General features: G+C 44.0%; 3 protein-coding genes and 1 pseudogene across 3 annotated transcripts; 2 read left to right on the top strand and 2 right to left on the bottom strand.

Annotated features, from left to right (window-relative positions):
- Nucleotides 1-2,776: 2,776 nt before the first annotated feature.
- LOC119246547 (Parkinson disease protein 7-like) lies at nt 2,777-3,382 on the top strand (annotated as a pseudogene).
- Nucleotides 3,383-17,144: 13,762 nt separating this feature from the next.
- Nucleotides 17,145-18,909, bottom strand: LOC119246546 (upstream-binding protein 1-like). Its single transcript, XM_037512906.1, has one exon. It carries the CDS (start codon nt 18,907-18,909, stop codon nt 17,398-17,400), a length of 1,512 nt encoding a protein of 503 aa, XP_037368803.1. The 3' UTR covers nt 17,145-17,397.
- A 23,915-nt stretch (nt 18,910-42,824) lies between these two features.
- On the bottom strand, nt 42,825-53,582 carry LOC119246545 (uncharacterized). The gene is made up of 3 exons (XM_037512905.2): nt 52,343-53,582; nt 47,927-47,972; nt 42,825-43,079 (listed from the first exon to the last, which is right to left on the bottom strand). Exons 1-3 carry the CDS (start codon nt 53,437-53,439, stop codon nt 42,960-42,962), a joined length of 1,263 nt encoding a protein of 420 aa, XP_037368802.1. The 5' UTR covers nt 53,440-53,582; the 3' UTR covers nt 42,825-42,959.
- Nucleotides 53,583-58,117: 4,535 nt separating this feature from the next.
- Nucleotides 58,118-62,262, top strand: LOC119245530 (homeobox protein ESX1-like). Its single transcript, XM_037511598.1, has 3 exons — nt 58,118-58,437; nt 60,934-60,979; nt 61,777-62,262. The coding sequence occupies exons 1-3, from the start codon at nt 58,118-58,120 to the stop codon at nt 62,260-62,262; spliced, it is 852 nt and encodes a 283-aa protein (XP_037367495.1).
- Nucleotides 62,263-71,347: the final 9,085 nt, after the last annotated feature.

Here is a 71,347-nt window from a genome sequence, read left to right as displayed (position 1 = left end):
TGTCTTAATTTTTATTGGAATCATGAGTCTGTAGTATAGATAAATAATGGCAATGGGCGGGGGCAGGTCTAGTTACTTAGAAAAAGAGAATAATTAGAATTGGGAGCTGAAATGGAAGTTGTTCTGTGCACTATATTCATTTTTTAAAAATCTGTTGGGTTAATGAGTTATTGCTGTAGATAGATAAAAATACTTAGGTAATTAACTAAAGAATACTAGAATATTACAAATAGCAAATCACGGTATTACACAGAACAGCCACCGCCGCCATCAAGGCGCCTGGCCTGCCAGCAGCCTTGTGGGGGTGCTCTCTGCCCACCCGCACCCGCACCCGCACTCCTGAGACCCCGCCCCAAGGCACCCGGGCCAGCCCCACCCCCTGGCGCAGATAGTGTACTGGCGGCCCCTGCAGTTGGGGCTCTGCGCTTAGATTCAACAGTTCCTGGATTGCTCGACCACCCAGTGTGATCTGTTCCTGTGCGACGGCTTCAGAGAAGCCCTGAAGTAGTGGGGATACAGCCGCTGTCTGGGCTCCCTGCTCTGAAGAGGCTGAAGCCGACGGGTGCAGACTCCCCGCCGACCCTGCAAATACCTGCCCACCCCTCACCCTCGCAGCTGTACCACAACTCCGTGTAGCTGGAATTGAGAATGAGATACAGGACCCAAGACACAAATGTGCAATCAACAGAGTTTTAGACTAGAAAAGTGTTATGTTGTGAACCTGAAATGAATATAATGTCATATATCAATTATACTTCCAAAAAGTAAAGTAAAAAACTGGAAGAAGTAGCCGAAGCCAGAAACTGGAAATGATATCCTTCTCAACTACGTGTGGAAGTAACTAATAAATTCTAAAGATGACTAGTGGTGCCTTTAGGTAACTAATTTATAGCAGCTATCTAGAGATAACCAGAAAAACTAGTTGAAAGGGAAAGAAGACATTAATCTCAAATCTAACTGATTTCTTGTTGAAATACATAGAGCGGGATCTAGATAATTAGTTGACAATAGATAACTAGAATAGCCAGGTGAAGCGAAGAACTGAACATTCTTATAAACTTGTGGGAGTAACGAGTTAGTGGTACGGCCATGAGGGCGATTTGGGGCCCCTTGTTAACTAGAGAAAACCCAAAAAGTGAGTTGAAGTCACCAAGCTAAAAAGTACTTTTCTCTAACCAAGGCAGGAGGTTAACAACAATTTCCAAATTTTATTGGCATCATGAGTTGATAGTATAGATAAATAATGGCAACTGTTGGGGGGGGGCTCTAGTTACTTAGAGAATAAGTAATTGAAGTTATGTTGAATTTTTTCTAAAACAAAATGTTAGTATTCTAGATAGCTAGTAATATCTACATCAGTACTTGACTATAGTAACATACAGATGGCTAAAAATGCTGGTGAAGTTAGTGCACTGTAAAAGCATTCCTCTCAATACCAATGTGTTATATCTAGTTGAATAATGAGTTAAAATTATAGATTACTACTGGTTCCTAGTAAGTAGTTAACTAGGGGCAGAAAGCAATAATGACTTACAGCTAAGAAAAAGAAAACAAAATATTCTCACAACTAAATGTCATACTTTGTCAAATTAATGTACTAACATGTATGTAATCAGTTATACCTAGGTAACTATTTTAGCAAGGTGACTAGGTATAATGAGACACACTGGTGGAATTTAGGATGTTAAAAAACTGCCTATTATTCTCAAATCTGATATTTATATCTCTTTGTAATGTGGAAGTAGCACTGTAAATAAGTAGTCACCCAGGCAAGACTTCTATAGATATAATGATGGGTAAACTAGAATGTGTAGGTGAAGGCAGGAAGCTGGAAAACACATCTCTGTTGAACCTAACTTTATATTTTTCATAGAAATGCATTAGTAATATAATTTGTGGCACCTAGGTAGCTACCTATTTAGAGATAATTTGATATAACTAGAAAACTACCTGAAGCCAAGATGTTGAAAAACATTTAAAAATCATTATTTTAATTATTCTTTCTACAATATTTAAATGTAGATGATTAGTGGTATCTATGTAAATACTTAACTGGGAAGATGTATAAATAACTAGATTGCTTAAAATACCAAAGCTGGAAAACTTTCATCTCTAAAGAGATAGAGAAAATTATATTATTTTCATGGAAGAATGTGCCATTATGTAAGCAAATAGTAGTAACTCAGTATATAGTTATTCCAGGGAGAACTAAATATGAGTAGAATAGTTAAAGATGGGACCTGGAAAACACCACCTTCCCAATTATAAACTCATATTCTTGCTGGATAATGACTTATTACTATAGATATTCAATTGTATTTTTGCAATTAGTGCACTAGAAATAACTAGAGATAACACATTTCCTGTCAACTCAAAATTCTCTTTATTTGAATAACAAATTAGTGTATAGATATTTGGTGGAACCAAATTATTAATAACATGTAAATGGTGATGTCTAGAATAATGGGTTTCAACAGGATGCTGAAGAAAAATGTTCAAGGGAGTTGAAGAACCATTGTTCTTAATACTACATTCTTAGCGACTGTTTCGATGAGTTACCCTATGGACAATTACTGGTACCTACATAATCAGTTTAGTAGGCATTGCTAGAGATAACCAGGTATTTTTTTGAATCTAGAAAAACTAATGCCCATGGCCTGCATGTGTCTCCACCAGCACCCCCATTTAGTCTGGTTCTGGTTCTGTGGTACCAGTACACCAATGCCACTGAGCTGGCCAAGGAGCCAGGTCCGTGGGAAGAGGAGTGAGACTCAGTCTCTTGAAAATATAACATAGAAATGGCTTCAGAAAAAGCTCTTGTCCTCCCTGCTGAAGGAGCAGAAGAGAGGGAGACAGTCATCTTTGTACATGTCAAGAGACGAGCTAGAATTAAGGTCACTGTTGTGGATCTGGCTCGAAAAGACCCAGAACAGTGTAGCTGAGATATTGTCATTTGCCTGATACCAGTCTGGAAGATGCAAACAAACAAAGACATTATGACGTGGTAGTTCTGCCAGGAGCTGCTTTGGGTGCACAGAACTGAAGCAAGTTTGCTGCTGTGAAAGATCCTGAAGGAACCAAAACCAGGAAGGGCCTTTTCCCTGGGTCTGTGCAGGTCCTGTTGCCTCATGAAAGAAGTTTTGGAATCACTGCTAACAACACACCCGCTTGCTAAAGACAAAATGATGAATGGAGGTCATGATGGCTACTCTGAGATGGTGTGGAAAAGGATGGCTTGATCCTCTCCAGCAGAGGGCCCAGGACTTTCAGTTTCTTCTCTGATTGCCGAAGCTCTGAGCCACAAGGAGGTGGTTGATTGACTGAAGGCTCTGCTTGTTCTTAAAGATTAAAGTGGAATTATTTGAACATTCAAACATGGGTTAAAAATAGACCATTTAGGATCCATCCTCACAGTGTCCAATTTAAACAAGAATGGGCAGTTAATATAGGGAGGTCTTCCTTACTGCCTTCATGATGTATAGTTGTGAAGCGACAACTACAGAGAAATGTCTCCACATTTCTGAAGGTCCAAGGAAGAATAAACAGGGTGAAACCAGATTTATTATCAGCTTAATTTGCAGCTCTTAACTTGATATAGCTACTGAAATGAAAGAACAGTGAACACATTTTGCACATCAAGGACAAAAAGCATAAAAGTAAACATTTAAGAAGCTTGGTGATTTCTCTCACTTTCATTAAGTATGTATCTTTAATGTGCTATTAAACAATACTAATGAAATAAAAAAGTGGATAAACCATTCCTGACCACCCTAATTGAGTAAGCACCATAGATAACTATTGGTATCTAAATAACTAGGTTTTTTTTCTAAGGACGGAGAAAATTAGGAAATAAGCTTGTATATGGAAACTGAAAAACCAGTTCTCAAAATCCTAATTCCTATCTCCCGTGGGGCTAAGATTTAGATCTGTGGTTAACTACTACTAACTAGGTAGATAGTTACACATAACTATAGATAAGTAGTTGAGGCTGAAATGTGAAAATAACAATCTTCTTAACCCAATGTTCCTTTTTGAAGTTTGGCAGTGTTGACCAGGTAACCAGTTTACTAGAAATCTGTAATAACAGTTTGAATCTCGGCAGCTGGAAGACACATTAATTTCATTTCCTATTTCTAATTTTTAAAATATGGAGTTAGTAATCTAGCTAACTAGATTTACTTAGGCAATGTTTAAAAAGAAATAGCCAGATGAAAACGGAATAGTTGAAGCCAGAGGATTATAAAGCATATTCTTATCAAATGTTAGTCAGTTCTTTCTGGGATAATGAGTTGTTACTATAGACAATTGGTGGCTCCTAAGTGTCTACTTAGACTTATCTAGAGGTATCCTCTAAGTACTTGAAGCAAAGGGCTGACATATAGTTTGTTTTGGACTCTAAATTATTTTATCTGGTGAATTGATGAGTTAGTGTTTTACATGAATAATGGTAATTAGGTAACTAATTAATTAAACAATACTATCCTAAATAGTTAAGTCATGAGTTGGAAAACATATCCTTCTCAATAATCATTAGTTATCTGAAAGATGGCTCATGGTACATAGGATAATAATTTACAGGATGTGCTTAGAGATAACTGGAAATACTGAAGCGAAGAAGCTGAAAGACAAATTCTTCTCAAATAGAAATTCTTTTCTTTTGGAATAATGAGCTATGTAGATGATTAGTTAACTACAGATAATTCGTGATAGCTAGAGTAACCAGTCCAAAGACCACCATCACTTCATGTCTAAATTCTTATTTCTTGCTCTAATAATGAGCTAACTGTACAGCTGCTCTGGGATGTAGATAGTTTGTTAATTAGCGATATTAAAGTAAAACAGAAAAATGAGGGCAAGGGATTTCTCCACTGACCAAGGAAAAAATGTGACCACTAGGTGGCAGCAGAACACACAGTTAATTTGCGCTAGGATGCCATAGCGTTGCACATGGGGAAGTCCCTGGCAACATGAATATTTGAAGCCTGAAGGCTAAAAAGTACAACCTTAATATCTTCTTATTCCTTACTGGAATTTGCCTTAGTACTATAAAAAAGTGGTGATACCTAAAAAACTAGATTTCTTGAGATGGCTACAGATGATAACTAGAATTATCAACCACGGAAGCAAAGAAAATTCTCTACAACTCTGAAGTCATGTTTCTTGTCATAATAAATAGGATAGATAACTACTGGCACTAAAGGAACATGCAAACTACATTTTAGTTAAGGTAACTTGATTAGCTGAATACAGGAAGTTGAAAAGCATATTCTTAATTCTACCTTCCTTTTTCTTGTTGGGATAATAAGTTAGTGCTACAGATAAGTAGGATTCCCTAGGGAACCAGTTACCTTTAAGTAGGTAGAGATAAGTAAAAAAAGTCAAAGAAGCCAGAACATAGAAAACATTTTCTCAAATCTAATTCTCATTACTTGTTGGATTGAATTGGTAGTATGCAAATCTATCTAGCGGTATCTAGGTAAAAATAAAGGGAACATGAAATAACCAGAATAAGTATTTGAGACTATAAAGTTAATGAAGACAACATTCTCAAATCTAATGTTGTGTGTAATAATAATAAGGAGGTAGCATTGTTAGGAAGTGCTACCTATTTATTTTCTAAATTACAGGTAACTAGATATACCCAGAAGTATAACTTGAAGCCAACAAGCTGAAAAATCATTAGTGCTATAGATATTTAGTAGTACCTAGGTAACTAGTTATCCTTACCAAATAAAAGTTGGGCTAGATGAAGGACTACCTGGAGGTGGGAGATAAAATAAGAGTCAACTTGGGAGTTAATGCATCACCCAGAAAAGTGATGAGGGCCCCTATGACATTCTCTTGAGCCTGTACATTTACCTAAATGTTAAATTCACCCCCAAATCAGTAGACTCCATTATTGAGACATATCAGGCAACCCACAAAACATACATTGTATTAAAATTAGTAATAAAACTAACCTCGAGAAAACAAAGTACACACGAAGCAGAAGCTCAAATTATCCTGGTCCTTCTGATTAGCCAGAACAAAACTCTCCGGGAGAATGAGGCAGAAATTCAAAATAGAAGGAATGTGATTCATATGGAGCAATGGAATCTAGTCTTGAGGAAAAAGGATAAAACATCACAGTACGATTTAATAAGCCTTCTACCTTCCATTCCAGTTGTAAAGAGTACAGAGAAGTTTGGATTTGATATCTTAAAATGTGGTTTTCCTCAAAGATAAAGGGGCTTTACGTTTAACCTTAGACACCTCTCCTTAAGTAAGATCCAGGGGGAAAAGGAAATACCAGCTTTTGACTTTCACAGTCAGGCGTATGTTACAATATTTCATAAATTCTCAAGTGTTCAATTTCTAAACCTGTGGCTTATAATTGGGTCGAGTTTTAATTATACAAGAATACGGATGAAAAATGCCCTAAGGGCCTGCCTGGTGGGCAAGGGGTTAAGACACAACCTATGAGGCTGTCCGCAGCCACTGCGGCACGAGTTCGATCCTCAGCCGGCCAGGGAGCTACCCACATGGCCTCTCCTGGCTCGCCCGCTGCTCCCTCAGCAGTGTATTTCAGTCAGTCTGCCTGTTCTGCTCCTCACTCTGTCTCTGGTGGATCCTCTCACCCCCCCCCACACCTTTGGCCTGTACCCCAGTTCTTGTACGCATAAATAAATCTTTAAAAAAAAAGTCCTAAAAAAGTCCTAAGCGGCAGGACTGAGTCAACATAGAAACTATGTTCCTTCATACCATCTTACTAGGAAACATGGGGAAACAGTGATTTACAGCCCCAGCAAGTTTACACTTTGCATACCTGGTAAAAGATGAGGGAAACCATTTTGTTTTCATATCTTGAACAGTGTTAACTCTAATATAATCTTCCCAAATGCTACCAGGAACGTAGGTCCCTCAGAACAACCAGGAAGATCACACGAGATACATATTTTTTAAACTGGATGAAATAAAATATTTTGACTTCTTTTTCAAAAGGCCTCTATCCTTCTCTCCTTCCCTGATGACTCTTGTGCATGGCGTTGTTTCTTGTCCACACATCCCACTAAGTATTTGTAAAGTTTGCTTTACCAGGGCCTCCCCCCGCTGGTGGTGCAGTGGTTGAGCGCTGGGCTGGGAAGCTGCCTGCAGCCTCTGCAGCTCCGCCGGGTCTCACATGGCGCGCAGACCTCTCCTGCCACGCCCACTGCTCCCCTCAGCAGTGTATTTCGTCAGTCTGCCTGTTCTGTTCCCCACTCTGGCTCTGGTGAGTCCTCTCACCCTCCCGCGCTTCTGACTGTACCCAGTGCTTGTATAAATAAATAAATCTTTAAAAAAAAGTTTGCTTTACTGTAAGCAAGCTAGCCTGAAAGTTATTCAGAACAGTCCACTGGCTATTATTAAAAACTTAAGAAATAATAAATGTTGGCAAGAATGTGGAGAAAAAGGAACCTTGTCTACTGTTGGTGGGAACGTAAACTGGTCCAGCCGCTATGGAAAAGAGTATGGAGGTTTCTCAAAATTGTAAAAATAGGGCCTCCCCGGTGGCGCAGTGGTTGAGCACTGGGTTGCGAAGGTGCCCGCAGCCTCCATAGCGCCGGTTCAATCCCCAGCTGCTCCCTGGCCGCCAGAGGAGGGTCCCGCATGGCGCGCAGGCCTCTTCTGCCGCCCGCTGCTCCCCTCAGCAGTGTACTTCAGTCCTTCTGCCTGCTCTACTTCCCACTCTGGCTCTGGTGAATTCTCTCACCCTCTCGTGCTTCTAACTGTACCCAGTGCTTGTATAAATAAATAAATAAATCTTAAAAAAAAAATTGTAAAAATAGATCTACCATATGATTCAGCAATTCCACTTTGTATCCCAAAGGATACAAAAACACTAATTCGTAGGGATATATGTACTTGTATGTTCACTGCAGCACTATTGACAACAGCCGAGTTATGGCAGCATCTTATGTGCCCAAAGATGTGGTCTATATACACAATGGAATATCAGCCAGCCATAAAAAAGATGAATTATTACCATCTGTGACAACATGGAGGGGATGACACTAAGTGAAAGAAGTCAAGAGAAGAAAAATACCTTATGATTTCACTCATTTGTGGAATATAAAGTAAAAAACCCAAAACAAACCTTAGATTCTGACAACAGAATGGTGGCTACCAGAGGAGCAGGAGGGGCATGGGAGTGGGTAGTGGTTGGTGATGAATGGTGAATGGACAGTGGGTTACTGACGTGGTGAGAAAATAAGATCTGGGAACCTATACAGCACTGTGAACTGTTACCTCAAAAAAAAAAAAAAGTCAAGAATATCTCTTCTTAGATTCAGGCAACTTTTCTGGCTCAAGGAGGAAAGATGACAATGAGGGCAGTGTCACATAAATGATACCTGGTGTACACAACTTGTGAAGTGACAGCTTGGGGATGTTTGTGAATTTAAGGAGAAGATAAATTCTCTCAATCCATCATAACCCTATTAAATGCTTGTCACTCCTCTCAGTTCTTGTACACTCCTTTTGTAGAATATCACTTTGAAGTTGCCAACACACTTATTTCTTCTTGTATAACCTAAAATAGATGCTATTCCTCATATTAGGCATCCAGTACTTCATGAGCAGGATTTGGTTTTTCAGACCCGCTTTTACTGCTCTGTCCTCCCAGAGATAATTATTCCAGAAGCTCTATACATGCCTGTTAACTCATCTCGTGTCACCACAGCATGGCAGGTAAGAGCATGAACTTGATGGCAAACAGGCATGAGGTTAAGATTCACCTCTGACACTTACACACAGGAGGACCTTGGACCAGTCACTTACATTCTCTAGTTCTCAGCTTTCTCATTTGTAGGGTGGGAATAATAACAGTGGTATAGACCAGACACGAGGAATGAGGGATAACATCCTGGCAGAGCAACATCCACCTACTGCCAAGATACACGAGTACAACACTTACCTATCCTAGGAAAGACATACAATGGGTCAAATCATATTCCTGCCAAAGTAAACTATGTACAGAAAGCTTATAAAGTTATAAGCTGTTTTCTCCCGATAGCAGCTTAAAATTGGAGCTGACTGTAAAAAACAAAAACAAACCCAAACAGGATTCATGATATCCAGTACATTTAAGATCTGTTACATGACATATAGATTAGGTATTTCAATTTCTCTAAACCACAGATTTAGGTCCTGTGACCAACAAAGCTAAAAGCCAGAGTAAATGAAAAATTATTATGTTTGGACTGCAGGGCTGTAGTGGGTGCTATATATTTTGGTTTCAAAGTATATGTCATTGAATGGCACATATTAAAAAAACTAGCAACAACAAATGTTGGCGAGGATGTGGAGAAAAAGGAACTCTCCTGCACTGTTGGTGGGAGTGCAAACTGGTCCAACCACTATGGAGAGCTGTGTGGAGATTTCTGGACCTACTAAACATAGAGCTTCCATATGATCCAGCAATTCCACTCCTAGGTATTTACCCAAAGGACACAGAAACATCAATTCCAAAGAGCACCTGCACACCTATGTTTATAGCAGCACTGTTTACAATAGCTAAGCTTTGGAAACAGCCCAAATGCCCAAAAATAGATGACTGGATCAAGAAGATGTGGTCCATATACACCATGGAATATTACTCAGCATTCCAAAAAGATAAACACATGCAATTTGCAGCAACATGGATGGCGCTGGAAGGGATCATGCTCAGCGAAATAAGCCAGAAAGAAAAAGAAAAATACCGGATGGTCTCACTCATAGCAGGAATCTAGAAAACTTAAATAAGGGACCAGGAAAATGAATAACTATAAGAAAGTGAAAATCAAAATCAACAAACAACTATGAACCAGAGACAGTTTTTGGGGAGTGGGGGGCGGGAGGGGAGGGATTGGGGTCAGAATGGGGGGTTGCAAATGTATGGGGAATATAAAAATAAAATTTATTATTTAAAAAAAAAAACAAAGTATATGTCATTAAAGTTTTTTTTCAACTTTTTAAAAAAAGATTTATTTATTTATTTATACAAGCACTGGGTACAGTCAGAAGCGTGGGAGGGTGAGAGAATTCACCAGAGCCAGAGTGGGGAACAGAGCAGGCAGACAGACGAAGTACACTGCTGAGGGGAGCAGCAGGCGGCAGGAGAGGTCTGTGTACCATGTGGGACCCTCGCCCGGTGGCCAGGAATCGAACTGGCGCTGCAGAGGCTGCGGGCAGCTTCACAACCCAGCGCTCAACTGCTGCGCCACCGGGGAGGCCCTGTCATTAAAGTTTTATCATTATATGGGGCCTCCCTGGTGGCCCAAGGGGTTAAGCACCGCACTATGAGGCAGACCACAGCCTCTGCAACATGAGTTCGATCCCTGGCAGGCCGGGGGGCAACCCACATGGTGCAGCAGACCTCTCCTGCCTCGCCCGCTGCTCCCCTCAGCAGTGTAATTCAGTCAGTCTGCCTGTTCTGTTCCCCACTCTGTCTCTGGTGAATTCTCTCACCCCCTGCATCTCTGGCCTGTGCCCCAGATCGTGTATGCTAAATAAATCTTTAAAAATAAAATAATATAAATAGTTTTATCATTATGGTTTGTTTTAAAGATTTATTTATGTATTTCTACAAGCACTGGGTACAGTCAGAAGCACGGGAGGATGAGAGAATTCACCAGAGCCAGAGCGGGAAACAGTACAGGCAGACTGACGATACACGGCTGAGGGGAGCAGCAGGCGGCAGGAGAGATCTGCGCACCATGTGGGACCCCCACCCGGGGTGCCCAGGGATTGAACCGGTGTTGCAGAGGCTGTGGGCAGCTTCGCAGCCCAGCGCTCAACTGCTGTGCCACTGGGGAGGCCCTATCATTATATGTTTTAAAGTAAATTATTTTTGCCACGATCTTGGTGGTTTCAAGATACTGTTTCCTACTAAAGTAATCAAAGTTCCTTGGTGAGGTAGCTGCTCTCAGCTCTAGGGTAGGAAAAGTACAAAAACTGCTCAGGAGCGCTCTCTGTTCCAGAAAACAAGTACATGCTCAAAGACCAATGGGGTGACGCCAGAAGGAACCAGAAGCCATTTAAAGGGGTTTCTATTAGCAAAATGTGGGACAACCTTACCATTAATGAGAATAATAATAATAATAATAAAGACTATAAAAGCAATGGAAATGTAATAAGCTGACTTAAGGAGACACACGAGTCCATAATGAGGGAGAGAGGGAAGGGGAAGAAGGAGTAGGGCGGAGAAAAAGAATATGGTAGAAGGGGCAGAGGTAGAAAGAAAGATTTACCAGCTTCCGAACACACAAAAGGAAACAACATTAACATTTATGAAATATTCTTGTCAAAATGTTTAACCTGAATTGGTTCAATTATGGAAATGTTGGTGGAATGTCACTGCTGTGATTATGTTACCTTATATAAGACTCTGCATTAGCAGATTATGGAAAGCGACTCCTCTGGTTGGTTTTGAAGAATTAAGTCACTATGATGTTAGGCTGTCCATGGCGAGGCCCCTGTGGCAGCCACGATGAGCTGAGTGGCCCTTGGCAAATAGGATGCTAGCAAACAGGGATCTCAGTCCCACAACCACAGGGAAATGGATTCTGCCAACAGCCCAAAAAAGACTGGGAGTGGCTGTCTCCCCAGTCAAGCCTGCAGATGAGAACATGGCCAGACTGACAGCTTGATTAAAGCCTGTGAGACTCTGAAAAGAGACTCATGTTGAGACTCCTGGCACAAGGAAACTATGATATGCTGCATTTGCGTTGGTTTAAACAATAAAGTTTGTGGTCATTATGCAGCAATACAAAACTAACACACGGCTTGCAATGGGCTGAGCCACGGTCTGATATATGGATGTTAAAGGCTGAAGTTTTTTTTTAAGATTTATTTTATTTATACAAGAACCGGGGTACAGGCCAGATGCGCGGGAGGGTGATTCACCAGAGACAGAGCGGGGAGCAGAACAGGCAGACTGTCGAAATACACTGCTGAGGGGAGCAGCGAGTGTGACAGAAGAGGTCTGCCTCACCATGTGGGCATCTCCGTGGCCTGCGGGGATGGAACCAGCACTGCAGAGGCTGTGGACAGCTTCACAGAGCTGAGTTCAACCACCTGCACCACCAGGGAGGCCCAAAGGCTGAAGTTTTTATGTCATTATCTAGATCAGGGTGCAAACAAGTCTCATTTCTTCTTCATATTCCAGTAAGTCATGGCTTTCTGATTGTCATGTGGTAGATGGTGTAGCTCATCAGAGGTGTCCATACCCTAATCCCTGTATTCTAAGAATGTGTTACGTTACCTGCCAAAAGGGACTATGCAGATATAATGAAAGCGTTGAACTTTACAATGGAGAAGATTATCTTGGATAAGGTGGGTGGGGCCAATCTAATTACATGGATTTTTTTTTTAAAGATTTATTTATTCATTTACACAAGAACCGGGGTACAGGCCAGATGCACGGGAGGGTGAAAGGATTCACCAGAGACAGAGCGGGGAACAGAACAGGCAGACGGATGAAATACACTGCTGAGGGGAGCAGCGGGAGCGACAGGAGAGGTCTGCCGTGCCATGTGGGACCCTCGCCGGCGGGCGGGCAGGGATTGAACCAGTGCTGCAGAGGCTGCGGACAGCTTCACAGCGCAGCGCTCAACCATCTGTGCCACCAGGGGAGGCCCTAATTACATGGATTCTTAAAGCCAAGAACTTTTTCTGTTTGGAGGAAGAAAGATACGGCAGAAGAAAGAGGAATCTGCAGCTATTGCCTAAGGAAGGCCACATGAGAAGTGTGAGCAGGAATGAAGGCTGTTTCTAGGAGCAAAAGCTGACTTCCAGGTGGCAGACAACAAGGAACGGGATCCTCAGTGTCACAACCACAAGGAACTGAATTTGCCTAACAATTTGACTGAAATTGGAAGCAAATTCACCCCCAAGCTTCCAGAAAGGAACACAGTTCTGCTAAAACTCTGAATAGAGGATCCAGCTAAGCTACCTTTTACTTAGATTTCCAATTTATAGGACTAGGAGGAATAAATATGTGTTATTTTAAGTGATGAAGTTTGTGGTGATTTGTTATGGCAGCAAGGGCAAATTAATACATGCCATGTTCAAGAAGATTCTGAGGCTGTATCCAGGTACAGTGGCAAAGGACTCAATGAAAAATCAAAGGTCTGTCCCATGGAATAAGACAGAGGTGGCTTCTATGGGTCTCCATTTGCCAGCCATGACCTACATGCTGTGCTTGGGCTAGAAATAAACTAGCTGCTCTTTCTGCCTGGACGACCTTCCCCTAGTGGTTTACTGTCTCACCTTAAGGCCTTGACTCAAAACAACTCACCACGGTGCCTTTTCTGCCCAACCTGGCTAAAATGTCATTACCTGGAAACATTTTACACCATGTCCCTGTTCCATTATTTCTCTCTAGCTGTCATCACCTTATAACATTCTGATTTACTGTGCTTATCACCTGTCTGGGTCCCCAGCAATGGAATGTAAGCTCCAAGCAGAGGTGTCTGTGTCTTGTTCACTACCATATCCACACACCTAGAATAGTGCTTGGCACATAAATATCTGTTGATATAAAATTACCATTAAAATGAAGAGACTTCCTTCTGGATTGTCAAATTCACACATCTCAACATATTCGTCGTCATCTTAAATGGGGAGACTCAGAAAGGCCCGTAGGCAAAGAACAGAAGGCACTTGTGCCCACAATGGAGTTGGGCTCTTCTTTCACAGCTGGCAGCACAGTCAGGAGCAAGTCACCATGTCAGGTCGAGGAGGACTGGAGAAGTATGGGGTCATAACAGGCAAACAATTCCCCGTGCGCTGGAGGTTTTCCACCTGGGAGGAGGCAGAACACTAATAGGTCAGGTGACTGCCCAGTTGCTTCTGACCCTGATTGCACAACACAAGGAAACCCTCAGGATGCAAGGCCAATTCAAGTAGCATAGAGTATTGAAACCTTCACACTTCAAATTCCAACCCAGTACGGCTGGCCTTTGCTAAAATGCTGTAAATAACCAGGTTAACACATCCAGGGGATGCGGGTCACAGATACCAAGGCCCCAAAATGAAGTGAGGTTGTCTCTAACATTACAAAATAACACTTGTCCCTACCTAGGACTGATTCCAGGGCCAGCAGAGGAGGGCTCACGTCTGCTTATTCCTAACATGAGACAGAGGCAGCATTCTTGGTGGAGAGAGGGAACCAATTGCCACCTGACCCCAGTTCTGGGAATGTCCCAGGAGCCCCTGAAAGGAAGCTCTTGACACACAGTTGCCATGGGGTGTGGGAACTGAGAGGTGAGCTCCCACGCAAGCAGTTCCCTGACTAGAGGTGAGTATCAAAGAGCACTTTGGTGCTGGGCAGTTGAGACAGTGAACCTGAGCAAAATATCCTTCCAGAAAGCCTCTGCAGTATACTTGCTTGCCTTTTAAGAAGTACATGCACTCACTGCAAAGCTTCATGCAGAAACAGATATTAAATGGCTACACTTGGGCTATACTTTGCTATTTGCACTTTTTTTTTTCTGATCTTGATTAAACACCAAGGGTACCTGGATCAGACTCAACAACATTCTGCTCCCTAGGTGGCTCTATTATTGCATTTTCTTGCTGGTCTTGTCCAGAGCTAGTTGCTTCTCTACAACATAGTTCTCTTTGGGGGAGGGGCTGGGGTATGTATCAGGCATGCTTTCCTGAAAACTCATTTTGAGCTCAAATGGACAGGCAATGTCCATGTATGCAAGAATCTTTATGATATTCTCTCTACAGATTTTCTAAGGACTTGCAAGTTTAGCTGCAAGAAATAACTTGTATATTTGGAAAACTGGTAAATTTGGAAAAGAAAGAATACATTGCTCTGAATTCGCTACTTATCTTAGAACTTTTGCCACTTATTAATTCTTGAAACCTCCAACATCTCATTTTTCACTTCTGTGACATACTATGCACAGAAAGACCCAATCATTTTATACCTAATCTGCTTTGAAATGTGCCCCTGAATAGAACATTAAGTCAAATAATACAAAGAAAGACACGCCATAAAAAACCAAGAGCTATGATTCAAAGACTCTACAAGACCAAATTAGCATATTTTAGATAAGAACTACAGCAGTGAGGGATTTTTCTTCATTTCTTAGGGAGGAGAAAGGGAACGAGGTTTGAAATGCAGCATTTCCGATTCACTGCTAGCCCGTCACATCCAGGAACACTGGAATAATCATCAGAAACAGAACAGTTTAAAAACACTGCGATGATGAGGGGACCCCTAACAAGTGCCCAGCAGAATCTGGCTAGCATGGGAAGAGCTGGCATTTCTCAAGTTAAGCAATTAAAGTTTAAAGCATTTGGGCCTCTTGAAAAGTGCTCTGATTGTTTGGAAGGACAATATCGGAACATTTTCCATTGGAGATTTAAAATATGTTTCAGTGTGTGTGATGATTAGTCTCTCTAACAAGATGAAATGTCAAGTTTTAGCAGGCAGAACAATTATGACTAGCAATTATTCTTTTAGGTAAACATACATAAAATATATATTTTCTGGAGAATTTTGTAACTCTGATGATTTGTTTTTTATCTTTATAGTTTTGCAAAAACACAGAAACATTTATTATACTGAAATGTGTACATTCTACTATTCAAAAAACAAAGGAGCAGATTTGCTGGTTTGCCGATTTGCACCTGTGTCAATGCCACTTGATGAATTTTAATTAAATTATTTTTACCTCACTTGTAAAACCTGATGAGGACTACAAAATAGCACATGGAATTAAGTGGCATTTATTATTTTTTTTTATAAATTTTGAAACTCAAAAAAAAAAAAAAAGAATGTTAAGTGGACAAACTAAAGCCTCAAACAATTAAAAGGTAAGTTCACTTCTTTCCCAAGTGATTGGTTGAGGAACCATAGTCTTTTGTGCTTCTCCTTCAGGGTCTCTATGGGAGATACAGATATTTCCAAGTAACCCTCTTGATGAATAAAACATAAAATGGCAACGTTTTCACCCACAGAAGTGATTTTCTCTTCTGGGAGAGATTTCAAACTCAAAATTACTCATTTCTAATTTGGCCCGAAGATAAGGATCCAATAGTGCATGCAAAACCCAACACAGACAGAGATGCTATAATTAAGAAGACTGGGGGTTTTAAAAGAAAAATAGGTTCTGCTACACCACAGGCCCCAAAATGCTTGATGATAAATACTGAGCAGGGAGGAGATATAATAGGAAAAAAATGCAACTACAGTGGATGCCTTTTGAAAAGTATACTGCCAGACAAGCATTTGGTTTGTGAAAGAGGCACTCTTTTTACTGAAAAAGAAGCGAGTATATGTATAAAAAGACCCCAGGTTACCAGCAAATGTTTAACCATGTTCCTACTCAATATTTGAGAAGTGTAAACAAATTTTTATGGTACAATTTAGCGTGTGATTGGTACTGTCTAGTGATCCACGAATAATTTCAACTTGTTGCTAACAGAGAGCCCTTAACACCAAGTTAGAAACTATCACGTTCCTCCTCCCAGGCTTCTCCGGCCAGGACTGCCATCCTTATTTCCAATGTCTGGGGTAGAGCTTTAAAATTATTTAAGACAAACATGGGGTGGGAAGGGTGGTTAGAGACAGAGAAAAGAAGGAAAAAGAGAAGGAAAACCACGAGTTTAAAAGGCAATGGGGCTTCAAAACTGGAAACCAGAGACAAAATACTAAAGCGGAGGCAGAAGCAAAAAGTTTTTCAACAAATCTGTGACAAAGCACAAACATGTCTCTGTGCCCACTAGGAGTTACACCGAGGCTGTCACCAAGGCACTCTTGAGAACGCAGTTTGTTTCAAGCCTGCCTTCCTGGCCTGGATCCCGCCCCACCTGTCAGGATCACACCCTTAGACAAGATTCCTTCTAACAAGGGGCCCAGCCTCTTACCTGGCCACGGAGGGGTGGGGGGGGGGGTTGCGCACCTAATCAGCACACAGCATCTCTCCACAGATTCCAGGCTGGTTCCACAAAGGCACTGTCCCCTGCCCCAGTCAGCATAAGGTTCAGGCAAAAAAAAAGTCAAACTGGCACAAAAAGGCAAATTGCCCAAGCACATTTTTACATTCATTTGCAAAGTTCACACAGTGTAAAGCGGAAGCAAAGGCAGCTTCTGGAAACTGTATCTACTGGCCTCTGCCAGAGAAGCAGGCAGGCCCACCTGCACGGCGGCCCTAAGAAGTAGGCAGTGCTGTCTGAACAAGCTCGGGCTCACTAGTGGATACTTGGCAAGTGACAGAGAAGATTCACCTCCCAGACAGCTCACTAGAAAGGTCAACTTGTGTTTTCAACATGGAACATTTACACAATAAAAAAATGTGATCCTGAGACGTCTTGGATTCAGTCTTTACTCACTTTTAAATGTGACTTTATTTGGTGCTGAATAAAGTTCAAACCAGGAAGACATCACTTCAAAATTATGTGGATACCATTACCATTTTCAGCTTGTACTGCAGAGAGTAAAAAGCAACTCTCATCTTCAAAGTGCTGAACCATCTGATCGCTAACAAGAACGAAAATACCAGTGGGACCCTGTCTGTAAATCTGGCCGATTTGGTGGAAAGGAATATTAAACAGCAATGCAAGTTTCTGAGCGACTTCGGAGGCGACCATTTCTTCCAAGTAGATTGCATGATAAATGTAGGGTGCCCCACTGAAGGGGAAGCTTCCAAAGCCTGAAGCCAGCTGCTGCCCTGGCAATGGGATGGTGCTGGGCTGCTCCTGGCACACATAGATGGTTAAACGGGGCTTCACGGACTTTGACTTCAGTGAATTATAGAGTCGAATGCCGTCGGCTGCACCACAAATTTGTGCCAAATCCTCCTTTGTCAATTTCAGTAAGTCTGCACCTGAAAAACTGGAAAAAAGTGTTCTGTAGGGAGAGAATCTGTTTCTGAGCAGCCACTCTTGTGTTTCCTGGATGGTGGCTGAAGGCTGAAGGGCATCACCCGGGGCCTGCGAGGCCCCAGCAACCTGCTGGCCCGGGATGGGATCGCTACCGGCCAAGCCGCAGGTGCCCTGCGGGGGGAGGGTGGGGGTGGGCGCCGCGGGCAGACTGTTACTCACGGGGCTTGTGGGGACATCGGGCCACGGGGAACACTCGGTGAGGATGGTGGTGTCGTAGGACTGCTGATACTTTTCTTTTTCATTCGCCGTTCTCTTCTCCATCTTCTCTCGGTCAGTTTTATGTCTTCGGTCTGCCCCTTTAGGCTTAAAAACTTTGATTTGGCAGCTGGCGGAGTGGACGTGGTCGGTGTAGTCTCCATTTTCATTCTGCTTGAAAGTGTCGACCTGGATCCTGAAGGGCACCCCCCGCTCGCCCCCGTGCTTCCGCGGGGTGAATTCCGTGCTGATGCAGTGCACCTGGATGAAGGCGGATGTGCGCTTCGCAGGGTTCCACAGGAATTCAACCGCATTTAGCTGGTTTGGAATCGTCTTTGTGTCCGTTATTCCCACGGACAGCGGGATATCTAAACCGAGAAGTCTGTCTCCTGGACGATTCCACCGCCAGCCTTCAAGTTGCTGATGCTCCGTAAACTGTAGCCGTCGGTCATGGAAGACGACTCTCACGATGCTCTTCAGCAATTTCCCAGTGATCTCAGGCATCTGTCCCATTTGCCGATTATCCAGCATCCGGATTTCGTAAGACTGACCTTGGTTCAGGTAAGTGAGCGTTTCGTCATGCAGCTTAACCGCGGCCGACGTGGGCGCACCCATCACGTACTGAAACGGTGGGCGTTTGGCTTCCCCCGCCTGCGGAAGGCTGGGGTCGTCCGGCCTGAAGATGGGCAACGCCAGGACATCGCTCATGCTGTAGGCGTCGGCGCTCACCTCCTGCCCGATGTCCAAGAGGCTGGCGTCGAAGTCGTGCACCAGCCGGGACTTGATCATCTCGTCCATGTCGAGCAACCAAGCCATCTTGCAGCCTCGCCGCCGCGGCGCGGGCTGCGGCCTCAGCACGCCGGGCGAAGGGCCCGAGCTCCGCGGGAGGGTCTTTTGCGAGAGCGCGGGCGAGGGCTCCGGCGGCGGCGAGGCGAGCGGTGGCCGGCGGAGGGGCGCGTGGCGCGCGACCCAGAGCGGGGGAGCAGCCGCCCCGCGCGAGCCGCCTGAAGGCAGTAGCAGCACCACGCGCCGCTGGCGCCGCCCAGAGCCTCCAGCCGCCGCGGCCCCGCCCCGCCCCAGGGCCCGGCTTGGGGGTTGGGGTTGGGGTGTGGGGAGGGGCGTGGAGGGAGCTTTTCCCGCTCCGCAGACCTGGCTGGGCCAAAGCAGGCGCCACCGGCTGGGAGATGTGCATTCCCGAACCCTCCGGCCAGCACCCAGGCGCTTGAGCACTTGGGGCTGAGCCTATAACCCACCCCACTCCCTCTGCTCGGCCTGCCCAAAGGTAGGCTTCCATACCTGGTGATTCCAAAAGAACGTTCAAGTCTTTAATCCATTTTGAATACATTTTAGTATATGCTATATGATAGTGGTTTAGTTTCATTTTTTGGCATGTGGTTGTCCAGTTTTCCAACACCATTTACTGAAGAGACTTTCCTTTCTCCATTCTATACTGTTGGCGCCTTTGTCATAAACTAGTTGTCCATATATGTCTGTTTTATTTCTGGGCTCTCCATTTTTTTAGCAATTTATTTATTTATGTATACAAGAACTGGGGTACAAGCCAGAGATGCGGGGGGTGAGAGGATCCACCAGAGACAGAGTGGGGAACAGAACAGGCAGACTGACTGAAATACACTGCTGAGGGGAGCAGCGGGCGAGACAGAAGAGGTCTGCTGTGCCATGTGGGTAGTTCCCTGGCCGACTGGGACCGAGCTTGAGCTGCTGAGGCTGCAGATAGCTTCACAGTGCTGTGCTTAACCCCTTGCGCCACCATGCTTTTCCATTGCTCAGTGTGCCTGTTTTTATTCTAATATCAGACTGTTTCAATTACTGTACCTCTGTAGTATAATTTGAAGTCAGGAAGCATGTTGCGTTAAATAAATTGAAGCAAGCAAAAATTGAGTTTATTAAAGAATCAGCACTGAGGATTCAAACCCCAGAATACTTCCAGATTATTCTGGAAAAGCTGCCTGAATATTGAAATTCTCAATCAGGATTTTAAAAAGTTTGCAAGATGAAACATTTCAAGGATTTTTTACTAAGTAAATGTGGGTAAGGGCCCAGTTAATGTAGCTATCTGATGTAAACAAAGAGGGTTGTTAAATGTTACCCTATTTAGAGGCTTATCTGTTGGGAACTGGCAATTTTAGAGTCAATTCTTTTAAATTACTGATTTGTTTGGAGGCAACAGTTTCCAAAATGCTGCTTTTACACAAAGATAGCATTTTTCCTGGGCACAGTATCTTATAAGACCGGACCAGCCACATCCTGACTCTTGCTTTGTACCCCTTAGTTGGTACCCCAGGGATGGGTTACCCACTTAATTACCTTTGGTTAACAAGCAAAATACCTCCATTTTTGTTCTTTTTTTCTTAGGATTGCTTTGGCTATTCAAGGTCTTTTGTGAGTCCATACAAATTTTAGATTTTTTTGGTTCTATTTCTGTGAAGAAAGCCTTTGGGGTCTCCATAGGGATTGTTTTGAATCTGTACATGGCTTTAAGTAGAATGGCTATTTTGACAATGTTGATTCTTCCAATCCATGTCCATGGAATTTCATTTTTATTTCTTTGTGTTTTCCTCAATTTCTTTCACCAGCATCTTATAGTATTCATTGCATAGTCCTTCATGTCTTTTGGTGAAATTTATTCCTCACTAATTCTTTTTGGTGCAATTGTTGTCATCATTTATTTTTTTTGCCAGTTCATTGTTTACATGTAGAAATGCAAGCAACTTTTGTATATTGACTTTGTAGCCTGCTTCCTTACTGTATTTGTCATATCTAATGGTTTTTTGGTGGAGCCTGCGGTTTTTGATATAATGTTATGCCATCCGCACATAGTGACAGTTTTCACTCAAAGAGAATAAAAACAAATGGGACTACATCAAACTAAAAAAGCTTCTGAATAGGGAAAGAAAGCCATCATTAAAACAAAAAGGCGAGAATGGGAGAAGATATTTGCAAACCATATATCAGACAAGGGGTTAATATCCAAAATATACAAAACATACAACTCCACAATGACAAAACTTACAACCCAATTTAAAAATACAGCATTTATATAGGCATTTCACTAAAGAAGACCTACAGATGGCTAACAAACACATGAAAAGATGGGTTCTACATGATTTATCACCGGGGAAATGCAAATCAAAACTCTGATGAGATTTCATGTCATAGCTATAAGAATGGCTATTATTAAAGTCAGGAAATAGTAAGTGTTTGCAAGGACATGGAGAAAAAGGAATACTTGTGCATTGTTGGTGGGAATGTAAATTGGTATAGCCACCATGTAAAACAGCATGGAGGCTCCTCAAAAATTTAAAAATAGAACTACCTACCGTATAATGCAGTAATCCCACGGCTGGGTATTTACCCAAAGAATGTGAAAAAAAAAAAACTAACTTGAAAAGACATATGCACACCTATGATCACTGCAGTACTATTCACAACAGCCAGCTCTGAGTAGAGCAAATCTATGGGTGTGATTTTTCCAACAGCATGTGTATATACTTGGTGTCTCTGTCACATTTTGGTAATTCTGGAGATATTTCAAACTTTTTAGTTATTATTATATTTGTTGTGGTGATCTATAGTCAGTGGTCTTCAAGGTTGTTATTATAATTGTTCTGGAGTACCACTAGCTGTGAGAAGAACAGGAATTTAACAAAGAGGCTGCATTTTCACCACCCCTCCCCCCATCCAGTAATTCTAGGAAAAGTCTGTGCACATTCTGGGGCAAGATGACCAAACCGACTTGTTTAAAACATCCTCTGTCGGTGTTAACATAAGGGGGTCCTGTTATGGCTAAATGAACAAAATTGGTTAGAACCAGGTCAGGACCCTACCTGTGAGCCTCCTGCTCCCTCAAACCAAGCACATGTATATCAAACAGCCTCAAAACCAAAGGCTTGATTCACTCTTGAATTTGCCGGTGCTTACTCTTGCAGTAAAATTCACTTCTAAATCCCTGCTATGAGTGAGACCATCCGGTATTTTTCTTTTTCTTTCTGGCTTATTTCGCTGAGCATGATCCCTTCCAGCGCCATCCATGTTGCTGCAAATTGCATGAGTTTATCTCTTTTGATTGCTGAGTAATATTCCATTGTGGAAAATCTAAATAAGGGACCAGGAGGGCCTCCCCGGTGGCGCAGCCGTTGAGCACTGGGTTGCGAAGCTGCCCGCAGCCTCTGCGGTGCCGGTTCGATCCCCAGCTGCTCCCCGGCCACCGGAGGAGGGTCCCACATGGCGCGCAGACCTCTCCTGCCGCCCGCTGCTCCCCTCAGCAGTGTACTTCGGTCCTTCTGCCTGCTCTGCTCCCTGCTCTGGCTCTGGTGAATTCTCTCACCCTCCCGCGCTTCTGACTGTACCCAGTACTTGTAAAAACAAAAAACAAACAAGCAAACAAATAAATAATACATTCCTCTATTAAAAAAAAAATTTCTAAAAAAAAAAAAATTAAAAAAAAATAAGGGACCAGGAAAAAGACTAATTGCCATAAAGTAAAAATAAAAATCAACAAGCAACTATAGACCAGAGACACACTACAGTGGGGGGTGGGGGAAGGAGAAGAGGGATTAGGGTCAGAAAAAGGGGGTGGGAATTGTATGGGGAATATAACCAAAATGAAAATGCATACATTATGCGAAAATGAAAATGATGTAACTTATATAAAATAAAATAATAAAAAAAATTCACTTCTAACCCACCCACTCTGACTTCCACACGAATTCTCTCCTGTACTGAAGTCAAGAATCTCTGGATCCCTCAGCTCCCTTGGAATCCATTAACTGCACCCATATAAGATGGTAGACTTAACTGATGAATGTTGTGTGTGTTCTGACTGCTCCACTGACCCTCCATTCCTGTCTCTCTCTCTCTCTCTCTCTCTCTCTCTCTCTCTCTCTCTCTCTCTCTGTCCTAAGGCCTCTCTATCCCCTGAGACATGACAGTATTGAAAGTAGGCCAATTAATAACCTTATAATAACCTGTCAGTGTTCAAGTGAAAGGATTAACATGAAGAAAGTATATTGAAAACCGTGAAAGGCTGAAAGTTAGGCTTCATGCACCAGTTAGCCAATTTCTGAGTGCAAAATAAAAGTTCTTGAAGGAAAGGTTAGACCATGAGGGATTATGAAGTGCCACTCCAACCTTATTGTTGCTATGGAGAAAGATTTAGTGGTCTGGTTAGGTCAAACTAAGCACAACATTCCCTTAAGCCAATGCCTAGTCCACAGAAAGACCCTAACTCTTCAATTTTATGAAGGTTAAGAAAGGCACTTCATCATCCCCTTGTGCTAGAGAAATCTCTCGTGAAAGGAAGTCAAATAATGAGGCAAATAGTTGTCTTATTTTAAGATATTGTCACAGGCACCTCAACCTTTAGCAACTACCACCCTGATCGGTCAGCAGCCAGCAATATCAAGGCAAGACCTCCACCAGCAAAAAGATTAAGATTCACTGGCTCAGATGATCATTGGCATTTTTTAGCAGTAAAGATTTTTTAAGGTATGTACATTGTATTTTTTATTTTTTAAAGATTTATTTATATATACAAGAATTGGGGTACAAGCCAGAGGCACAGGAGGGTGAGAGAATTCACCAGAGACAGAGCGGGGAGCAGAACAGGCAGACGAACCCAAAACACTGCTGAAGGGAGCAGCAGGTGAGACAGGAGAGGTCTGCCACACCATATGGGTATCTCCCTGGCCAGCCGGGATGGAACCCACGCTGCAGAGGCTGTGGACAGCTTCACAGCGCTGGGCTCGACCCACTGCACCAATGGGGAGGCCCTACATTGTGCTTTTTAGACATAATTCCATTACATGTTTAGTAGACTACAGTATAGTGTTAATATATGTTGTGTATGCTCCGGGAAACAAAAAAGTCCTGTGACTCACTTTATTTCCAAATTCACATTATTGTGGCAGTTTGGAACCAAAACTGAGTATCATCAAGATGTGCCTGTAAAAAAGAACAAAGGGATAGTGGTGAGCTAGCTTATGTCAAGCCAACCATTTACTAGTAACAGTTATAAATTCTGGTCCAAATAAAAAAACTGTTTGCAATTATTAGAAAGAGACCTAAAAGATGTAGAAACTGGAGAGATTCAGACACTGGAAGAAGGGAAATGTAATAGGTCACGTTCACATCTGGAAGGTGTGCTCCCCTGAAATGCCTGCAGTGTATGGCACGGGGCAATGCAAACTTAGTAGAAGCTGCAATCTCAATGGCCTTTGGAGTCAAAGAACAGAGTTCAGGGTTGCTGGGCTGGCTGTAAATATAGGGGATAAGCTAGGAAAGTAAGGTTCCACAGGCGCGGGAGGAAGGAAGCTCTCAAATCTGCATATAAACCTCTCTTAGATTCTTGGCAGACTCCTAAATCGTACATGCACGGTGCTAATATTCAAGGAGTGCAGAGGCAAAGCAAGAACAGGAAGGTTAAAAGACACGAGCCAGAATTTCAACGGTATCCTCCACAGTGGAAACAAGAGTTTAATTCAACCCAAGTTAGGCAAACTGAACAAGACATCAGAATTCTGACTGAAGCCATAGAAAGATCACACCTTAGGAGTAAAGAACATTATTCCCAGACTAATAGACTCTCCCTAGGATGAAAGGTAAATCTGATATAAACCTGGGCTTCCCTGGTGGAGCAGGTGGTTGAATGCAGCGCTGTGAAGCTGTCCACAGCCTCTGCAGCGCAAGTTCGATCCTTGGCCAGGGAGATTCCCACATGGTGTGGCAGACCTCTCCTGTCTCACCCGCTGCTCCTCACAGTATATTTCAGTTAGTCTGCCTGTTCTGCTCCCCAGTCTGTCTCTGGTAAATCCTCTCACCCTCCTGCACATCTGGCCTGTACCCCACTTCTTGTATGCATGAATAAATAAATATTTTAAAAACCTGATATAAACTTGTCTGAAAAATGGATAAAATCAATCGGTAATTTAACTGCTTGCTAGGAACAAAACTCAACATGGTTTAGTGGGAAAAAACAGAAAATCCAGAATATCTAGCACATATCCTCAAGATTGTCAGTAAATGAAAAAATAATAAAAGTACCAAAAATGCCCCCAAATTCTCCTAAATTGATCTGTATATTTAATGCAATCACTGTAAGAATCCCAGCAATTGTTGTGCAGATGTGGGCAAGCATATTTTAAAATTTATATGGAAAGGCAATTGACACAGAAGAGCTAAGACAATTTTGAAAAAAGAGAATGAAAGGGGGAGGAATCATTCTACCAGATGTTAAGTTTTATTATATACCTCTTGCAATTTAGAAAGTATGATACTGGCAGAAGGATGGAAATGTAGATCAATAGAACAGAATAGAGAGATCAGGCATAGATCCGCACAACTATGCTTAACTGATTTTTGTCAAAGCTGCAAAAGCAATTTGATGGAGGAGAGAGAGCTTTTAAAACAATTCCAGTAGGGCCATTGGACATCCATGGGCAAAAAAATCCCCCCCAAAAAACAAAAACAAAAAACTGAACTTTAAATTAAATCTCACATTTTATACAATATCAACTAAAAATGAAGAATGGACATAAATGTAAAGTGTTAAATTGAGAAACTTAAAGGAGAAAAGTATTTGGAACCTAGGGCTAAGGGAAAAGAGACCAAAAGTGAGATCCAAGAAAAAAAAAATCAGTGAGTTTAACTTTATAAAATTAAAAACTCCTGCTTTGTGAAAGATACTTTAAAGATAAAAAATAAGCTACAGACTGGAGAAAATATGTGTATACCACATGTCCCATAAAGGACATATATCTAGAATAGGTAAAGAGCACTTACAATTCAACCTTAAAAAGCCTAAACAATTCAATGTAAAAACTGGCAAAGGTCAAGAACAGACATTTCTTCAAAGTGGATACAAATGGTGGGCCTCCCTGGTGGCGCAGAGGGTGGGGCGCAGCGCTGTGAAGCTGTCTGCAGCCTCAGCAGCGTGGACATGGCACAGCAGACCTCTCCTGTCTCGCCCGCTGCTCCCCTCAGCAGTGTATTTCAGTCCTTCTGCCTGTTCTGCTCCCCGCTCTGTCTCTGGTGAATCTTCTCACCCACCCGGCCTCTGGCCTGTATCCCAGTTCTTGTAGCATAAATAAATAAATCTTTAAAAAAAAAAAAGAAATGCTTGAAAGATCTCAACAACTCCAATCAAAGAAGAAATGCAGATGATAAATAAGCATATGAAAAGATACTCAGTGTCCTTTCTCAGGGGAGAATTGCAATTGTAAAGAGCAATGAGCTACCGCTGCACACATGTGAGAAGAGCTGACAGCCCCCAAGCTGACAATTACAAATCCTGGCGAGGCTAGGGGCTGCAGGACCTCCTAGGGGCTGATGGGAATGCAAAAGGCTACAGCCACCCTGGAAGAGACTCTGGCAGTTTCTTATGAAGCTAAATGGACTTTTATCATACAAGCTAGCAATAGTACTCCTAGCTATTTGTTCAAAGGAGTTGAAAACTTACATCTACACAAAAACTTGCACACGAAGGTTGATAGCAGCATTATTCTTAGCAGCCCAAAAGTTCAAAGTTAGTTTCTGAAGAAATGTTGTTTGGTGGATGAAGGCTCCACGGAGGGAGTCTCATTCTCTTTCTCTGTATTCTGATCCATCTGGAAGGGGGAAGCTTTGATGTCACCACCAGCCCCAAGGACCACATATATCTTCACTAGTTGCATCCCCATTTCTCTTTTAAAAGATTTTATTTTTATTTATTAATGCATGTAAGAACTGGGGTACAGGTCAGAGGTGTGGGAGGTGAGAGGGTTCAACAGAGACAGTGGGGAACAGAACAGGCAGACTGACTGAGATACACTGCTGAGGGGAGCAGCGGGCGAGGCAGGAGAGGTCTGCTGCGCCATGTGGCCGGGAATCGAACTCAGGTGGCACTGGCTGGTGACAGCTTAGTAGTGCTGATAGTTTATTCTCTGTGTCACTAAGGAGTCGTCCCCATTTTTCTTTTTAAAGGGCTTGCGGAAGGAGCTGCAAAAGCTCCCTTTCTGGTCTTGCTGGGCTTTTGATCACTGAAAGACGTTTGTTCTTTTCTTTTTCTTTTTCTTTCTTTTTTTTTTTTTTGGACAGAATCTGGCGGTGTATTCTAAATGCATCTCCCTCCTGACTTCCACATCAGTCAGCTCTTAGCTTTGGGACTTCTGTTGGGGGATGAAGGGGTTGGGCATGAAGCCACAGCAGGGAGAGGGCAGTGACAAAGCCCAGCGTTCAATTATATCCATGAGTGAATTTGTTTAAACAACCCTGTGCACAACCACAAGCTGCAGGAGAGGTGGAAGCCGTGGACTCTGAGCAAGAAACACATCCTCTAAGCTTTCAGAACAGAGGCCAGGGTGGCAGTCAGCCCTGCTTTTTTTTTTTTTTTTGTCAGCCCTACTTTTAACAAGTTTCCTCCTTCTTCCACGGCCTCATGTATGGGGGTTGCAATTGTATGGGGAATATAAAAATAAAATTAAAAAACGTGCCTATTATACACACACAAACACAAACACACACAAAAAAAACCTGTTTGTTTTATCTCTATGAGAATAAGTTGACTTTAAAATAACTATTGTAACACTTCCATAGCACTTGCCAGGTGCCAGGTATTATACTAACCACTTTATATATATATTAACAAATTTGGCCCTCATAACAGCGTAAGAATACTTAAGTTGTACTGTCAAGTGGTAAGATAAGGGTAAACAACTTGTAAATCCGAAGTTTTGGCTTGTATGCCATGCCATGGCATTGTACACACACACAGTCACGACCTCCCCCACCCCAGGAAAGCGCACACGAATAATTACATATGTAACTAAATTAACACACAAGAGATTGAAGAAATGAAGATTAGTGTGCAGCTGAGAGCTGGTTTCTTGAATCTCAACATTTAGGCAAAGGGAAGTAAAAACTTCACACAGCATTATAACAAAAGCAGTAAATTTGAAGGAAAATTAACATTTGTAAAAAAAAATGTGAACATGTTCAACTGATGGACAAATTCTATGAACCGATAAATAAGGGAGCTGGATAAAGGAGGGAAGGTAGCACAAATGGCAGAGAGACAGGAGGGGGGTGAAAACAGCCCCCCAAGGGTGAAGATTGACAGGTTAGCAAACTACTTGCTTTGAGAAAAGCATAATTTACCAGTGAGCTCTTAGCAGTTTAGAACACAGTTTTCTGTACATGAAAATATGTTGTTTTCTACTTTGAGGCTTGTTTTGCAGCTTGCATTAACATCAACATACTCAACCTGTCCCTGGGAGGAGGGAAATCCCACCTTCCCCCCACCCCCCACAGAAGCCACCCCCTACGCCAATGAAATATAATTTTGGAGTTGGGACATATTTTTGACCAGTGGTTTCTCATAATAGAGTGGATGGTGTGAAGAAAAACTTTCAGGAATCAAATGGTTAAAATGAAAATGAGGTAAATCATTCTTTTGCCTTTTTTCACCTTGGAAAAATAAAGTTTTGGCTGGTATGCAACACGATGACATTTTGCTCCTGTGGAAAAAAACTATTTCCACATCTAATGTCCAGATTGCAAGATATTATGCACAACGGCCAGCGTTTAAAACCATATGCTATGTTTGGACCTAAGTTTTTATACGGAAAGAAATTGAGCAAGTGCAAGTAGGACTTTAAATGGGTTCTGAAAGCTTGATCCCCGCCTGGGGGCCTCTCCAGCTGAGACTCAGGGAGTCACAAGATCATCAAAGCCAGAGGACCAATGAAGCCAGATATTCACAGGGAAAAATAATAAAGATCTTGCCCTTCCTCGCTAGTGAGGAAATTTCCTGACAAGCACCGAGGGAAGTGGCAGAGTCATTAAAAAACAGACCCGCAAGTGGTTTCCTTTTCCTACTTACTCGTTAGCATCCTGGAGCAATATCTCCTTCCTCTCCAGCCAGCCTGGTTCTTGTCTATGATTTTTGGATTACTGGTCCTCACTTGGCTTGTTTGGAAGCCAGACCTCTATCACATTCCTGAGGGCATTTGTTCCTCCAAGAGTGTGTCCCAACGCACTTGAACTTGATGAACCGCTGGTAGAGAAGACAAAGAACAAAATATTTCTTCCTCTGTGAGAGTTAATATACAAATGCCCTTTCTAAATGAGGTCAAGAGGGTAAAAGAAAGTTCCCACGAATGCATAATCATCACGCCACAGAACTTGTAGCCGCCTGGGTAAGAGAAGTATCATCTGTACCCAGATATGTTCCTTTGCAGGAAGGAGGTTGGGGACGCTGAAATCACAGATAAGTGGCCTGAATAAACTCTCCCAGAGAAAGTGACCAAGGCAACCAGAGCTTCATAGCAATACTAAGAATTAGGCCCAGGGCTGGAGACTTTAGTGTCAGGAGACAAGCGAACTGCATACAGGCGGGCCACGAAAAAGTGCGGACTTACTCCCCATGCAGAACGTGAGGACCATGGAAACGCTCCCTGCCCCGAAAGCCTTGGAACCTCACTTCACCCCAAGCCCAGGGACAGAAAGGCGCATTTGGAACAGGCCCTCTGGATAGGAAACTTGTATGTGAGGGGTTGGGGGGGGATAGAATTAAATATTTGGTTTTGAAGATTCCCTATCACCCTAGTCATTTTGTGACCTCAAAATTTCAGTTTTCTTATAAGAAACAAGATCCATGGAACCACTATGGGTATTTTCCTTTCCTAAGTATGTAGATGTAAATTTTCAATTACTGGTTCAGTCTGGGTGTGCTGATGCAACAACCTCCTTGCACCCCACACACCTCACTCACCTCATACCCACTCCTCTAATCAATGATTCCATCTTGCACCTGTACATGCTCTAGGGTTCTTTCGGGGTGTGCTTTTTCTTGGTTTTTTAAAGGAAGGAGGAGCAGACCCTAATCCATAGCTGACTGAGCTGTGCAGGATTGTTGAAGTAAAGTGCACTGAGCGGATTGAGAGAGAGCATAATTTTGCTGGTTTTGGTGGAAGGCAGAGAGAAGGAAATTTCTGTATAGAATGAATTCAAAGTTAAATTTGCATAATCTTTCCTTCTTAAGAGCTTCTTTCGCATCTCCTTGCCTGATGTTATTGGCAATGATAGAGTCTCCTCACACACTTACATTGACGAGTCAAATGACTGCTTTTGGGATTTTGATGAATCTTGGTTCAGGATTAAATACCAAATAGTTGCTGTTAGAGTCTTGCTGAGAAAGTGGCCAGGCACATCTTACTGGTGAATTCAGTTGTGGACATGCATGTACCTGTTGCTTTATTTGTTCGAATTGTTTTTGTAAACTGACGTAACAGTGGTGTACAACACTGTGTACATTCAGAGGTGTAGGATCCCATGTTTTAAGCTGTGGGCTTGATTCATCTGTTGGTTTGTTTATTGGCAAGGGCCTTCGATACTTTCCAGAAAATGCAGAAAGCAATTTTTATACAACTTGGTTGACAGAGTAATTAGAAAAAGCATTTAAAGCAATATGATTTCGGACCTCCCTGGTGGCACAGGCAGTTGAGCGCAGCACTGTGAGGCTGTCTGCAGCCTCTGCAGTGCCGGTTCGATCCCCACTGGTCTTGGTGCAACCCACATGGCGAGCAGACCTCTCCTGTCTCACCCGCTGCTCCCCTCAGCAGTGTATTTCGTCAGTCTGCCTGTTCTGCTCCCTGCTCTGTCTCTGGTGAATCCTGTCACCCTCCCGCGCATCTGGCCTGTACCCCGGTTCTTGTGTAAAATAAATAAATCTTTAAAAAAAAATAAAAAGTGCAACTCAGATCAGCTCCTTTCCTCTCCTAATTGTTCACACACTCCTTAACTTCCCAGGATTTGGCTTTTTTTTTTTAATTTGTTTGTTTGCTGTCTCTACCTATAGCTCTCTCTCATCTACCTTTTTCTGAGTACAGTCTTTTATTTTTTTTCCTCACTACCATCCTTGTGACACTTTCTCTTTTTTTTTAAAGATTCATTTATTTATGCATATAAGAACTGGGGTACAGGCCAGAGGTGTGGGGGGTGAGAGGATTCACCAGAGACAGAGTGGGGAACAGAACAGGCAGATCCACTGAAATACGTTGCTGAGGGGAGCAGCAGGCAAGTCAGGAGAGGTCTGCTGTGCCATGTGGGTAGCTCCCTGGCCAGGGATCGAAGTTGTGCTGCGGTGGCTACAGATAGCTTCAGAGGTTGTGTCTTAACCCCTTGTGCCACCAGGGAGACCCCTTTTGAGCCTTTCTTGCTTCCCCTTCCCTCTTTTTTTTGAAGATTCATTTTTTTTTTATACAAGAGCTGGGGTACAGGCCAGAGCCGCAGGAGGGTGAGAGGACTCATGAGAGACAGAGCGGGGAGCAGAACAGGCAGACTGACTGAAATACACTGCGGAGGGGAGCAGCAGACGAGACAGGAGAGGTCTGCCCTGCCATGTGGGACTCTCCCCTGCCGGCCAGGAATCGAACCAGCGCTGCAAAGGCTGCAGACAGCTCCACAGCGCTGCGCTCATCACGCTGCGCCACCAGGGAGGCCCCTCCCCTTCCCTCTTAATCTTAGAGCCCTCACTTCATTTCTTAGTGCCCACTAAGTTTTTATGAGTATTTTGCTGTGTCTGCAAAGTCTTGAACCACAGCATAACCTGCGGAGCTGCCTTTGGATCATCAAAGCAATAACACAGCTCACACCAATAGGAGCCAAGTTTTCTCTCCATATATGAGCCAGTGACAGCTTTTGCCACCACTGTCCTTGACTGAGGACAGCAACAGGATGCTATGAAACTATTGGCTTATTATTTCATTTGGGTCAGGGCAGCAGTCATAGCTTCATGACTATTTATCCTGTGTGCTTGTGCATCCGAGGGCCCGCTGTCCCGAGAGAGCATCTCCACGAGATGCTAGCGGCACAACTTGTCATGGCTGAACTTGGACTTCTCCGAGAACGGCAAGTGCTCAGGTTTGCTGGGAGGTCACAAGCACAAGCTGTCCTCTGTGAACTCTGCCTGCCAAACCCTTTCCTTGGAATAAATAACGCTTCCCAAAACAATTATTTGACAGATGGCAATGCCAACGATGAGAGAAGGAAAATTTTCAAGTGATGAAGCAATAACAGGATCAGAAAGGAAAATAAAGGCCAAAGGACTAAGAAAAAGAGGGAAACAACAGGTGAAGGGAAATATTTGCAGTGAATGATGGGTAAGCATTAGTTATTGAAAAGTAGTTTAGAAATGATTAAACTCTCGAAGAACACCTCCAAATGTTTGATTGCTCAAAGAGGGAGGGAACAGACATCCCAGAAACACACATAGAAAACAACATTTGAAAAAGGTGTAAACCTCATTAGGTAACCAGGAAGTACAAGTACTAGGAAGTACAATTTCATACCTGTTTAATAAACAGAAACCAATTTAAATGACAAAACACAATGTGAGGCTGTGTGAAAAGGTGGATGTTGCGAGTGGCAATAGTAGTAGTAGCAGTAGTGGCAGTAGTCGTCGTAGTAGTAATAGCCAACATTTACTGTGCTCACCTTTCTCATAACATTTCTGCCCAGGAGAGCTGTGTGTGATGAGGTTTCCTCCACTTCACAGATCAGCGGACTGGTTCTCAGAAGAGAAGGGAACTGCCTGCCATCACACAGCAGGGATAGGCAGAACCAGCTGAATAAAGCTTCATTGAAGTTTAAAACCCTATGATGCCGGCCTCCCTGGTGGCGCAAGGGGTTAAGCACAGCACTATGAAGCTGTCCACAGGCTCTGCAGCACAAGTTCGATCCCCAGCCAGGGAGAAACCCACATGGCACAGCAGACCTCTCCTGTCTTGCCCGCTGCTCCCCTCAGCAGTGTATTTCAGTCCTTCTGCCTGTTCTGCTCCCCACTCTATCTCTGGTGAATTCTCTCATCTTCCCGTGCCTCTGCCCTGTACCCTGGTTCTTGGATGCATAAATGAATGAATCTTTGAAAAAAAAAATCCTATGATCCAACTGTGATGGAGGATGATGGGTGCTTTGGTAGTGTGTGTGGTAACATAGACCTGAAGAGGTGTGAATCTGTACTCCAAACTCACATGCAGTGTTGTAAACCAATGTTAACTCAATAAAAAATGATAGCATTAAAAAAACCCCTATAATCTTGAGGACCACTGCCTCCCATGGCGATATTTAACAAGAATAATAAAAAGATTCATGCTCTTTTGCTTCTTGTATTTCAGGCCTTGGATGTTAAGCTTAAGAAAAGAACTTGGGCCTCCCCGGTGGCGCAGCGGTTGAGCGCTGGGTTGTGAAGATGCCCGCAGCCTCTGAGGTGCCGGTTCGATCCCCAGCTGCTCCCCGGCCACCGGAGGAGGGTCCCACATGGTGCGCAGACCTCTCCTGCCGCCCGCTGCTCCCCTCAGCAGTGTACTTCGGTCCTTCTGCCTGCTCTGCTCCCTGCTCTGGCTCTGGTGAATTCTCTCACCCTCCCGTGCTTCTGACTGACCCAGTGCTTGTATAAATAAATTTAAAAAAAAAAAAAGAAAACTTGAAAGAAAAAGTCCCATAAATGTGAATGTGGCCATTAAAATAAAAAATATGATAAAATGTTAGAGCATTTCTGAAATAATGTTAAATGGAGCAACTGGGGCCGCGGCATTGGATATTGAAAGCAATTATTTATGGAGTGACATCCAAGAGCTGAATTGAGTCAGTATTTCTATGATTTGGGATGGGGAACAGAGGACATTTCTAATAAGAAAGTTCTCTGCCTGACTTGTGGCACCAGACTGCAGGTTTTTGAATCAATTTTATCCATAAAAGACAACGTTGCAATTTGTCTGTTCTCACTGGCCCGCAGACCCTTCAGTTTCTGAGAGAACAACCGTGGCCCGTCCTGCCACTCCCCCGCTCCTGCCTCTGGGCTGCTGCTGGAGGCCATGCTGCTCTGGCCCAGCGTCCTAGGAACAGCTTCTTTATTGAGCACACGGGCAGGTTCTGAGGCCCCGGGAGTCAGGGAGGCTGCTGAGGAGTCCGTGTCCAGCCCTGCTGGGATCCACCCAGCAGCCGGGCGAGGAGTGAGGCTAGACGCAGGCACTCGGGTGAACAGGAAGGTTGGAGCAAACCCGCAGGACCCTCTTGATCAGAACCAGAGAAGCCTGGACAACTGAACACATGGAGGCAGAAATCAGCCCGCATCTGAGCCCCTTCAGCAAGGCTGCCCTTTGGGCCCTGAGGAACTCCAGTCCAATTCAGAGGAAAGAGTCCTTTTCACTTACGCAGTCACAATACTGATCCTCTTTTGCAGGCATTAAATCGGGCATGCCTGAGGAACTTCGAGGGCATTCAGCTTCCATTTACGGCTCCCCTTCTCAATCTAGGACCCCTTGACCGTGTGGCGAGGTGTGTGACGGCCGCCTGAGCACTGAAGCAAGGTTCTAGTGGGGGATGTTTTGCAGTCTGTGTTCATTTCAATTTGTAGCCCCTTCCAATTATGCCCATACTTGTTGTAGAGATTGCAAGACTAAAATAAAATAAAAAAAAAGCCTTTAATCACTAATCCGTTTTTGAAAGGGCCTGAACTATGTACTGTAAACATGAAATTTCCTCCTGAATACTTAAATCAATACAGTCTGGTGAACCTTGACACCCGACTGGGACACTGGCTTTGTCAGTCCCTCTAATACTTGACTTGACAGCCTTTTTCTCTGATGAAAAATTGCTCCTGCTTTTATAGGAAGGAGTTGATACTAGGCCAGTGTATATATGCAATGTTTTCCAAACTCCTGGGTCGGCCAGTTGGTATTACACATTGGAAAATCCCTATCATAAATAGACAATTGCTTATTATTTTATCCAACTGGGAGAAGCTCAGCAGTGGCTGCCAACAGGTAGAAATGTGTCTGGAGCTTGTGGGAATGTTCTGATAACCAAAAATAGCACAGGATGAAATGTAATGATGTGACCATCCTAGCGTATTTTCTACTTAAAGATCCTGTGTGTGTGTGTGTGTGTGTGTGTGTGTGTGCATGTGTGTATGCTAAAGACAGAGAGAAGGAAGGGGAAAGATAAGCATTGGATGATTTCACTTACATGTGGAATAAAACAACAAAGCAATGGAACAGACAAAACTAGACCAAAATAAACCCTTGGATTCTGACTGCAGAACTGAAGTTAGCAGACCAGGGAGGGGGTGGGGTGGGGTGGAGCTAAGGGTAGAGGGAGCCCAAAGGACTGTGGAGGAGGATTGCTGGTACTATGGTGTGGTGTGGGTGTGGCAGCAGGAAAACAAAAAAACAAACAGAAAAAGAGAGGGAACAGCAATAATGCCAAGCCTCGCTCATGATTTGGATGTAGAATTAGAGAGCTCTGCTGCTCACCAGGCAGATCATACTAGAAATTAATGCTGAATGCCAGGAAGCTCATCCTCAGAATCTGAGAGGGATTCAGACCAGGAAGCTCCAAATCTCGGACAACAAAGCAGATTCCAAAACACAGTCAAAACAGTTCCTGATGTCAAGGATTCCAAATACAATTGAACTATTAAATCACATCTATGTGTGAAGGGAGGAGCGGGGAAGGTGGTGGGCACCAAGTGAGACCTCTGCCCTTGTATTGCTTAAGTGCAATCATTCGCTTTATATGTAGCACTTAGGGTACAATTAATATTCTTTTAAAAATATTTATTTATGCATACAGGAACTGGGGTACAGTCCAGAGGTGCGGGGGTGGGGGGGTGAGAGAATTCACTAGAGACAGAGTGGGGAGCAGAACAGGCAGATGGACTGAAAGCACTGCTGAGGGGAGCAGCTGGCGAAACAGGAGAGGTCTGCTGCACCATGTGGGTAGCTCCCTGGCCAGCTGGGGATCAAGCTCATCTGCAGAGGCTTCAGATAGCTTCACAGTACTGTACTTAACCCCTTGCACCACCAGGGAGGCCCAGAACTCTGGTATTTGATGCACTCAGACCTTCTGTCATTTTTTTTTAAGATTTATTTATTTATTTTATACAAGAACTAGGGTACAGGCCAGATGTGCGGGAGGGTGAGAGGATTCACCAGAGACAGAGTGGGGAGCAGAGCAGGCAGAGTGACGAAATACACTGCTAAGGGGAGCAGCGGGCAAAACAGGAGAGGTCTGCTGCACCATGTGGGTAGCTCCCTGGCCAGCCAGGGATCAAACTCATCTGCAGAGGCTGCAGATAGCTTCACAGTACTGTGCTTAACCCCTTGTACCACCAGGGAGTTCCAGAACTCTGGTATTTGATGCACTCAGACCTTCTGTCATTTTTTAAATTTTTCTTTGCTTTAATAGGATATTAGTGGACTTCCTCTGAATACAGGTCTGTGAAATTTCATGAAACACTCCACACAGTACCTTCATATATAGCCAAATAAACCATCACAATACACAGAAAACCTCAAAGATGTGCACTTGGGAAACCTTGGACAGGAACCAGTGGAGATGGTGACCATATTCGTGCTTTGCTTGCCTTGCTTTTTAAAATGTGAGACTTCCAGATTCCTGATAACATTGTGTATTTTCAGACTGGTTGCCATTCACTCACTGAAAAAGAGCTCACTTTTCTTTTAAAAAGGACAGTAATCCACAATTAACTTTTTGATTATATTGTATGCATCTTATGTTATTTGTCGGTTAAATTCTAAGACAGAATAAAGTAATGCATGAATGAATCAAATAAAAAAAATGACAGAAGCAGAGAGGGAGTTCATTTAAATGGTGCAGATAGAAGAAAACACACAAAAATCCCTCCTCCCTATCCAATAATTTGATCTTTTTAATTTTGCCCTGAAGTATTCCATAGAGCTATAATTGAATCCTTAAGTGAGCAGAATGCCCAAGACCTGTTTAACACCTTTCAAATTTTCTGGCTGAATCCCTGTGGGAGTTGAGGTCTGTGATGTTATTGGTTGGCTTATGGCTCTCATGACACATCCTGGCGAACTGTGGTACCAGTGATGAAATAATCTGAGTATTTCTTAGGGTGCTGGGACTGTGGACTGGACCACTAACAACTGCACTGGGAGAGCCTCCCCCTGTCTTTTAACTTTCCCTCCTCCCTTATCAATATTTCAATCCTGGTAGGAAAAATCCCTGAAGGCGACCTAGTTAAAAGGAGGGAAAGCCAGACAGAGAGAGAGAGAAGACAGCTCTGTGACCTGACCTTGTGAGGGGAGCTGTGGAAGATTCTTAGGGCCTCATTTGCATATGAACCTGTGTTCTCTTTCTTATTTCTCTGTAGCTTTTGCTTTATAAAGCGCAGCTGGCCAGAGCCCCCTCCTTGTGTCCTGCTGGTACCTCTTGGCCCCACTCACTGCCCAGCTCTCCACACTCCAAGACCAGCTCTGTATCCAGTCACTGACATGGCTTTCTTTCTCCCCCTAGGTCTCCATGGCTTTTCCCACTTCTGATGTCAAAACATTCTTTGCTGGGCCTCCCTGGTGGTGCAAGGGGTTAAGACGCAACCTATGAAGCTATCTGCAGCCACTGCAGCATGAGTATGATCCCCCGCCAGGGAGCTCCCCACATGGCGCAGCAGACCTCTCCTGACTCACCTGCTGCTCCCCTCAGCAGTGTATTTCAGTCAATCCTCCTGTTCTGTTCCCTGCTCTGTCTCTGGTGAATCTTTTTGCCCCCGCACCTCTGGCCTGTACCCCAGTTCTTGTGTGCATAAATAAATGAATCTTAACAAAACATTCTTTGCTTCAATCTTTCCTACCACGTTCAAGGGGAATGGGATGGAGACTCTTCCTCGGTCTCTACCTTGTGTCTATTTCCCCCCCAAACCAAGATTCTTGGGTCTGCAGTAGAAAATCATGTTCCAGTTCTGCAGTTGTCATAGACACTAGTGCTGTCTGGGGGCTGTGCCGGGAAGGGACAGCTGTACCAACTTGCTACTGGTGGCTGAACACCACCTTTTAACTCACTCATGTCCCCTTGTTTATGAAAAGCTATAGAATGTGCTTTCAGAAGGAATCTTTTGTATTCCTATTGGCATAATGAAGGCTTCCAAGCTATTAGCCTGCTTTCCTAAAGCAGTTAATTCAACACATGTGCACAGCGGACTGTTATTCATGAGCTGTGCTGCCAGTTGGCAGCCTGGGCCTTGCTAGTAGATTGGAGGAAATGATAGCTGTTGTAGTGGAATCACACCCAGCCTTTTGTGAGACGGGTACAAATTGCATCGCTCTTTGAAGGTTGTGATGTTTGGTATGTAAGAGTGAACACCAGGAGACTGCATGCCTTAAGGGGGGAAGGGTAGCTTAGTGCTAAGGCCCAGCGAGAAACCTTGAGTCAGCAGCCCTCTGTAGGAAAGGGTTCTGTGGAGGATGGAGGTGGTAAGTGCTGAAGAGCTGAACCTGGATGGGCACTGCTCTCAAACGGATGACTCTGGCCCTGGGACAGGACTTGTCCACACAGGCTTGCCTTCTCTGGAAGGAATTCTGCCACACTCTTGCAGTTCATCCTGCTGCTCTGGGATTGCCTTCCCTCCTCTGGAATATAAAGGGAGAGGGCTGGATGCCAAAGAAAGCCCCTTGTGGTACAGAGACCACTGTGGTTTCCCCCGTTCACTTGGTTGGCCGCCGGAAACAAAGAGGTACTTTGCTGGGAAGAGCAGCATGAAATGATGAGACTGGTTGGTTTTCCGCCATCGCTCTTCGACTTTTTTACTCTTTCCACACTGACCTCTTATTGCAAGGCCCATGATCATTCATCTCACTTGCCCGGTTAAGATGTCTCGCGTGTAGATGCCACAAAGGAAAATAAGAACATGCCTGCCAAGGAAGACAGGTTTGCCTGAAGTGAGGATTCACTGTCATTGGGCACCACCTTGGCTTAATGGGATGGAGAGTAAGGAACGTCTCAACTGAATCCCCAAATAAAAGTCACAGCATTCTTAGGATGAGGGGGGGTGTGATGAGGGTTATATGATCATAGCGACTGACTCCTGAGGGTGTGCACTCAAGGTTTTGAGACTCCCCCCTCCCCACCAGTACAAGTCCAGGGATGGGTAGACAAGAGACCAGGCTGGACTTACCAGCCAGGAAATCCAGCGAAGGGCTCTATTTTAGCTGTTGTTTCATCGCCAGGACTCTGGTGTCACCTAGAGGAGTCACGCAGTGCCAGGTGACAGCACGTCGATCCCCACATGCTTGCGTGTGCTCAGCGTGTGCCCAGGGGTAAGCACCGTGCCTGACGTGTATGACTCACGCACATGTGCTTCTGTTCTGTTGAAGACAATGCAGAACAAACCTCTCCCCTTTGACATATTTATATGTATGTATATATTGTCTTTATTTCAAAGCTCCTTTTCACATCTATTTGGAGGGACACTCTTGTATCGCTCATTAGAGAATGGTTTCTGGCCCTTCTTTTCCCCCTGCCTTTTCTTTCTAAATACATGTAGTTAAAATAGTTGCTTAAAATTTTGATTGTCAAGCACATCCAAGTTAGATCTCCAAGGTTCCCATTATATTGTATTTGTTGAATCAAGATTCCAGTTATATAAATCTCATTTTAATCAACAAAAGTTTTTTCCTTGCAGAGGTCATACTTTCTTCCTACTTAATTTGACTATCAACCTTATTATTCGGAAAGTTCACTGTTACTCGTTCTTCATTGTGAAAAAGTTTAGAAAGCAAGACAAAATGCTGGATCTACTGTGCTCCTTACAAGATTGTGTTTATAACTTTTCAACCAAAATTAACATCTGCAAAGACCACCTGACTTCTATCTCTGACCTATATGTTTGTTGTTTGCCAGTCTCTACAGATTTTTTTTTATAAATAAAAGCTAGTTTCTCATGTTAGAATAATTTCTGATCTATGCCTTTGGGGCATTTGAATATACATCGAGAGAAATTCTCTTTGGGGCATTAATTAATTTGAAGGATTAATTTTAGAAGATATCTTTTGCAAACCTAGACTAAGGGTAAGTTATTATCTATAGTGATGTTTTGCTTGTTTCTTATGCCTCATGCCACCACTCTGCCTTAATACATCTGGCACCTGAAAAAAGTAGAGACACTTTTAGAAAGATAGTGTGCATGACAAGGACACCTTGCACTTATAGGAAAGATAATGCATTTTGTTTGTTTCTTCTAGGCATCCTGAGCATGAGAATGAATGTTCTTTGATAGTGTGTGTCAGGCTGGATGTGAGGATTAACTGAGAGATTTGGGCTGAGTATTCTCTGACTTTCAGTCTCAGGTTGGAGAGGCAGAGTGTGGTCCTTCCAGCTGTTGCCACAGCAGAGGAAGGGTTAGGACTGAGTCTTATCATGTCCTGGAATTTACATGTTCAGAGACACATAATGTATAAAAAAGGAAGAAAGTGGTCAATACTAGGAAATAAGGACTTTTGGCTTCAAAATCACCTGTGAGAATGGCAATGGGCATACACGGGAACATTCTTGGGGAATGTAGGGGAACTTCCCCCCTACTCCAAATAGGGCCTGGGGTCTCTAGGTAGCAATAGCATTTTTCTCTGTGGAAATCTAACAATACAATCACTTTGCTGACACGTGTCACAAGTGTGAAAGGTGGGAAGAAAAGAATAAAAATTTGTGAACATAAACGCAGAGTCTATGCTTTCCCAAGAAAACATAGCTCCCCCTTTCACACTGGGAAAATAAAGTGTTATGAAACTGGTCTTTGATGAACTCCCACGAGAGGAAATTCTGACGTAACCATGGCACTAGTGGTATTGTGAGTTATAGGAAAATACATATATATGGTCATTCAAATAATGATCAAAATATATTTTTCATACATATCTCATCTTCACCCACAGTTTCTGACTCACATTCTCCTTGGAACTTGAGAGTATTATTGAAGGGGTCTCCTGTTATGTTATTGAAGGTAACTTTTGGAAAACACCATGGTTGCCAGGGAAACCAACATGAATATAAAGAGTGAGAATTTTTAATCCTGCCCCATGATTTCCTGGGAAAGTGGAGGGGCTAAAACTAGAGTTCAGTTGTCAATGGCCAATAATTTAGTCAAGCATGCCTAAGTAATGAAGCCCCATAAAAATCCAAAAAGGGGGGGAGCTTAAGAAAGCTTCCAGGTGGGGGCCTCCCTGGTGGCGCAGCCAGTTGAGCCCAGCACTGCGAAGCTGTCCACAGCCTCTGCTGTGCCGGTTCGATTCCCAGCCAGCCAGGGAGATACCCACATGGCGTGGCAGACCTCTTCTGTCTCTCCCGCTGCTCCCCTCAGCAGTGTACTTCGGTCCTTCTGCATGTTCTGCTCCCTGCTCTGTCTCTGGTGAATTCTCTCACCTTCCCACGCCTCTGGCCTGCATCCCAGTGCTTGTATAAATAAATCTTTAGAAAAGAAAGAGAGAAAACTCCCAGGTGGTAAATATGGGAGGTTTGGGGAGATAGCATGGCTATCTCCACGCTTTCCCCAATTCCTTGCTCTATGCATTTCTTCCATCTGCCTTGTCTTGAGTTAGTGTTTGTAATAAATCAGTGATCTAATGAGGAAGTCGTTTCCTGAATTACATGAGCTGTTTTATTTAGCAAATTAATCAAATCTGAGGAGGGAGATGTGAAAACCTCTGAACTACAGCAGTCTATCAGGTAATAACCTGGACTTGGGACTGTCACCTGAAGTCTGGGGAGGGGGATAGTGGGAACTTCCAATCTATAGCTGGTTGGTCAGAAGCACAGGTAACTGACTGGGCTTGTGACTGGTGTCTGAAGTGGAGGGTGGTCTAGGGAGACTGAGTCTTGTGGAATCTGATGCAGTCTCTGGGTAGATTGAAATTGGGACTAGGGATACCACTCTTTATCTGCAGTCAATGCAATCACTTCATAATATGACTGGTGTCCACAATTAATCTCTTGTAACATAGAACTCCATTAAAGGAGATAACTAAAGATAAATATGCTCAAGATAACTCAGAAACAAAGATTTAATTGAGAAGAACTTATTGCTTTTTTAAAAAGTGGGCCCAGTCTCTTCAGTCTCCTAACTTTAGTTTGGGGTTTTTCCCTACCCTGGCAATTTGCACAGACATCACGAACAAAGGGGACATATGGCTGCTTCTTTACAGTGAGTGGTTATTCTGGGACGCTGTTCAGAAGACCACCTCCTTATTCTTTTTTTAAAGATTTATATATTCATACAAGAACTAAGGTACAGGCCAGAGGTGCAGGGGGCAAGAGGATTCTCCAGAGCCAGAGTGGGGAACAGAACAGGCAGACTGAAATATACTGCTGAGGGGAGCAGTGGGCGAGTCAGGAGAGGTTTGCTGTGCCATATGGGTCACCTCCCTGGCCGGGAATCGAACTTGTGCTGCAGTGGCTGCAGACAGCCTCATAGGTTTTAACCCCTTGTGCCACCAAGGAGGCCCCACCTCCTTAGTCTTGCTTTGAGCAGCAGTAAACCGAAATGTCCTCCACTAGTGTTTAACGGCAGGAATGCTGAAAGTGGTAAGATACATTTGAAGGTATGATAGCTTTCGAGCTGGGGAAGGAGCAATAATATGATTCCTGGAGCTGGCAGGGGGTACTGGAGAAAAGGGAGAAGAGCCTCTTACTGGCCTTGATAGGTGATGGAGGAACGGATAAATACATGGGTCAGTGCAAATTCACTGTGGGCGCTAGGAGAGATGCTGTGATGGGCAGGGTCTACTGATAGTGATTCAGGGATGTCACCTCAAGAAAGGAGGGCTTGCATTAGGGTTAGAGGGCATTTCCTTAACAATTTCCACACACACCTACTTGTTCCATTTGACACGTGAAAACAAAGATACGCGAAAACAAAGATACGCAAAAAACCAAGATTTATTTTTTTATTGATAACACAAATACAGAGGGGATGAGGATGGCATGGGCAGCAGATGCAACCCATGAGTCAGTGGCACTAAAAGAATCCATCTCCAAATTGACTCCCGAACAAATATGACATCTTAGGGCCTATCCAACATAAAGATCATAAGGTGTTCCAGGGTAACAGGTGGTGTATTTGTTGCAAGCATCAGCGACCTCTGACGTCTCCTACACTTGGCTCTCTTATTCTTAAACCAAATCTACAATCAAAAGGGAAAGGGGATTGGTTTAGAATATTGAACACTTAATGTAATAGGAAAAAACACAACATGCACCTTTATGTCATTGAGATTTTAAACTGTATCAGGAGAAACTATTTACTTATTCCTAAAACATCTTCAGAAGGTGAACACCATCACCCCTCCCTTCAGATCACCCTTGGTGAGCACTCGCAATGGGCCAAGTTTTGGAATAGGTTTATTGCTTTTTCTCTTTCTTTCCATATATCAATATTCTAATGTTTTTGTCCAGGTAGCAGATGCACATAGAGCTTATGAGTTGACCAGATCCTTGCTGTCGATCCGATGTCTGGATAAAGAAGTATGTATCCCAATCACCAGCTATCCAGCTGCCCCCACCTCACTTAAGGATGGAATCACTTTGTTTGGGAGGGGAGCTTGTGTATAATAAATCATGGACCCTCCTGAAAGTTGTATTGAGGGCATGGCTTCCTTGTTTGAAAAGTCTACCTTCAGTGTAAAGTAAATAATTAATAGGAAGGAACACGTTTTTAGACACAAAGTTTCCTTCAGAGATGACCAAGGGCTCATTAATCCTCTGAAATCTCTTGAGAGTTAAGAAGGTGACTTGCAAGGAAGACCTAGCCCTGGGGTTCCATGGTGCTAGCTGGGACATGAGAGGGGCTGAAACCTTGACATTTTAACCTGCAATGTTTTATTTATTTATTTATTTATTTATTTATTTATTTATTTATTTATTTATTTGTTCAAGCACTGGGTACAGTCAGAAGTGCAGGAGGGTGAGAAAATTCACCAGAGCCAGAGCGGGGAAGAGAACAGACAGACGGATGAAATAAATACACTGCTGAGGGGAGCAGCGGGCACGGCAGGAGAGGTCTGTGCGCCATGTGGACCCTCACTGCTGGCCTGGGATCGAACCAGCGCTGCAGAGGCTGTGGCAGCTTCACAACCCAGCGCTCAACCGCTGCGCCACCAGGGGAGGCCCTTAACCTGCAATGTTAAGGAAAGTTGAGACCAACTCCGCCCAAATGAACCCATACTCAAAATTCTGATCACCCAAGAATTTACCGGAAAAAAAGCATACCATTGTCACCGTGGTCAATTCCTCATGCTCCAACCTGCCCCGCCCTCCAAACCTTCCTGCGCTCAAGAGAGGTCAGGTCTCTCTGTCCAGGATCCCGGACCGGACTGGAGCTGCTGTTGCCCGGCACTGCAGGTTCTCCTGGGCGCTGCCACGCAAGCAGGAGGTTACCATCCCACCCCTTATTCTCGGGCAAGAAGGTGAAATAGCACATTAGGAAGACAGTTGACAACAATGAGAGTGAGGGGGTCACAAAATGGCTCCTTCCCTAAATATCGGCCACTTATTAAAATGCAAACAAACAGAACTGCTAAACTTTACTATCTGCTCAGTGTCCTGGTTAAAGGGGTTTACGTTATATCTAGGCCCTTTGGAAGTTTCCAAACTGCAAATTTTAAGGGGGAACAAAAAGTCTTTTCTCCTTCCCTGACACCGTATTTTCACTCTCCCATCTTAGCATTTGTATTGTCTTTGTTGCATGAATATGTAGTTTAAACACGCCAGTGGAACAGAGCTGATCTGGGGGGAGGGGCGGAATTAAAATGTACCAGTGGTTCTGAGGGTAGAAGTCAAATACTGTACAAAAATTAACAATGATATAAGAAAATAAAGAAATACAAATTTAAAAATGTGTACCAGTGGTCACAATTCCATAAAAATAATCTGCGATGGGTTGACACTGGTTCTGCCACAGAACAGTTTTATTTGCAAACGAAAGGAGAAAAGCTGTGTTTCTTGGGAAAATGCATGCTGTAGGGTTTAGAAAGAAATGAGAACACTCATTTTTTCCCCTCTTATTTATTTCTTGTAGCTCATACTCCCCTCAGAAAGTCAGAGAGCACTATGGGAGGGAAGGAGGAAAGCATGTTATCATACTTTAAGCTCTTTTTTTTTAACCTAAGAATATATATTTTTAAATTTAGTCAGTGTTCAGGTTAATGTTCAAATGTCCCAATTTTTCTTATTTTTCCCAGCTTTTGTTAGGTTGGTTGGTTGCTTAAAGAAGTGTCCAGATGAAATCCATATACTTTTTTAAAAAAGTATTTATTTATTTTTATTTATTTTATTTATTTATACAAGCACTGGGTACAGTCAGAAGCGCAGGAGGGTGAGAGAATTCACCAGAGCCAGAGCGGGGAGCAGAGCAGGCAGAAGGACCAAAGCACACTGCTGAGGGGAGCAGGGGGGGGGGGGGGGGGGGGGGGGCGGGGCAGGGGAGGTCTGTGCGCCAAGCGGGGAGGGGTGGCCGGGGAGCAGCCCGGGGCAGCCGGGGATCAAACCGGCGCTGCAGAAGCCGCGGGCAGCTTCGCAACCCAGCGCTCAACCGCTGTGCCACCGGGGAGGTCAGAAATCCATATACTTTAAATGACGAGTATGTCCAATTTAATTTCTAAACAACCTGAAATTCCACCTTGTATTTTCCTTGCAATTCACGTTTAGAAATTGAGTTCTTTGTCCTGAAGATTTTACCACAGGATGGATTTTAGCACTTGCCTTCCCTCAGTTCATTTTTTAAAACTAGATTAGCTAGTTGTTTTTCTATTTTGTATCTTTATCTCCCAAAGAAACAAGGTTTTATATTTATTCACTAATTCTGTTGTTTTTATGTTTTCCAACTCATTAACTTTTATCTTTCTGAATTCTGTCTACTTTCTTTTAGTTTACTGTTTCTAGCTTATTGAGCTGTTTCATTCATTTCTTTTCTTTTTTGCTGTACTTATATAGGTATTTATACTCTACATTTTTTTTGGTGGTTGTTCAACCACTATCTAATCAAATTTTTACGTGTCTGACCCTATCATTAGAAACCTTAAGTTTTCCCGGGCCTCCCTGTGGCCCAGCGGGTTGAGCACAGTGCTGTGAAGCTGTCAGCAGCCTCTGCAGCACGGCTTCGACTCCCCGCCAGCCAGGGAGATTCCCACATGGTGTGGCAGACCTCTCCTGTCCTGCCCGCTGCTCTCCTCAGCAGTGCTTTCGGTCCATTTGCCTGTTCTGCTCCCCACTCTGTCTCTGGTTAATCCTCTTACCCTCCCGTGCCTCTGGCTGTACCCCAGCTATTGTATAAATTAAAAAAATAAATAAATCTTTAAACAAACAAAAAGAAACCTTAAGTTTTCCTTTTCCTCTGCATATGCCTTGCTAGCTCTAGAAAGTCTCCCAGCTTCCTCCCCATCTTTTCAACCTGAGCCAAGCCTGCAAGCCCAGTCTATGGCTTTGGGACACCAGGACTCAGTGAGTTGCTTTGGTGGGGTGGTTTTCAGATCCTCCCATATTTTAGTAGCTTTTCAGATGCTTTCATTTGCACCCCTTTCCGCCACTGCACTCACACTCTGCAGCAAAAGTAAAACAGTCATCCTGACATTTTCTATCTTTCTTTTCGCAGATATCACTTTGACACAACTTGCAGTTTTCATTGACCCCAAGTACCTTTTGACACTATCACCTAAAAATTAGTCATCCAGGCTGCTGAGGGAATGAAAAGTACTTGAAACTACCTGGAATGAAACGTACTTGAAATTAATACAGATACAGATGTAGCCTGAGAGGCCTGCCACTCACCTTCACCTAACTCACCTCTTCAAAATAGCACTGCTGAATAGAAAAAACAAATCCTTTTGATATTAGCAATTCCTCAAGAGAATATTTACTTGTGCATTTACAGATTCATAATGCTGAATCTATGTAGTATCTGTGAGGCTTATTTTGACTATATGTCATTCTTCTCTAACTTTTTTTTTTTTAAAGATTCATCTATTTATGCATACAAGAACTGGGGTACAGGTCAGAGTTGCGGGAGGTGAGAGGATTCACCAGAGACAGAGTGGGGAGCAGAACAGGTGGATACACTGAAATACACTGCTGAAGGGAGGAGTGGACGAGACAGGAGAGGTCTGCTGCTCCATGTGGGTCGGCTTCCTGGCCAGGAATCGAACTTGTGCTACAGTAGCTTCAGATAACTTCATAGTACTGCAACTTAACCCCTTGCACAACCAGGGAGACCGTCTGACATTTTCAACCTTAGGTCAATTAACATTAATTCAATATTATTCCTTTTGCTTATTTGTTTCCTCCTTTAGAGAAACTTCCAAAGCTTGCAAATATCCCTCCCCCCATAACGACTATTCTAGCAATATTTTCAGATTATTGATACACCAGAATGTTCCATAAAACTGAACTTTGGGGCTGCCATTGTCTTTACACTGCCTTTATAAACACTTAAAAACAAAAGTAAGAGGACCAGGTGATTCGACTTTTAAGCTGTCTTCTCCTATCACTCTCAGTTTAAACTCACATTAGTTGCTCATCTAGTGTGTTCTGTGGATGAATTACTCCCAAACCCCAATGTTTATAAATTCACTCGTTTAGCTAAAACCTTATGGTCTGGCTTAAAATAATTTAGTGCCCTGAACTCTTATAACCTTGCTCTTCTGTGCATTAATTTGAATACTTCCGAGTCAGGCTGATCCTCAACTGGTAGGATACCAGTGTTAGAAGGAGTTGAACTTATTGAGTATATGTGATGTGTACACTCCAGCTTATGGATATTTTCCACTACCAGTTTCCCTTAAGAAATCACGCTCCTTCTGGTAACGAGCTGGAGTGTACATATCCCATTTTCCATCCACAAAGATACCTAAGGTCAAAACTTATTTGCTAATGTAGAAATGATAACAAAAACACACCACGTCTAGGTAAAAGTACCCAAGTTCTGCAGCAGGCTTTACAATGGCGTCCCTGCCAAATTGTTATTTTCAGGTTTACTGACCTGCACTCTAGCTTCAGTCACAGCAATGCGTCTTGCAAGCTCTCTTCTGAGGAAGAAAACCACAAATGTTTGTTTAGCATATGAGATTGTGGCTAAAACAAATATATGAATGTACATTTTATGCTTGTTTTAAAATTTGCATTCTCCCCTCAAGACCCCGCCCTCCACCAGGTAAACTTTTGTCATTCCCAACTCCAGCTCCAGGCTTGCTTTATAGATGGCTTCCGCTATAGTGCCACCCCTAGGGTGTTATCAACAACTGGTAGCCAAGGCAAATAATTTTTTTATAACTGTTTTTTTTAAAGATTTATTTATTTATACAAGCACTGGGTACAGTCAGAAGCGCGGGAGGGTGAGAGAATTCACCGAGCCAGAGAGGGGAGCAGAGCAGGCAGAAGGACCAAAGTACTGCTGAGGGGAGCAGCAGGCGGCAGGAGAGGTCTGCGCGCCATGTGGGACCCTCCTCTGGTGGCCGGGGAGCAGCTGGGGATGGAACCGGCGCTACAGAGACTGCTGGCAGCTTCGCAACCCAGCGCTCAACCGCTGCGCCACCGGGGAGGCCCCAAGGCAAATAATTTTAATGCACTATTAAAAAAGAAAAAGTAATGCAAAAAGTTATGATGAACAAATTATCAAATTTTTAAATAAAAGATCCAACATTGCAGTTGCATGAGAGTAACTTATCCTTCCCTACTGTGACACCAATGGAAATTTTATTTACAAAAGCAGGCTATCAGGACAGGTAATAAGAGAAAAAAAATTGAACCACACCAAAACAAAAAATTTCTTTCCATCAAAGGACGTAATCAATAGAGTGAAAAAGCAACTGACAGATTGGCAGAAAATATTTGCAAATCATGTATCTGATAAGGAGCTAATATCCAGAATATATTAGTATCCCCTACAAGTCAACAATAATTAAACAAATATCCAGATTTAAAATTGGACAAAGGACTTGAATAGACATATCTCCTAAGGAAATATACAGATGGCCAGCAGGCACTCGAAAAGATGGTTGACATCACTAATTTATCATTAAGGAAATGCAAATCAAAAAGCACACTGATACCACCTTATCCCAATAGATTGGCTACTGTCAAAAAACAGAAAATAACAAGCGTTGGCAAATTTGTGGAGAAACTGAATCCCTTGTGAACTGTTGGTAGAAATGTTAATTATGCAGTTGCTAAGAAAAACAGTAGACCTGTTGCTAAAAAAATATCATTATTATTATTTTAATTATCATTATCAATATTATTATTTTGTCTATTTATGCATAAAAATTATCATTATTATTATTTTGTCTATTTATGCATACAAGAACTGGGGTACAGGCCAGAGGTGCGGGGGTGGGGGTGGGGATGGGGGCTGTGAGAGGATTCACTAGAGACAGAGCAGGGAACAGAACAGGCGGATCGACTGAAACACACTGCTGAGGGGAGCAGCGGGCGAAAGAGGAGAGGTCTGCTGCATCATGTGGGTAGCTCTCTGGCTGGCCGGGGATCGAACTCATGCTGCAAAGGCCACTGACAGCCCCACAGTGCTACGCCCAACCCCCAGTGCCACCAGGGAGGCCCTTTTTGCTAAAAAAATTAAATACAGAATTACTATCCTACTGGGTATATACCCCAAAGAACTGAAAACAGTCTTAGAAAGATATTTATTCACCCATGTTCATAGTGGTACTATTCACAACAGCCAAAAGGCTGAAGCAACCCAAGTGTCCATTAATAAATGAACAGATAACTGGAATGTTTTACATTTTGACCTCCTTAGCCCAACATTCCAGTTATAAAACAAATAAGTTATGGGGATGTAATGTATAGCATGGTGACTATAGTTAATAATACTGTTTTGCATACTTGAAAGTTGCTAAGAGAATAAATCTTAAAAGTACTCATCACAAGAAAAGTATGTTTGTAAACATGTATAGGGATGGATGTTAACAAGACTTATAATAATCTTGCAATGGATACAGATAATCATTATGTTGTACACCTGAAGCTAATATAGTATTTATAGATCAATTATACCTCAATAATAATAACCATAGAGTGTACATGTTGACTTTTCTTGATGTCAAAAATCAAGTATTCTGTATGGTTGAGCGTTGTCCCTGATATAAATTTGTTTTGGGTTTTTTTTTAAGATTTATTTGTTTATTTATTTATACAAGCACTGGGTACAGTCAGAAGCGCGGGAGAGTGAGAGAATTCACCAGAGCCAGAGCCGGAGGCAGAGCAGGCAGAAGGACCGAAGTACACTGCTGAGGGGAGCAGCGGGCGGCAGGAGAGGTCTGCGCGCCATGTGGGACCCTCCCTCCGGTGGCCAGGGAGCATCTGGGGATCAAACCGGGGCAGCAGAGGCTGCGGGCAGCTTAGCAACCCAGCGTTCAACCGCTGCGCCACCGGGGAGGCCCCCTGATATAAATTTGAGTGGAGGAAAAAAAGCTGCAAATTTCATTTCAAATGCAAAGTAAAGAAAAAAAAATCTGGAATAAAATAAATGTAGTTAACGTAACTTACTCCAGGTAGTAAGGAAAGAACTTTCAGTTTGTATTTTATAGTTTTCCATATTATTTAGCCATTTTAAAAATAAATATGAGCAACTTTTTAAACCAACAAACTTTAACAACATTTTTGCTGAATTCTCTTGGCCACGTGATTTGCAAACTGGTTAAAAAAAGAAATCAATGAAGGGATAAACAAAGTACAGTCTCTATATGAAATGGAATATTATTCAGGTTTAAAATGGAAAGATAGGGCCTTCCTGGTGGCACAAGGGGTTAAGACACAACCTATGAAGCTGTCCGCAGCCTCTGCAGCACAAGTTCTATCCCTCAGCCAGTTGGGGAGCAACCCACATGGTGCAGCAGACCTCTCCTGCCTTGCCTGCTGCTCCCCTCCTCAGTGTTTTCAGTCAATCTGCCTGTTCTGTTCCCCACTCTGTCTCTAGTGAATCCTCTCACCACCCCCCCACACCACTGCCCTCTACCCCAGCTCTTGTATGCATAAATAAATAAATCTTTTAAAAATAAAATAAAATGGAAAGATATTCAGACATATACTAACACGTGCAGGAACAGCTAAAGACTGTATGCTACATGAAATAAGTTAAGTCACCTAAAAAGACAAAAACTTACTGATTCCATTCATATGAAGTACTTAGAGGAGTCAAAATCAGAGATAGAAAGTAGAATGGTAGTTACCAGGGACCAGCGCAGGAGGGGATGGAGTGTCATTGTGTAATAGGTATAGTTTCAGTTCTACAAGATCAAGAGTGTTGGAGATGGGTGGTGGTGAAGGTTGCACAGTAATAGGAATGTACATAAAACCACCGATCTGTAAAGTTAAAATTTGTTTAAGGTAGTAAATTTTGTTTGTGTATATACCAGAATAAAAATTTAGGGGAAAAATCAGGTCTCATGAAGCATAAAAATAGAAAAAGGACTTGAACAAATATATTAAAAGATGCTCAATGTCAGTAATCAGTAAGAAAATACAATCAAAACCACAGTGAGATACCATGTTATCCACAGAGATGGTTATTACCAAAAAACAAAAAATTACAAGTGTTGGTGAGAAAGTGGAGAAATTGGAGCCCTTGTACATTGTTAGTGGGAATGTAAAATGGTGTGGCTACTCTAGGAAACGGTAGATCAGTTGTTCAAAAAAAAAAAGGAAAAACAGAGAAATTCTACTTCTGGGCTGATAATTGAAATCAGTGACTCTAGTTGGTATTTGCACACCCGTGTTTGTAGCAGCATTATTCCTAACCAAAAGGTATGAGCAATCCAAGTGACCATTAATAAATAAACCAATAAACAAAATAAGGAATTCACATACAAAAAAATATTACTCAGTTCTAAAAAAAAATTCTGACACTTGCTACAACCATAGATGAGAACATTATACAAATAAGCCAGTCACAAAAGGAAAAAAACTTTATGATTCCACTTCTAGGGCACCCAGAGAAGTCAAATTCATCGCCACAGAGAGCAAAAAGGTGGTTGCCAGCTGGGGTATAGGGAATCATTTACTGTACACAGCATTTTAGTTTTGCAAGATGAAGAGTTCTGGAGGTTGGTTGCACAACAATGTGAATGTACTTAGCACTATCAAACTAGACACTTAAAATGGTCTGAGAAATAAAATTTATGTTTTTATGTATATTTTACCACACTTTAAAAAAGAAACAAAAACAGCACCAACCAGTTTCCAGATTTGGTTCATGTAACTGCTATATGGAACTATTTACCTTAAATTCCAGAAGGGATTCTCTTCCCCTGATCCTAGAGCAAAAGTGGCTTTTTTTCTTAGCATGGGGAAGGAAAAGACCCAGGAGACAAACAAGCATTCCTGAAAATGATCCCAAATCCCCTGGAGAACTTGGTGCTTCCTGGAGTAAGCCACTTACCTTGAAAGCAGGTCGGGGTATGGATTATGCTGGAAAGCGCTTTCCAGTTCTTGCAGTTGTGTTGGCGTGAACTTGTTGCGTGGTACTCTTTGCTGCCCGCTTGGGAGTTGCAGAGCCTCGCCAGCAGCCGCACAGCCTAACTCCGGCTCCTGGATGCTACCGCCGCTGCCTTGGCCCTGGAGGTTGCCTTCCACCTCGCGATTCCCACCGCTTTCCTGGTTCTCGGTGCCTTCAAGGTTGTTGCTGGCTTCCTGGTTCAGGTAGCCATTCTGGTTGAGGTCACTGTCCTGGTTCACATCGCCATTCTGGTTCAGGTAGTCGTCCAGATCCAGGTCGCCACCCTGGTTCAGGTAGTCATCCAGATTCAGGTAACTGTCCTGGGTCAGTTCGTCATCCTGGTTCAGGTAGCCGCCCTGGTCCAGGTAGTCGTCCAGGAGATTCAGCTTGCCATCCTGGTTCAGGTAGCCGTCCAGATCCAGGTCGTCGATCTGGTTCAGGTAGTCGTCCAGATCCAGGTAATCGTCCTTGTTCAGGTTGCCATCCTTGTTCAGGTCTCCATCCTGGTTGAGGTCAACTTCCTGGTTCAAGTAGTCTTCACTGTTCAGGTAACCTTCCTGGTTAATGTTGACTTGAAGGTTCTGGAAGCCTTCAGGGTTCACGTCATTTTCACGGTTCAGGTAGCCTTCCTGGTTCCCGTGGGCTTCATGGATCAGGCAGTTATGAGAACTCAGGGCGGCTTCCTGGTTCAAGCAGCTATCAGGGTTCACGACGGCTTCCCGCTTCAGGCAGCTCCCAGGGTTCATGGCGGCTTCATGGTTCAAGTAACTGTCAGGGTTCATGGTGGCTTCATGGTTCAAGTAGCTCTCGGGGTTCACTGCGGCTTTGTGGTTCAGGCAGCTTTCGGGGTTCACAGCCTCTTCACGGCTCAGCCAGACTTCCTGATGAACAGGGTCCACAAGGTCCGGATCTCTTCGGTCAGTGTAACTACCTCTTGGTCCCTGTGAGGCAGCCTGCTGAGGAGTTTTTATCACCACCTGAAACACTCCCCGGCAGTAGCAGTGGGGGTTATCATAGTTCCCTCTGGGCGGAGGCGCCATGGCTGGAGCGCTGTGAAGTTTGGCGCCTTCACAAACTCTGACGGTCAGGGACCGAACTGGAGGCAGAGGCTGACCAAGGTCCTCTTATTGGCGCCAAAAGCGTGTTGCCAGGCTCTGCCTCAGGTTCGACACCGCCAGCGGGCGGTAGGTGGGACTTGCTTTAGGCGCGCAAGTGGCAGGGGCGTGGCCTCAAGCAAGGGGCACTGTGGGAAGGAAGGGGTTGTGGGTACGTGCAGAATCAGGGCTGTTTGCGACCCTGCTCGCTACTCCGGATCTGAGCAGAGTGTCTGCCCTGAGAAAAAGAGCGTACTTGATTAGCTAAGGTGATTGTGGGGTGAGCGAGAGGGAGAGGTGGGGGGATCGAGACCTCACACTAACCACGGGAGCCCTTGTGGAAAAGTTTGGAGAACATCTCATGGTCCGATCCTCCATATTTCATTTATTTATTTATTTTTAAAGATTTATTTATTTATTTATACAAGAACCGGGGTACAGGCCAGATGTGCATGAGGGAGAGAGGATCCACCAGACACAGCAGGGAACAGAACAGGCAGAATGACGGAAAACACCGCTGAGGGGCGCAGCGGGCGAGAATGGAGAGGTCTGCCCTGCCATGTGCGACCCTCGCCCGCCAGCTGGCCTAGATCAAACCCGCATCGCAGAGGCTGCGGACAGCTTCACAGCGTGGTGCTTAACCCCCTGCGCCACCAGGGGAGGGCCTATTTATTTATTTTTATTTTATTTATTTTAATTTTTAAAAGATTTATTATTTATTTATACAAGCACTGGGTACAGTCAGAAGCACGGGAGGGTGAGAGGATTCACCAGAGACAGAGTGGGGAGCAGAACAGGCAGAATGACTGAAATGCACTGCTGAGGGGAGCAGCGGACGGCAGGAGAGGTCTGCTCGCCATTTGGGATCCTCACCTGCCGGCCCGCCGGGATGGAACCAGCGCTGCAGAGGCTGCGGACAGCTTCACAGCGTGGCGCTCAACCACCTGCGCCACCAGGGGAGGCCCTGTAAAATATTTTTTGAAACTGATGTGATTTATTAATTTTTTTCTATATACCATTTCTTATCACTGTTTGTGATTCTACTAGCAAATATGTTTTTCTCCATTCAAATACCATATAAATTTTGGGCCTCCCTGGTGGCCTAGGAGTTAAGACTCAGAGCTATCACTTCTAAGCTCTGAGTTCCATCCCAGGCCAGAGAGCTAACCCGCATGCCGCAGCAGACCTCACCTGCTGCTCCCTTTAGCAATATATTTCAGTAGATCTGCCTGTTCTGCTCCCCACTCTGTCTCTGGTGAATCCTCTCACCCCCTGTATTTCTGGCTTACACCTCAGTTCCTCTACACAAAAATAAATAAATAAAAATATTTAAAAAAACACAAATACTTGGTGGAAATTCTATGGGGACTACACCTGAGAAAAGAAAGCAAACAGTCAAAAAATTGATGAAAAATGAACAATGATGTAAAATACAAAATAAAAAGAAAAAACACAAATATTACATAAATTTATACTCATAAGGGCCTCCCCGGTGGTGCAGCGGTTGAGCGCTGGGCTGCGAAGCTTCCTGCAGCCTCTGCAGTGCCGGTTTGATTCCCGGCTGCCTGGCAAGGGAACCACATGTTGTGCAGACCTCTCCTGCCGCCCACTGCTCCCCTCAGCAGTGTATTTCGTCCGTCTGCCTGTTCTGTTCCCCACTCTGGCTCTGGTGAATTCTCTCACCCTCCCGCACTTCTGACTGTACCCAGTACTTGTATAAAAAAAAATTATACTCATAAATATTATAAACAACATTTTATATTTTCTGGTCACACTAGTGTATGCATATGAGAAAGCCAATAGCCAGCATCTAACATGTAGTACCTATACTTTGAACTTGAGGCTGACAGGCTGTCACCAACACTACACACCCCAAGAGGACTCGACTTGACTATTGGTTGTATCTTTAGACCCTACCAGGGATCACCACTTACCCTAGCATAGAATCTGCGTGGATGTAGAGCTACATTGACAATTGAGGACAAGAAGCTTTTACCCTGGGGCTGGGGTGGGGTGGGGGAACATGATGAAACGGGTTACCTGGGAAGTACCAGGAAGACTGCATGGCCAGTGCCTGGATGGTGACAGGTGCTTCAACCACCTCCAGGAAATGAATTTTGGGACAGCAAAGCGGATAGGACTCTGAGCTCCTAACTGCTCTTCTCAATCCTGGGCCCCTGCCTTCCTCCTGCCCTTCAACCTTGCCATCCAATGCCCTTATTTCTTTTTGGATAAAAATTCTCCTGTCACCTTGGTGGCTGCATCAAAAGAAAAGGAGGAAATTGGGCCTCCCCGGTGGCGCAGCGGTTGAGCGCTGGGTTGCGAAGCTGCCCGTGGCCTCTGCGGCGCCGTCTCTATCCCCGGCTGCTCCTCGGCCACCTGAGGAGGGTCCCACATGGCGCGCAGACCTCTCCTGCCGCCCGCTGCTCCCCTCAGCAGTGTACTTCCGTCCTTCTGCCTGTTCTGTTCCCCGCTCTGGCTCTGGTGAATTCTCTCACCCTCCCGCGCTTCTGACTGTACCCAGTGCATGTATAAACAAACAAATAAACAAATAAATAAAACATGCCTCTATAAAAGAAAGAAAGAAAGAAAGAAAGAAAGAAAGAAAGAAAGAAAGAAAGAAAGAAAGAAAGAAAGAAAGAAAGAAAGAAAGAAAGAAAAGGAGGAAATTGGTGCAACCTAAGGAAAGAGCAGCAGCACTAGTGACACCAGCAAAAGGCTGTGTTGATAGGGGAGTTTTTGGCCCCATGGATGAAGAGAACCTCAAAGGCACACAGACAGGGGGACATGCAGGAGCCCCTCTACCACACCACTGCCACTTTAACCAGGTTGCAGTTTCAGGAGGAAAGAGGCATGTTCAGACCATGCCCACTTTTCCAGTGAGCACTGGCTGGGCCCCAAACTCATTCTCTCTCCCAGAGCCTCTTACTCTCTCTTCCTGAGCCAGACACCAACTAGGGCTCCCCAAGATGCTGCAGTAGCTTCATTGTGCTGAGACTTAACCGCTTCCCTCACCAGGGAGGCCTGACTTAGCTGTTTTCTTACCCACTATCTGGAAACATGGAGGAGAAGACACTTTCCATTCACAGCAGATGAGATGACTAGGGCACAGAATACATTGGGTGAGTCCCTGAAAACAGTTTAAATTTGGATGCAAGATAGGCTTGATGAGAACTGTGAATGTGCAAGTAAAAAGATAATTTTGGGATAGTCAGGCAAAAGGTCCATTCTAAAAAGCTAGTCAGAGTATTAAGCTAGTAAGGATATTAACACATCTGGAGCACATATAAAGGATTCCTCCGGGGTAATCTACAGTACTCAATACACTTGCCTCTCTTTATTTGACAATAAAATTTATTTATTCCTAAGGACGAGATCAGGAAGATATTTAAAGAAAAGGGAGCAGAGGCAGCAGCAAGGAAAAAAAAAAAAAAAAACCACTTGTGTGGGAAATCGACCAGATACACAGCACCCAGCACACACAGGGAAGGAGCTCATTTTTTCTTTATTTTTGAAGAGGGTCAATAGCGAGAGACACAGTAAAAGTCACAATATCAGCAAATGAACAAGGAGGAAAGGTCCCTCGGATTTCGGCATTTTTATCCGTTCTACGCATGTTAACGTTTCTACCCCTGCAACCCAAACAGATTCATCGATAAAATAGTACAGGCCGCGGACATTCTCAACCTGCATGCTAGCTGGTTGCATTTTCTGCACACTGCATCTGAGCGAGCAGCAAGCTCAGAAAACCCATCTCCAGCTCTTGCTCCTGAAGGCCCCAGGACTCTGCGAGCTCTGCCTTCGACTTTGTTGCAAACACTCCGAGCAAGCCACCTCCTACCTAAATTGTCCCGTTGTGCTTAGTACTGGCTGCTGCATGCGGGGGGCTGGATGAAGAGAAATTCTGGGACGTTTCTCCAAGGCCCACGGAGGAGGGATGCGGGGGGTCTCTCACGCTCCACACCTGGGCTTGCACAACCCAGCAGAGTCCCTTTCCTCGGAGACACGCGGCCAAGTGTGGAGCAGTCAACCAAGCTGCCCCTAGCGGAGCCCAAGTCGTGCCATCCCACCGGCCCCCCTCCCACACCCCCCGCCCCACCCCCCGCCAGTGCCCATGCACCTAGCAGCCCTCCCGATGGGTGCAGGCAGCGCCTCGTGTGCACTCAGAGCCCCCGCCCCCCACGACAGAAAGCTCTGGCAACTGGGCAGGCCCGGCCCGCCCGCGAAAGTGAGGAGGAGGCGTCGAAGTCGACACACAGTAACCGGACTACTTAAAAGGGCGGCGGGCAGCAGCCCCCTTTGCAGCGCTGCAGGCGCCACCTCCCCAGAGGCACGCGGCGCCCGCCCGGCCCAGCACGCACCCGCGGAAGCGCCAGGCCGGGGGGACAGCACCAGGCCTCGGGCCTCTGCAGCCCGGCAGCCGGAGCCGCGCCAGCTCCCCGGGCCAGCGAGGAGCCCAGGCACGCGGGCAGCGCCAGGTGAGAGCGGGCGGCGCCCCGCGCCCCAGGCAGAGGCCCCGGGAAGGCGCGTTGGCCGGGCCGGGCCCGGGGGCCCCCTGCGGGGCTGCTGAGGCCTGGGCACCCACGCCCGCTCTTCCTCTCGGGCTCTCTCTTCCGCAGCCGAGATGCCGCGGGACATGTCGTCGGCCCTGGCTGAGGAGGACCAGGAAGAGGCGATGCCGGGAGAGGCGGCCAGCGAGGGGGGCGGCGACCCTGGCGCGGGGTCGCCGCGCTCGCGGGACAACAGGGACGGCGACCACGTGCTCGGCGCCGGCGGGGAAGATGGCGGCCCCGGGCAGGCGGGAGAGCAGGGCCAGGAGGGGCCGCGCCGCCCGGGGCTGGGGGGCGCGCGGCAGCGGGCCCGGCGCCCCGCGTTCAGCGCGCGGCAGCTGCAGGCCCTGGAGAGCGTGTTCCTGGCGTCGCCGTACCCCACCACCAGGCTGAGGTAAGACGGGGCGGCCCGAGCCGGCCGACGCCCTCGCGCCCCCTGGCCCGGGAGAGCCCCCGGGCCGCGCTGGGGGTGGCTGGGGGGAGGCGTGGGGGTGCAGCCCCCTTCAAGGGCCGAGGGCGAGGGACGCGGCCAGGTCGCTTTCAAAGGAGTGGAGGCGGAGGGCGAGGGCGCGCGCCTGCTGCTGTGCCCAGCGGCCTACGCCCCGCCCCAGCCTGGGGCCTCTGGCGGGTGGCGGCTGCCTTCTGGGGCGCTTCAGAAGACGCGCCGTCCGTTATGACCGTTGCAAACCACACAACAGCAAGAGAGGGCAGATTTAGGTATCACCGAAAGGTTTACTTTTTTGAAAGAGTTGTTTTTTTATGCATACAGGAACTGGGGTACAGGCCAGAGGTGTGGGGGGGTGAGAGGATCCACCAGAGACAGAGTGGGGAACTGAACAGGCAGATTGACTGAAGTACAGGGCTGAGGGGAGCAGCGGGCGAGTCAGGAAATGTCTTCTGTGCCATGTGGGTTGCTCCCTGGCCGGCCGGGGATCGAACTGGTGCTGCAGAGGCTGCCGACAGCTTCATAGGTTGCGTATTAACTGCTTGCACCACCAGGGAGGCCTCGAAAAGTTTATTTTTTAATTTTTTTAAAGATTTATTCGTTTATACAAAAACTGGGGTACAGGCCAGATGCGCGGGAGGGTGAGAGGATCCACCAGAGACAGAGTGGGGAACAGAACAGGCAGACTGACTGAAATACACTGCTGAGGGGAGCAGCAGGCCAGACCGGAGAGGTCTGCTCCCATATGGGATTCTCGGCGGCCAGCCGGGATGGAACCCACGCTGCAGAGGCAGCGGACAGCTTCACAGTGCGGCACTCAACCGCCTGCGCCACCAGGGAGGCCCCAAAAAGTTTATTTTTTATATCTTTAAAAGATTTATTTATTTATTTACACAAGAACTGGGGTACAGGTCAGAGGTGGGGGGGTGTGATGAGAGGACCCACCAGAGACAGCGCGGGAAACAGGACAGGCAGACGCACTGAAACACACTGCTGAGGGGAACAGCGGGGGAGACAGGACAGGTCTGCTGCGCCATGTGGGTCAGCTCCCTGGCTGGCAGCGGATGGCACTCATGCTGCCGAGGCTGCGGATTGCTTCATAGGTTGCGTCTTAACCCCTTGTGCCACCAGGGAGGCCATAACCGCTAAGTTTAAAGTGTCTTTTTCAAAGAAACTATTTCCAATCAAGTCTTCACATTTACATAGAGAAGTTTGGAAGTAACCCAAGGCCAAACCCGGGTTTCTGGACACCATGATCTAGCTTGTGTAAGCTTTAGAGAGGCTCACAACTGCTGATTGAAAATATGTTTGGGCCACGCTGGTGGCTCAGGCGGTTGAGCGCAGCACTGTGAAGCTGTCCGCAGCCTCGGCAGCTCAGGTTCCATCCCGGCTGGCCGCGGAGGATCCCACATGGCGCAGCCGACCTCTCCTGTCTCGCCGGCTGCTCCCCTCAGCAGTGTATTTCATCAGTCTGCCTGCTCTGCTCCCTGCTGTGTCTCCGGTGAATCCTTTCACCCTCCCGCACATCTGGCCTGTATCCCGGTTCTTGTATTTAAAAAAGAAAAAAAGAAAATACGTTTGCCTTTTTCACTGTGGTTTTTGCATGGGCCGATCTCAAACCAGGTGGAGGGCAGGCCGGCCTTATGGCTATGGGAAAATAGCTTTCACCGAGATGGCATCCCAAGGCCATGCTGCTCTTGTATAGAACAGTTACACCTCTCAGATCCAATGGCAATGATAGCCGTGAGATACGTGTTTTCACCACCTGACATTTCTCTAACATTGAACAAAACCTTCCTTATCCTACCTATGCTACATACTTTAAATCTTGCTTATTATTTTGGACCCAACAAATTGATCCTTTATGGAGTAGGAGAGCTGATGATAAAGAGTGATTGGCAGGGATCTTTATCATCCTGAGTGATGAGATTGTGTGCTAATGCTGCTTTTCTTTCATCCCTGTCTTTTCTTGGAGGACTGTTTCCGAGTTACCCTTGTAAGGGACTTCTAAGTGGTTTTGAACAAAACTGTTTCATTATAAAATTAATGAGATTTGCTATAGATAAAAAAAGATAGTGTTCCATTAGCAACAGGGTAAGGTTGTGGGTGAGAAGACTGGGCCGTGTGGAGCAAGTGCAGGTTAGGATTCTGCCTTCCCTTAAACTTTTGATAAGTGTGCTCATTATGGATTGCATTTGTGTTAACTTTTACAACTCTCAGTACTACATTTCAAAATTATCTTGATTGATGTTTTTTCTGCATCCCCTTACCTTTTGCTCTGCAGGAAAACTCCTCAAGCATGCCTTGCTGGGGATTACAGAAAGTGTTCTGGGGTGGGAGTGGCGCGTTGGGGACAAAAGCCTTGAAACAGATAATGAAATAATGTCCTCATTTCATTTCATCCACAACCCCATACTGAACACTTGTGATTTTTTTCCTCCGCAGACAGCAGCTGGCAGGAGTCTTGAACGTGACTGAAAGAAGAGTGCAGGTGAGTAACCCTGAATAAAGCTGTTTGGGGCGGGTGGGCAGCATTCTAAAGCTGCTGGAGGACCCGATGCCTGGGCCTCAGACCTTCTCATGATGGTGTGGTTTCCTGCCTGTTGCATGTTTGGGAAATAAGTGTTGGACTTGAGGTGCTGATGACTGGAAATGGGTCAGGGAACTCCAGCTTTTTGAAATGCACCTTTGTCAAAGGGAAAATGCTTTCCTGTACTAAGCTATTCATTGTAAGTAAGGATCTCTCTCTGTCTCTCTCTCTTCACTGATACACACACACACACACACACACACACACGCTCACACACACCACTGTAAAAACTCTGCCCACATATACTTCTGTATTCTATGTCCCTGAAATATGTAGGCATTAATTACATAATCTGTTAACATTGATTCATACATTACTAACACACAGCAAACACATGACACTGTATGATTAGTATACAATAATCATAATTAACATTGTTATCTCAATTATGTCTGTGTTAAGTTATGCTATGTCAATTAGTGTATTTATGTATTGTATTATGTATTATACTTAAACATGTGTGTTTCTGTATACTATGTATTATGTTATATAGAGTATTATGTAATGCTCTATATAACATTTGCTGCCCAGCGTCCCAGTGTCTGAGCCGGACTGCGGGCTGTCTGACACTTCCTAAGATATTTTAGCAAGGAGAGAGTTTCCTCTGGTGCAGCCTAAACGCTGAAGGGCATGTTTTCATGTGTGACAGTGAGTGCTCAACGTTCTAATGGAGCCCCTTTCTCTCTCTCTCTCTGAAGTCTTGGTTTAAGCAAAGACGGGCCAAGTGGAGGAGACGCCAGAGGGCATCCATGATGAGGAACGTGCCTCCCATGGCCCAGGGCCACCCTGTCGTCCTCAACATGGGTGGTCCCTGCAGCGCCATCTATTTCCAGCATCTGAATTGCATATGGCCTGTTTTGGGTGCACCCCCGCCTGTGGTGCTGCTGCCGCAGCCGCCACCCGGGCACCAGCCAGCGCCAGGGCCCCAGCCGCCTCCCGGGCCCCAGCCGCCTCTTGGGCCCCAGCCACCTCCCGGGCCCCAGCCACCTCCTGGGCCCCAGCCACCGCCCTTGCAGAACCCCTACCAGCCGCCCTTCCTGTTTATGCCTCCTCCATTCATTCTTCTTCCATGTTGGATCCCCTGTTCCAACCCGACCTGTTCCCTGCCCCGCTGTGCCCCACCCCCTCCTAACACGGCCTGGTACTTTACCGTCAATGGGCCTGTGATAGCCCCCTTTTTCTAAACAATGGTCGTTTTCCCAAAGTGCTTTGCAGCCAGCTCCACATGCTGCATCCTTCTCTGTCAAGGCCAGCGGATTAAATGCCTGCTCAGTGTGTTCAACACAAACTTGTCAAGCCACTATTTCAGGGCACGGTTTTGTATTTTCAATAAAGTTGTGACTTTTCTGCATATTCGTTCGGTGTGTCCTGTGGGTTAGTAAATGTGGGTGGAGGTGGCTAAGAGAGTGTCACTGAGCCCGAAAGGCAGTAGGCTGCCTTTCACGTAGGCACAGTCCCAAGTCACCACCTTGGTAGGCCACGAGCATCACTCAAGTCCCCAAGTGCCCAGGGCAGCTTTCCACAGACCCACCCCTTCCCCAGTCCCTCATCCTGCCCCACCTTGCCCCATGGAACCCCACACTTGTGCCAGACAGGCTGCTGTGAGTCCCCGTTGAGACAACAGGGTGTTTCTAGGCCTGGTCAGACCCACTTTGGCCTCTGGATCTTCAAAGAAAGGCTAAGCCCTCGCACCCCATCTCATGCCATGCCACTGGAATCCTGAGTGCATCATGATATGAAGCGATCATGACTATGGGAAGGTCTCAGATGCCTTGATTCACAGAACCCATTGTGATGCCACCACCCAAGCACCACGTAACCCAGGAAACACGTTTGGGTCCGGTTGGCAAAACTATTCCCCAGTGCAGAGCACACAGAAAGGATTGTGTGTTCCAGTGTAAACATCCCGGTCAAGAAAATGTTCTCAGCTTAGGTTCCGCATAAGCCCCTCCCCTTCTCAACATCAGGCCCAGACAGCAGGTTTGTGGAGAATGGGAGTCAGGCATCTCTCTGGACCTTTTCTGTTTTCTTCCCTGCCTTCCCCTTCCCCGACAGGGGCGGGATAGAGACCATTCCATCAGGAGAGTGCTGCTCTTCAAAACTAACACAACAGAGTATGCTCCCTCCAGTCCAGAGGTAGTTCTCCACTCTCCTCCCCCACCCCAAGCAGTGTAGCCATCTTGTGGCTTCTGGCCAGCCCAGAGCCTTCCATTGTGTCCTGTCACCTTGCTAGAACCCTGGTTCCTGCTAAGGAAACATTGAAAAGTAACCTGCTGGTTTAGTTTTGCCAGAATCACAGAGGAAAGTTTCCCTACGCAGTGATCCAGATTCATCATTGAAAGCCAGCTGTACATCAAGCTCTGCACATGTTGCCTTTTTCTTATAACTGTCAGGGTAAAAGACATGCACAACACTCAGAGAAAAATGATACACACTGAAAACATCTGCAAATGGCAGAATTGACCGTTATTATTAGATCTTTTTGAGATCCATATTTTGGCCTGTAGTCCCTGCCTTCAGTTATTTAACTTTGAGACTGAGAAAAGACACGGTTTTCTCTTCACCTTGGAATTTGAGAGGCAGAGGGGCTGATGCGGAACCTAAGCTGAGAACATTTTCCTGACCGGGTTGTTTACACTGGCACACACAATCCTTTCTGTGTGCTCTGCACTGGGGAATAGTTTTGCCAACGGACCCAAACCTGTTTCCTGGGTTACTTGGTGCTTGGGTGGTGGCATCGCAATGGTTCTGGGAATCAAGGCATCTGAGACCTTCCTGTAGTCAGGATCGCTTCATCTCACGAGGCACTCAGGATTCCAGTGGCATGCCATGAGATAGGGGTGGGAGAGCTTAGTCTTTTTTTAAAGAGCCCCAGACCCAGCAAAGCCATCAGGTCTGGGGGGTTGGGGGGTTAAGGGGTGGGGGGAAAAGCAGGGGTAGGCTGGAGCTGAAGCTTACTTACATTTTTCGCTGAATCGAGACCTGAATGACTTCAGACAGAAAGCTCTGGGAGCTCAGCCTCAGACCTTGCCACCAGTCCTACCACGCCAGCTCGAGGTGCGCCACAACTACACTCTCAAGAGCAGTCCAGTGCGCCAACTTCCTTCCAAATCCAGGATACTTCTGTGTAAATAGGAATTTTTTAAATTAATTAATTAATTTTTAATTTTATACATTTTTACATCATTGTTCGTTTTTGCACAATGTATGCATTTTCATCTTGATTATAGTCCCCATACAATTCCCACCCCCCCTTGTTTTGATCCTACTCCCCCCACCCCGTGTGTCTCTGGTTTATGGTTGCTTGTTGATTTTTATTTTGATTTTATTATAATTAGTCTTTTTCCTGGTCCCTTATTTAGGTTTTATAAATTCCTGCTATGAGTGAGATCACCTGGTATTTTTTTTTTTCTTTCTGGCTTATTTTACTGAGCCCTTCCGGCTCCATCCATGTTGCTGCAAATGGCATGAGTTTATCTTTTTTGATTGCTGAGTAACATTCCATGGTGTATATGTACCACATCTTCTTGATCCAGTCATCTATTTTTGGCCATGGGTTGTTGCCATAGCTTAGCTATAGTGTAAATAGTACTGCTATAAACATAGGGGTGCAGGTGCTCTTTGGAATTGATGTATCTGTGTCCTTTGGGTAAATACCTAGGAGTGGAATTGCTGGATCATATGGAAGCTCCATCTTTAGCAGTTTGAGGAATCTCCACACAGCTTTCCATAGTGGTTGGACCAGTTTGCACTCCCACCAGCAGTGCAGGAGAGTTCCTTTTTCTCCACATCCTTGCTAACATTTTTGTTGCTAGTTTTTTTTAATATGTGCCATTCTCACTGGTGTAAGATGGTATCTCATTGTAGTTTTGATTTGCATTTCCCTGATTACAAGTGATGTTGAACATTTTTTCATATGCCTGTTGGCCATTTGCATTTCCTCTTCAGAGAAGTTACTTTTTAGCCCTTCTACCCATTTTTTGACTGGATTATTTTCTTTGGTTTTGGTGAGTCTCATCAGCTCTTTGCAGATTTTTGTGATCAGCCCTTTATCATTGGTCTTGTGTGCAGAAATTTTCTCCCAATGGGTGGGGTGTCTCTTTGTTTTTGGTTACTGTCTCTTGCTGTACAGAAGCTCTATATTTTGATGTAGTCCCAGCTGTTTATCTTTGCCTTCACTATCACTGCTTTGGGTGATGTGTCTTTAAAGATGTTACCGAGGTGTATGTCATGTAGTGTTTTGCCTATATTTCCTTCTATATGTTTTGTGGTTTCAGGTCTTATGTCTAGTTCTTTAATCCATTTTGAGTTGGTTTTTGTGCATGGTGTGAGATAGTAGTCAAGCTTCATTCTTTTGCATGTAGCGACCCAGTTTTCCCAACACCATTTATTGAACAAACTCTCCTTGCTCCATTGCCTATTCATTTCTCCTTTGTCAAAGATTAGTTGACCATAAATCTGAGGTTTTTTTCTGGATTTTCTATTCGGTTCCATTGGTCCATGTGTCTGTTCTTGTTCCAATACCATGCAGTTTTTATTATTATGGCTTTGTAGTAAAATAAAGTAAATAATCCAGTCAAAAAATGGGTAGAAGGGCTAAAAAGAAACTTCTCTGAAGAGGAAATGCAAATGGCCAACAGGCATATGAAAAAATGTTCAACATCACTTGTAATCAGGGAAATGCAAATCAAAACTACCATGAGATACCATCTTACACCAGTGAGAATGGCACATATTAAAAAAACTAGCAACAACAAGTTTGAAATCTGGGATTGTGATACCTCCATTCCCTTTTTTTTTTTTTTTCAGGAGAGCTTTGGCTATTCGGGGTTTTTGGTGGTTCCATATGAATTTCATCAATATTTATTCTATTTCTTTGAAGAATGTCATTGAAATTTTTATTGGAATAGCATTGCATCTATAAATTGCTTTTGGTAGGATGGCCATTTTGATAATGTTAATCTTTCCAGCCCATGAGCAGGGGATGTCTTTCCGTTTCTTTGTGTCTTCTATTTCTTTTAACAGTGTTTTATAGTTTTCTTTGTATAGGTCCTTTACTTCTTTTGTTAGGCTTATTCCCAAGTATTTGATTTTTTTTGTTTCAATAATAAAAGGGATGGTTTTCTTGATTTCTTCTTCTTCAGATTGATTGTTTGTGTATAGGAAGGCTACTGATTTTTGTGTGTTGATTTTGTATCCTGCTACTTTACTAAATTGATTGATTAGTTTGAATAGTTTTTCTGTGGAGTTTTTGGGGTTCTCTATGTATATTATCATATCATCTGCGTATAGTGATAGTTTAGCTTCTTCCTTCCCTATTTGGATTCCTTGTATGTCTTTCTCTTGTCTTATTGCTTTGGCTAGGACATCCAGTATTATGTTGAAAAGCAGTGGTGAGAGTGGACGTCCTTGTCTTTTTCCAGATCTTAATGGAAATGCTTTTAACTTTTCACCATTGAGAATGGTATTGACTATGGGCTTGTCATATATGGCTTTTATGATGTTGAGGTATGTTGCTTGTATCCCAAGAATTTCAAGGGCCTTTATCATAAATGGGTTTTGTACTTTGTCGAAAGCTTTCTCAGCATCTATTGATATTATCATATGGTTTTTATATTTCTTTTTGTTGATGTGTTGGATTACATTGATTGATTTTTGGATGCTGAACCATCCATGTGTCCCTGGAATAAATCCTACTTGGTAGTGGTGAATTATCTATCTTATGGATACATTGTTGGATTCTGTTAGCTAAAATTTTATTGAGGATTTTTGCATCAGTGTTCATTAGAAAGATTGATCTGTAGTTTTTTTTTTTGTGTTGTCCTTGTTTGGTTTTGGTATTAGTGTAATGTTGGCTTCATAGAACGTGTTTGGTATTATCCCTTCCTTCTCAATTTTTTGAAAGAGTTTATGAAGGATAGTCACTAGTTCGTTTCTGAATGTTTGGTAGAATTCATTTGTAAATCCATCTGGTCCTGGGCTTTTGTTTTTGGGGAGGGTTTTGATTACCATTTCAATTTCACTGCTTGTAATTGGTCTGTTTAGGTGTTCTATTTCTTCTTTATCTAGCTTTGGGTGATTGTAAAGTTGTAGGAATTTGTCCATTTCTTCTAGATTGTTGAACTTGTTTGCATATAACTGTTCATAGTAGTTTCTGATTATTCTTTTTATTTCTGCTGTGTCTGTTGTGGCTGGATCCCCCTCAGTAAATAGGAATTTTTGAAACTACTTCTTGGGTTCCTTGATGGAGACTGCTATTAATTTTCTTTGCGCATTTTAATAGTGTCAGACACTAGAGGGAAACTAGCTTACTTTTTAAAATTTATTTATCTATATAAGCACTGGGTACAGTCAGAAACGCTGGAGGGTGAGAGAATTCACCAGAGCCAGAGTGGGGAACAGAACAGGCAGAATGACAAAGAACACTGCTGAGGGGAGCAGCAGGCATGGCGGGAGAGGTCTGCGTACCATGTGGGACCCTCGCTAGCGGCCGGGGATCAAACTGGCGCTGCAGAGGCTGCGGGCAGCTTCACGGCCCAGCGCTCAACCCCTGCACCACCAGGGGAGGCCCAAAACTGGCTTACTTTTAATTGTACACTCTAACATCGTTGGTCGTCTGACTTGGATTGTCTCAAGACTATCCTAAGTGATTTAATTGCTGTGAGACCTCAGATGAAATGGGTGTTGTCAAAGAGTAAAACCTTTCCTTTCCCCCCTTTAGGTTCTTTGGCTGGTCTATTAATTAAATTGATGTGAGATAGATAAACAGGAGAAAAACAAATTTCATTTCATTTGTACAGGAGTCCCAAATATATGAGACTCCAAGATAGACAATTGAGGCTTATCCTGCGATAGGAAGAATTGGTACAGAATTATAAAGAGGAGGAAGATAATTCATGGGAGGTTGGGAAAAGCAAATGCTGCCATACCAGGCAGATAAGTCTTTCTGGTGCAATAAGTTATCTCTGGTAATAGCTGTCTTCCTTTTACAGGCTGCCTATCAAAATTCTTGTAGGCAATTAGAGAGATATAAAGAAAACCTTTCCTGACTCTGCTGAGTCTTAATTGCCTTCAGCTGAAAACAATCTCCATGCCAAAGTGGCATTTTTGGGGATCATATATTTTGCTCCCGCTCAGTGCCATGACACAAGTCATGTTTTTAGTGCTCATTTAAAGTCTTACTTGCATTATGTGCATGATTTGAGTATAAAAACTTATGTCCAAACCCAACGTGTGATTTAAGCTTCGGCTTAACTTGAAATCTGGAAGATAGATCTTATTTTTCCATAGGGAAAAAATATCAAACCTCCCACAATTCAAAAATTGAAACAAATTTCAAAAAGAATGAATAGTATGAATGGATTATTCTGGATCACTGCTGAGGGACCATTTCCTCTGTGTATCAGGCAGGTCTAAACCAAGAGGTTCCCTTTCAATGTTTCTTTAGCTGGAACTAGGTTTCTTTGAGGATGACAGGATACAATTGATGATTTAGCCCCTTCATACCTGAAGCTTTCCTTCCCAATATTTACTCTGTTATCACCAGTTACATCCAACAGGACAAAAGGTGCCCAAACCAAATGAATGAATGAATGAATGAATCTAGATTTAATGAGAGTAGGGTTGGTTTGGGGGAATACCAATATGTAAAAGAGTCTTAGGACATTCCAGTTGCTGCCTTATCCCACATTTTATTATACTGGTGCCCCTTACTGAAATCCATCCACAACAATTATTTCCCCCTTTTATCATTTTTATTGCAATAAAATTCAAATGATATAAAATTACCTATCTTAAAGTGTACCATTCAGTGAAATTTAGTTCATTTACAACGTTGTGTCACCATCATCACCATCTGGTTTCAAAACATAGTCGTCACCCCAAAACGAAACCCAACATTTCTTTGGCAGTCGTTCACCATTCCTCCCTCCTCTAACCCCTGGCAACCAATACTCTGTTTTCTGTATCTGTACATTTGCTTATTCTGGATATTTAATACTCATGCAACATACAGTGTAGGGCCTTTTGTGTCTGGCTTCTTTCACTTAGCCTAATCTTGAGCTTCATCCACTTCATCCCTTTTTCTAGTTGAATAATATTCCATTGTAAAGATATGCCACCTTTCAAAAATAGATGAGCAGGGGCTTCCCCGGTGGCGCAGCGGTTGAGCGCTGGGTTGCGAAGCTGCCCGCGGCCTCTGCCGCGCCGGTTCGATCCCCGGCTGCTCCCCGGCCACCGGAGGAGGGTCCCACATGGCGCACAGACCTCTCCTGCCGCCCGCTGCTCCCCTCAGCAGTGTCCTTCGGTCCTTCTGCCTGCTCTGCTCCCTGCTCTGGCTCTGGTGAATTCTCTCACCCTCCCGTGCTTCTGACTGTACCCAGTGCATGTATAAACAAACAAACAAATAAATAAATGAAACATGCCTCTATTTAAAAAAAAATAGATGAGCAGATCAAGAAGATGTGGTACATATACACAATGGAATATTACTCAGCTATCAAAAAGGTAAACTCATGCCATTTGCAGCAACATGAATGGAGCTGGAAGGAATCATGCTCAGTGAAATAAGCCAGACAGAAAAAGAAAAATGGGGCCTCCCTGGTGGCACAGGCAGTTGAGTGCAGCACTGTGAAACTGTCCTCAGCCTCTGCAGTGCCAGTTCCATCCCCACCAGCCATGGAGAGACCCACATGGCGGGGCAGACCTCTCCTGTCTCGCCCGCTGCTCCCCTCAGCAGTGTATTTTGGTCAGTCTGCCTGTTTTGTTCCCCCCTCTGTCTCAGGTGAATCCTCTCACCCTCCTGCACATCTGGTATGTACCCTGGTTCTTGTATAAAAATAAACAAATCTTTAAAAAAAAAAAAGAAAAAGAAAAATACCGGATTGTCTCACTCATAGCAGGAATTTAGAAAACCTGAATGAAGGATCAGGAAAAAGACTAATTATAATAAAGTAAAAATCAAAATCAACAGGCAACTATAAACCAGAGATGCACTGCAGCAGGGGGAGAAGGGAGTAAGATCAAAACAAAGGGGGTGGGAATTGTATGGGGACTATAACCAAGATGAAAATGCATACATTGTACAAAATGAAAAATAATGTTAAAAATATATAAAATAATAAAATAAATTTAAAAAAAATATATGCCACCTTTGTTCACTTATCAGTTTATGGACATTTGGATATTTTCACCCTTTGGCTATTGTGAACCAGCACTCTGAATATTTATGTACAATTATTTTTTTGAACACCCATTTTCAATTATTTTGTGTATATATGTAGGTGTGGAATTGCTGGGTCATATAGTAATTCTGTTTAAATTTTTGAGGAAATGCCAAATACAGTGGCTATACCATTTTACACTCCCACTAGCAATGTATGTTTCCAATTTTTTCACATCCTTATCAACATTTATTATAATCAAAGTTGTAGGACAGAGTTGTTTGAATTTTTAAAATTTTAGCCTTCCTAGTGGGTGTGATGTGTTATCTCATTGTGGTTTTGATCTACTTCCTAATGACTGAGGATATTGAGCATTTCATACTTGTTGGCCATTTTTACATAGTATTTGGGGAAAAAATTCTATGTAAATCCTTTGCCTGTTTTTAATTTAGTGCTTTCTCTTTTCACTGTTGAGCTATAAGAGTTTTTATGTATAATGGAAACTAGACTCTTATTAGATATACAAGTTGTAAATATCCCATTCTGCAGGTCTTTTCACTGTTTTAAATAGTGTTCTTTGTTGCAAAAAAGTGTTAAAAATTAAAAAAATAAAGTATGCAATCCAATGGTGTTTATTATAAAAAATTTTTGATAGAGTCCAATTTATCTAATTTTTCTTTTGTTGCTTATGCTTTTAGTGTCACATCAAGGAATCCATTGCCAAATGCAATGTCATGAAGATTTTTTTCCCCTTGTGTTTTCTCCTAAAAGTGCATGGTTTTAACTCTTATATTTAGCTCTTTGTTTCACTTTGAGTTAATGCTTGTGTATGGTGTGGGTTGTTTCCAATTTAATTCTTTTGCATGTAAATGTCCAATGGACACTAGCTAAAGAGACAATTATTTCCCACTTGAATGGTCTTGGCTCCCTTATCCAAAATCAATTGATCATAGATGTATAGGTTTATTTCTGGTTTCTCAATTTTATTCCATTAATCTGTATGTCTATGCTTATACCAATACAACACCATTTTGACTATTGTAGTTTGGTAGCAGTTTATGAAATTTAGAAATCTGGGTCGTACAACTTTTTTAAAAAATAAATTTTA

The sequence above is a fragment of the Talpa occidentalis genome, unplaced genomic scaffold, assembly GCF_014898055.3.
Source record: "Talpa occidentalis isolate TD23 unplaced genomic scaffold, MPIMG_talOcc4v2.1 talOcc4.15, whole genome shotgun sequence".
Taxonomy (NCBI): domain Eukaryota; kingdom Metazoa; phylum Chordata; class Mammalia; order Eulipotyphla; family Talpidae; genus Talpa; species Talpa occidentalis.
Note: the sequence above shows the minus strand (reverse complement) of the source record. Positions and strands in the feature narration are given on the sequence as shown.

What these genes read in the sequence shown, in the direction of transcription:
- LOC119246546 (XM_037512906.1), bottom strand. Translation starts at nt 18,909, where the DNA reads ATGGCTTGGTTGCTCGACATGGACGAGATGATCAAGTCCCGGCTGGTG.
- LOC119246545 (XM_037512905.2), bottom strand. Translation starts at nt 53,439, where the DNA reads ATGGCGCCTCCGCCCAGAGGGAACTATGATAACCCCCACTGCTACTGC. An exon ending in TACCCCGACCTGCTTTCAAG is followed by an intron (nt 47,973 to 52,342) that starts GTAAGTGGCTTA and finishes TTTCTTCCTCAG; the next exon opens with AAGAGAGCTTGCAAGACGCA. An exon ending in TGACTGAAGCTAGAGTGCAG is followed by an intron (nt 43,080 to 47,926) that starts GTCAGTAAACCT and finishes TTTTGATTGTAG; the next exon opens with ATTTGGTTTAAGAATAAGAG.
- LOC119245530 (XM_037511598.1), top strand. Translation starts at nt 58,118, where the DNA reads ATGCCGCGGGACATGTCGTCGGCCCTGGCTGAGGAGGACCAGGAAGAG. An exon ending in TACCCCACCACCAGGCTGAG is followed by an intron (nt 58,438 to 60,933) that starts GTAAGACGGGGC and finishes TTTCCTCCGCAG; the next exon opens with ACAGCAGCTGGCAGGAGTCT. An exon ending in TGACTGAAAGAAGAGTGCAG is followed by an intron (nt 60,980 to 61,776) that starts GTGAGTAACCCT and finishes CTCTCTCTGAAG; the next exon opens with TCTTGGTTTAAGCAAAGACG.